The sequence below is a fragment of the Sciurus vulgaris genome, assembly GCF_902686455.1.
Source record: "Sciurus vulgaris genome assembly, chromosome: 17".
Lineage (NCBI taxonomy): Eukaryota > Metazoa > Chordata > Mammalia > Rodentia > Sciuridae > Sciurus > Sciurus vulgaris.
Window position 1 is genome coordinate 72,207,706 of NC_136478.1, and position 71,905 is coordinate 72,279,610.

Sequence of the window (71,905 nt, forward strand, 5' to 3'; positions counted from 1 at the left end):
GTGGGGCCTCGCGCCCTCTCTTTGCGGCAGCCCTGGGGTACGAGAACCTGGGTTAGCCCGCTGGGTCGCAGGCCGCGCCGGTCCTGGTTCCCGAGCAGAGAGGCTCCGGCGCGGCTTCCCGGTCTCCGTGGTGTCTCCGCCGCCTCTGTGTCGTCATAGTTCCTGGATGGGCTGAACAAATGAAGCGGTTGTGAGCTCTGTGCTGCAACCTGTCTACACCCTGTAACCCCATTCCGGAGATGGTAGTCCTGTCCACGCTCTCTGAACTCGGAGTTTAAGGTCTGCGGCCTCGAGCAGGGTGCGTAGGCTCAGTGCCTCTGTTTCCCCGTCTGTGAAACGAAGGTGATTGTGGAATTTGCCTCGGTAAGATTGTTGCGAGGGCTTAGGGAGCCTAAGAACAGTGGCGCACAAGTAGTGACTACTCCCGAGTCAGCAACGTTGGTAACCATCGCCCTTATTTGAGGTTGAGGATTTGGACAAGCCACTCCCTTTCCCTGGATCTGGGAAGTTGATCTGCAAGTTGTGCGTATTAGATTCTGTGGCCGCCAAGCTTTCTTCTGAGCACGGAATGGATGCCTCTTTTCTCCCTGAGGGATGCTACAAAGTTCAAGCTACGACACCGAGTTCCAGAAACCTGCCTTTGCCATGTCCAATGCTGTGTGAACACTTTGTTAGTTCTCATCTTTCACTGAGCCACGAGTTTCCTCGGGTTAAGTGATGGAAACTTCTGATTCTAGCTTCTGACCCAGGCACTGCTCTGACTTTGCTTGGGGACCTTGGACATCCGACCCCTGGTAACACGGGGTGCACCATGAACTTGGAGTTTCTTTCACTGAGAAAGCCCAGTTAGTAGTTTTAGGGTTTCGCGCCCTCCACGACCTGGTGCCCTCACCGTGGTGCCCAGCGTCTTGTTTTGCAGTCAGGTCTGCCTGTGCCATTGCTTATATGCTCACAAGTCCTGGGAAAGTTCAGGCCTTGTCGTATTGCCCTTGTGGGGTCTCCGAGTGGAAGGGATGAACCATGTGCCCTGGTTGTGACCCTGGAAGCGGAGGGCATGGGCCACCTTGCCCCATTTGGTCAGGAAGTCCGCTCCCTTTCCAGCTCTCCTTCAGTCTTCCTTGTTAGCGCGTGTGTGTGTGTCCCTAAGAGCTACAAAATTCTCTTTGGGATTCAATTTTATCTCTGTTATAGGTCCTGTTACTGGTACTGCCAATTATCGGTGACAAGATCTGCCTCCTCAAATGTTGAAGTTTGAACATAAGAGAAGCACGCCGAGGCAAGCACATAGAGTAGGGGTTTTTAAAAGGTAGTAACAGACGTCTTCCGGAAGGGAGAAGGGGGCCATGGCTGGTATTCTGGTATCCCAAGAAGTGAGAGCGCCCTGCCCCCCTTTTATAGACTAGTATTTCCTTTGTTCTCCTACTCTGTCCCCCTTATCTCCCTCCTTCCTGCCTATGGGACTAGGCTCCCAGGAGATGCTGGTGGGATGGTTAAAAGGTGGGAAGCAGATGGGCAAGGGGAAGGGTCAAATGGAGTGATCCAGGCAGGTAGCTGCCCAGGGCGCATTCATTAACAACTCCCAGTCTGCAGCCTTTTGGGAGAGGTAGTATAGGCAGGCAATCTTGGTAATCAGAGGACTCTGGAGACATTGACATTCCAATCTCCCACGGATGGTCTCCAACTTCCAGACCCAAACTGGCCTCCATTTCCTCCATTCCACCTGATCACCTATCTATCCTAACTGCCTGTCTTTAATTTTGGCTTCATTAGCACCGTTTTCTCTTTATTGTGACACTGCTATTCCATTGGGGGCGATACTGTAACATTTTATCTTTAAAATAAATTTAGTACGTTCAGTGGTTCTTACATTTGTTCACATATTGGAGCCATCTGAGGAGCTGCTTAAAAAATACACCGCACTGGCACCTCCAGGGGCTGGTCAGACTGTCTTGGTGAGAGCCCAGGGCAGTGTGATTCAAGTCACTCGGAACTCTGATGTGCAAAGCTGGAGGGGCGCTGACCAGATGGCCTCCGGGTTCTGTTTTGCACCAGTGTTCACTCATTCATTCGCAGACATGCTCGAGGTCTTTGCCTGTCCTCACCTTTGGCTTCCCTCCTCTGTTCACTGCCCTGCATCTAAACTGGACTGCTCATCCTTCCCCCTAGCTGTCAGCCATGCACCTGCCTCCTAAGCCAGCAGCTGGAAAGAATCCATTCCCTCACTGCTTCAGCTTGTGGGAGCTGCTGGCAGCCTCCATGTGGTCCTTCCTCCACGTGCAGAGTGCCTAGGAGTCCTTCCCTCTGTGACCCCAACACTGACTCCCACTTGAGGGCCCCAGGTAATCCAGGATGACCTTGGCCGAGGTTGCCAGCACCCCAGTAAAGCAGAATCCTGCTCGGAGGTGTGAGCTGCCCAGGAAAATAAAAAGTCTGAAATAATCAGTAAGGAATAAAAGACAAAGCCAGAAATTAGATTTAAAAGGGGAGCACCCGATGGATCTTCCAGCCCGATAGGAGCTGGAACTGAACAACCCAACAGGCCCCAGTCCTTTATTTAAGGGGTGTAGATCGAAGGTCTCCGTGTGGCAGGGACCTTGAAGTAAACGGGCTGTTCGGTGCCTGGCAGGTGATGCCCATCTCTGGGCAACTGTGCTTGATCCTAAGGCTGTGAGCTAAGGCAGGTGCCAGCGTGATCTGGGAATTTCACCCAGGAGTTCGCAGAAAAGCAGCTTCCCTGCCTTGTGTTGGCTCAGACAAACCCATAATTCATACGACTTCCCACAGCAGCTTATAAGTGACCTTGATTCTGCTCAGCCCTGCTTGTCCTCCTGCGCGACCTACCCGTTAACGGCTGCTGGGGATTAGGATGTGGGCATATTTTCCAGGACGGGAAGGGGTGGTGTTCTGGCCACCATCGCCCTTTGCCACTGGGTGACCTAGGGTGGGTCACGTGACCTCTTCACGTCTGCTTCACCATCTCAGAGGGTCTGCCTGTGGCACACACAAGCCCCGAGTGCTGGCTCCATCACTCCTTGCTGTGTTAATTTTGACTCGTTGCTTCTGTAACCGGTGCTTTGTCTGAGCCTCAAAACCACTCTGCCCATGTTACAGGTGGAGAACGTGGGGGTTGAAGAAATGAAGTCCCTGGCCTTTGGGTGGTGTGACTTCTTTTTTTTTTTTTTAATAAAAAAATAAATCAGTTCAGGGAGGATATCAATTAAGACCTTAAAATTGAAACATCTGTTTAATGCAGCAACCAAGAATTTGAAGAGTAAGGGCAATTCATCCTCCATATTCAACTTCACCCTGGAAAACAGCAGCCTAGTCTTGGATAATATTAATAGGAATGAAACAATGAAATGTGGTAATATACTTAATTGATGACCCAACTCCTTGGGGGGGGGGTTGTTTTACCAGGGAGAAAAATAGCCAGACGACAAAACATTTAGTAGTTTTTTAGTAGTCTTATAGGAGTTGCCCAAGACAACTTGACTGAGCAAGTACTTTTAAATAGACAATCATACATTTGCCCATGTGGCTTGAGGATTCATAGTGGTTGCAAAACTAGCATTAAGTACTTTGAAATATTGATCAGGACTCAGGACTTTTTCTAACCTTGCAAATACTTAGCAAAAAGTCACCAGCTAACCAGCTACACTCTAGCATGTTACTAACTTACAAACCTTAAGGTAAGCAATGAATACTCAACCCCATGTTTCAAAAATATATTGGCATACATGTCACAGAATACTGTTGCAACAAGTTCAAAATGCTGGATTCCCTGGAGCCACATGATTAAACCAGCATTCACTCTTCATGTGAACTTATAGGATACTGTGGAAACATTTTAGCAATTTTGTTTAGCCTAGGCTCTTTTTTTGTTTGTTTGTAAGAGAAACCTCTTGCAACAAGTTTCTTATTCTGAAAATGGATAGCATTTGGGGAATTTTTTTTCCCTTTCAGAAGCAATCAAATCAAATTTATACAAATCAAACACTGACTTAAATTTTAAAATGTGGGCTTGAAAGTTGAATGCGTACGACCACGATATGGGGTTAGGATCGCCTATCCACATCTTAAGCAAAATTCAATCTTTAAAAGTTTATACTGCCACACTCCAAAAAACCCAACCACTTTAAGTAAGCTACCGTAGCATCGCATTATCCCAATGAAGTTGTAGGTTTTGTCACACGCACCAAAGCAATCTACAGGGCTAGTTCCAGCACTCCTCCTTTAAGGAATTCATTCAACACCTACTATACCACAGAGCATATTTTAAACACTGACATGTAACTCCCTAATAAGATAAAGCAAGACAGAAAGTTTATCTTATTAGAAACAAGATACACCACCACTTATTGTCTTCAAACATTATTGCACTTTAAATTCCATAATTTGACAAAGCATTCATGAAATAATCTGCAGACTAGTTTTAACAGACAAATAACACCTTTAAGCAGACATGACTGTCCTAAATTGTTTATTAGGTATGAATTTTACAAACATCATACTTACATTAGCGGTAATGGTGGAGCTGGAGAGTATTGCGCCTTCTCCAAGCTGCACAGTGAGAACCACCAATAGTGTGGTGGAACTTGTGGCCCTTTCCAAGGCCACGACTCTTGCGGCCTGCAGATGTTAGGCCGCGCATCTCCCTGTGCTTGTGGACTGGTTTAGTGATCCATTGGGTGTCAGGATTTCTTCTGATAGCTTTATGGAATGGATCAATGAGGATAACCTCAAAAAATTTGTATGTGGAATCTTCACCAACCTATAAGAATTCAGGACTCACAGAGCCCCACAGTGGCGTCCAGCTCACTCCTCAGCAACGGACTGAAGGCTTCAAGCAAACTTTAGCTGGTTAACACCATGATGGACAGGCTTGCCATACGTTGCACCCTTAGGCACTGGGCGTTTGCGGCCACCGCGGCGCACACGAATTCTGTATATGACATAACCTTGCTTGGCCTTGTACCCCAGTCTGCGTGCTTTGTCCAGCCAGGTGGGGCGGGGAGCCCTCTGGAGCGCCAAGAGCTGGCGGTCCTGCCAGCAGCGGACTCTCAGAAGAAAGCGCATCACATCCAACTGCTTCTTCCTCCATAGCTCTTGGATGTTCTGGTACGCACCCATCTTGGCTCACCTGATGGCTGCCTCCAGACTGGGTGGTGTGACTTCTAAGAGGCAAGCCAGGACAGAAACCCATGCTCACCCCTCCTGGTTCATGATCATCCTCAGAAACTACAAGAAGAAATTGCACCAAGGCCTCTGTATTTACACAGTGTCTTTATGCCAGTCGCCTCATCTGATCCTTTACCACGTGGGCCATGGTGTCCCTAGCAGTTGGTCCTGCACCCCGCATGGTAAGGGTGCTCTGAATGATTGTGCCCAACCGCCCCCTGGTGCACAGTGTGATGTGTCCCAGGGGAAAGTTCACAGCTTTCCACAAGATCCACAGAGAGGGAAGTCCTGCCTACATCTTCCCAGCAACCAGCTCCATCATAAAGCAGCCACCTCATGCAAGTCACTAATCACGCTAGAGATTCCAGTGGTTTCAGGAGCTGAGTGCCAGGAAAAGGGACCAAGACCAAACGCATGTTTTACCATGGGCTTTTGTGGATGTCAGAGTCAGTTCATACCTGGATCTGTGTGAAGCTCTCCAAGTTGCCACAGAAGGCCTCTATTAAATGGGTCTAGGAGTACACACACAAAAACGAGCAAATTAACATGAGAAAGTCATCTTTAGGATAAAGAAATTGGACTACTTTCAGGTTTGTTCTGAGTTTCTACATGCTGTTTTTAGAAGAGTAGGCCCAGTAAACCTACATTTTATTTAACTCAGTGAGGTTTGAGTATTTTAATAATGGAAATTTTTGTTATCCACTTACCACACAGTTTAAAAAACACAACAGTACAGGTATGGGCAAACTCACATCACCCCTGACAGCTGGCTCCTTGGCGTCCTTTCCTACTGGCAACACTATACTAAATTTGGAGTTTGCTATGCCTGTGCTAGAGCTTATATTTTTATCACAGGTATATGTGTCTTATTTTGCACAGTTAAATTTTAAATACACGGTGTCATACTATACATCTTCCTGGAAGTTAGGCATCGCTGTGAGACTCAAGGGTACATAAAGAAAGAATGGGGATATTTATTCAATTGTTTCATCCTTTAAAAAACCTATTTTTTAGTTCTTGTTTTCTGTGCATAAGATCTATTTGTAAGGTGTGTTTGCAACTTTCCTAAGTTATTAAGTACAGATGTAGGTCATCTGACCTAGCCCTCCTCCCCAGGGGCCATCTGGTGGCCCTGCCATGTCCATTCCAGGGACACTGTCACACTAACCCTTGCTTCAGGCTGAGTCCTCACTTCTGCTTCAGGGCGGGACTCTGAATGCACGGGCCCCAAGGCCTGTAGAGGGAAAGGTGGAGGACAGGTACTACTTCTCAACAACTCTCTCTGATTAGTTTTTGAATGTCTCATATCCTGATTTGATACAGTGGTATCCCAATGTGATCATGCCCTGTCTGCATTGGTTGCAATCTGTGAAGAACTTCTCCACTCCAGACGTATCCTGCTTTGTGTCTCTGTGTAATCATGGCTTCTATTTATTTATTTATGTATTTATTGCAGTGCTGGGGATTGAACCCAGGGCCTTGTGCTTGCGAGGCAAACACTCTACCAACTGAGCTATATCCCCAGCTCACTTATGGCTTTTTAAAAAATCCATCTAGAGGGGTGCTTTACAGCTGGTGGGTAGACTGCCTTCGTGTCTGGATCCCACTTCTTTATTTTTATTTTGAATATGCAGAACAACTGCATGATTCGAAAGTCAAATTTATTTAAAAACATGAACAAGGGGAGGTTTCAGTCTTACCCAACTTCCGTGGGTCCATTATAAATAACTATCTCCATTTGTTTTTGGTGTTTTTTCTGTTTCTTACCCTAAGGATGGATACACCCATTAGTCCTTAGTTTCATTCAAGTGCTTCCTGAAAATCATTTCTTACTGGGTGCCAGGCCTATACAGATCTCACGTCCGTGTGCATGTGTGTGTTGCTCCATGTCCTGGTTAATATTTGGTGATTACAGATTTAAAATTTTTATCATTGTACTGAGAAGTAATAAACTATTTTATGGTTGCTTAAATTTGAATTTTTTGTTACTATTTACGTGTAGTAACTTTTTATTATTCACTGGGTATTCATGTTTTGCATGTGAATTGCCTGCCTGTATCATGACCATTTTCTTCATGTTGAATCACTTGTTTTATTTTTACTGATTTCCAGGAGTAATTCATATAATTAGTTTACAAATTCTCTACCACTAAAAGGCATTGTCCCTCCTCCGTCCGTTTTACTTTATCCGTGCATTTCTGGCTTCTCTGATTTCTTCCTTAAAGACTAAGCAGTATTCCCTTATGGAAGAAAAAGTATCGCATACCGCTTGGGGACAAAGATGCAGCCAAGTAGGCCAGCGCAGGAGGCCACAGTAGACACTCTCGGGGCCACCACGGCCTCGTCCCGGGGCTGTGGTAACCTGAGAGGAAGGCCACCCAGAGGTTGTAGACAGCAGCATGCTGAAGGGGGGGACCTGGCGGTGAAGATGCCAGGCAGGTTCCTTGCCAAGAAAGCTACAGTACAGGTCCCCAGAACCAAGAGGCCCAAATAGCCCGGGACGGAGTGGAAGGGCGTGACAAAGTCCTGGTTGCACTGGACTGTGATGTGGCCAGGTGGGGATTGTGGTGTGGGTCCCTGTCTGGGAAGGGAGGAGAACTCCCTAGAGAGACCCCCAGAAGATCACCTGCATGAGAGCAGGGGGAGCTGTCTGGGGGCTCACCACCGTCAGATCCTGCTCCTGGTCTTGCAGCTTGGAGGGCCACAACCGCGGTGCTGGTTTTGGCCAAAACAGGACATAGTCACCATGAACCCAGCTCTAAGGAGGTCTGATGAAGGAGGCAGGTGGCCGGGGGAGGGTCGCTGATGAAGAACTGGGGCAGAGGAGGCAGAGCACAGGACGGTGAGGCGGCTCTGGCCCTGACCTGGTGCTGTCTTTGCCCACGGGGCTGTCTCAGTGCCTGCCAACACCGCTGTTAGGGTCCCATTCCGACTAATCCCCGGAGAGTCAAAGTGAACACGCGGTAATGCAAATCACACGACGAGGTTTTATTAAAGCAAGCTGGAGCCTGGCCTGGACCGCAACCAGCCCCTCAGACCCATACGATAGCTGGGGGGGAGCGGCCCCGAGGGGCGAGAAAGCGCTCTATTTAAGAGCTTTTTCCAGCATTCACACACAAGGACCTGTACATTATTGGTTAAAATTCACACAGCTAAATACTTGTCCTCTTTTGGTTTGGTCCCTCCACTTTATTTGAATCTTATTGGGTCCCACCAAAACTGAACGGCCCTGGAGGGAGCAGGGAGGAGGGAAGGAGTGAATGATGAGGGAGAGGGGTCAGGGCTAGGTCCCCTGTCCTTGAGAGATGGGGTCTCCGGACAGCTGCACAGTCCTCAGGAGGATATCTCTGAACAGCCTTGATAAGCCCGGGGCCCAGCGCATCCCATTTGACCCTTATTGGCCCTCGAAGGCGCCGCTGTGGCGGCCGGCATCCTCAGCGCTTGCACGCCCTTTTCCTGGGGGTGCGGTTCACAAAATAGCTTGTTTCTACAAGAGGGCTGCATGGATGGCACCCCGTTCTCAACAACCGCCAGGACAGAGCCCTTCCTGCCAGAGTCAGGCCCAGGGGTCACTGAGATCAAGGTCTCCTTTTTGGGCAGGCAGTGTCCCCGCTTCTTGTTTTGATGGTGGCCTTCAGGCCACAACCTGCATTGCTCTGTTTCTGAGGGGAACAAAAAGGGTCTCTTAGAAATAGGCACACACACTGGGCAAGGTCCACTGCCCAGAGCCGCCAGCAGCGCAGCCCTGCCCTGACTGCTCACTGGGCTGTTGGGTTAAGAGAAGACATGGCGTTTTAAGGAAAAACAGTTCACCAGCTACGCCAGTAACATTGGGGACAAGTTCTCCTGGAAAAACCTCCATTGCGAGGTACGAAATCACTGGATTTTCCCTCTCTGCCTCTGCCTGTGGACACACACACTCCTTTCAGATAGACAGGTGGGCAAGTAGATCTAGATAGGCAGTTAGGCTGGTAGATACAAGTCCATCCTTGTAAATAAATCTAGAACTGACCAACGCGAGGGAAGCCCGAGAAGTCCTTGGTAGAATGACAGCCAGCCCTGATGCCAGTGCACTGGCGGTTGTCGCCACATCACCGAGTCTCCCCTGGGGACTTCACACTGGTGTCTTTATTTGTTCATTCGTTTACTTTTCTGAACAAGTTTACTCTGCAGCATATCCTGCCAGCTAAAGGAGCCTGCCTGGGCAGTCATGGTTTCCCCTGATCTCTCTGGGGTGCTGACCAGGGTCGGTGGTCCTCCTGGGGGACCTGCAGGCAGCCTATCTAAATCTCTTGGAGTCCCTCTTGAGAGTGTCTTCTCTCCCATGTGCTGTACACCACCCTTATAATAAGACCGCTGGTTTCTCTCTTACTCATCTGCCTTTTGTTAACAGGAATATGTCACAGGTAAGAACACATGAGGTTTGAGAAAATTATATTTTCTCCTCTCAAATCCACTAATAAATTCCAAAACCTGGAATTATCACAAACCACATTTATGATCACAACGTAAGATATAAGAGATTTAAAGAGTAAAACATACAAAGAGCTTCACAAGTAGAAACTAAATATTTTTATTACACAACTTTTGGGTGAAAAGAAAAATCAGATAAAAATTATGATAAAAATTATTTCAAAAAACAAAGTTTAAAATGAACAAGAACATTTACATATACTTAAATATATATGTTCACGCACACACCTGTGTAATACCATATCACAATCTACAGCACACATTTAAAATAGTCTGGAGAAATAAAACAGGTCTCCAGAAAGTAGAACAGTCAGACCCAACTGGTCATTTGAAGGTAGTGTTCTACTCCTGGCCACCGTCTAGCTGCAAAAATAGAACTGCAGGTAGACTGTGCATAGGTGTGTCCTTCTTTTAAAAAAAGGTGTGTGTGGGGGGGGCGCAGAGAGTAAAACACCATGTCCCTGAAACACCCCTTTCCACTCCCAAGAACTAGCTGGAGGGGTTCCCACAGGGGAGCTCTGTGTGGTCCCTACTCAGTCCTGAACCCTGCCTCCCATCAGCAGGTGGGGCCCTGCAGGGACAGGTGCAGTGGTGGCATCTGCTCACAGCTTGCTGAGTGAGGGCAAGGACGGTGTTGGTGACACATTCAAGCTCCACTCCCAGGGCAGGGCCATGGGCCACTCCGTGGTGCCCGACAGTTATTGGCTGGGCCAACCCAACTTGGGGCAGGAGGGCAAGGTAAGAGAAGGGATCTGTCTTAGAGGCACTGGGTCCTCTCCCTGAGGAGGCAGTTTTATTTCAGTGGCCTTTCAGCCGGCCACAGACACCAGACCCACCAGTCCAGGCTGCAGAAACTTGCTGGGCAAGATTACCACTGGGGCAAGTCCTCACAAAGAAATTGTCTGAGGCCTAAGCCAGTGGTACTCAGTAGGGGATGACTCTGCATTTCCAAGGGGCACTTGGCACTGAAACTTGTCATAGCAGCTGGAGTTGCTCCTGGCACTCAGAGCCCAGAGATGTCTTAAACACCATAATATGCACAGGAAAACAAAAACAGACCAAGACTCAAAATCAACTCTGACCCATTTCTACCTGTGTGACCTTGGGTGTATTACTTAGGTCCTTGTGCATCAGTTTACATACCTGGCTAGAGATATCTGATGAAAAAACTCAGAAGCGGATTAAAGGAATTAAGCATGACCTTGAGGGGAATCATTAAAAATCATTTTTGATCAGGGACACGCTGGCTTCAGTTCTAGGGTGCTGGTAGTTAATAAGAATAGTCAGTGGTCAGCAATCAGAATTGATGTGCCCCAATTAAGGTCTTGTTCAAATGCAGAAACCACACCGGGAGACTAACGGGGTAGAACTGTTAACAGGACCCAATTTCAGATGTAAGAGACCTTGAGGCTCCCCTGTGGGAACCCCTCCAGCTAGTTCCTTTGTCTCAGCAGGCAGGAAAATGGGAGGCGGGTGAACCCAGATAGGATTTACAGGAAGGACTGAAACTCAGGCTAAAGGACACAAACAATCTTGATACTCTTTCAATGCTTGTTTAACCCAGCTTTTGATTAATGCTCATAACCAAAACCTATATAAACTTTTAAGCTAGCACACCAAAATGGTATCCTGCTTCCAGAGCCCCTCCCACATTGTGGGTGTTCTCTCTTCTCACCTAAATCCTACCTCGTTTGCTCTTCCCTTCCATGACTGTCTGTGGATTTTACTCTTCAATTCTGTGAGACAAGAATCCAGAAGGAAACTGGCCATGAGTCACTAGAGTAACTCCAGATGCAACACCAGGAGCTGCAACATACCGCTGGCTTGATAGTAGCAGAAAAGAATCCAGCTTTACCAGCAGCAACCCTTACAGCTGATCTTTCCTGCTGTGTGTAGCTGCTAACACTAAAGCAGGCATTGCAGCTGCAGAGATCAGCAGCTAGTACAAACTCCATCCGCTGACAGAAATGAATATTCAGCATCTTAAAACTCTGGTTTCAGTGGCAACACTAAAAGTCCCAAGAGTCATACCTATTAGGTGCTCTTTTTATCACCACCATCTGGTCACACAAATTGGAAGTCAAAACTAGTTCCCCACACATTGACTCTCAATACTGTTATGGAAATCGAGCTCAGCAAGAGACCAAGCACCACTCAGAAGGCTGGAGAACTCAGGTATATTGATGCAAGCGGACCCAGATGAGTTAATGCTTGGAAGTTTTGGGTCTTAAACTGAGGTTACATGGGGCTTTTATAGGAAACTTGACATAATTTCTTAACCATTACAACATTAGTGGGTTTGAATTCTTGGCCTATGTAACCGAAGACCATGCACAGGGAATTTATGGTAAGTAGTTCACAGGTGTAAAACAAAGACAGTAAAACATCTGCGAGTGTTATCCCGAAGTGGCCTTCACTACAGGCAGCAGTAATTCAACTTGAGTTTACCTCCCAAAGAGCTATATTTCTAAGAACTAAGCCTAGGAGGTTATAGTTTAGATAGCAGTTAATTGGCCTAGCAGTAAGTGACGCAGCCACATTCCTGTAGAGTTCAAAAAGTTACAAAGTGTAAGAAATGACTATATGCACAGGAACCTGTTGAATCTCTGGCCTTGAAAACCTGTCCCAGGGATGTTTACAATCCAATAGATAGGGACTCGGGGTTAATTAGGTTCCCTGAAAAGAGGCTGACAGAGGGGAGGAGAAAAATTAACCTTTTCCCCAGGTATTGGTTCTTCATCATAATGTTCTTATAATTTCACTTTATAATCAGTTCTGGTTCCTCCATCACAATACCTCGTTTCCAAAACTCACAAGGTCGTGCCTGAGAATGCAAGGCCTGGGTTGTGCTCTCATCCACGCAACCACAAAAACTAGGTCTCAAAACACCTGGTTACAAGAAGTGACTTCCCACACATAAACCACGAAAACAGATCTAGAGACAGCCAACTAAGTATCTCAGGCTTTCTGTGTTGCACCTGCGAAACTGGGCCCTCGTGCAAAAGCAGCCAGATTGCACGAGGACGCGCGCGGCAGACCCGTGCGGCCAGTGGCTCCCCAAACACGCGCACACTCTCCACCCGGGTCTGCACCTAGCGCAGGGAGAACACAATGCCAAAAGGGCCACACGTGACTCTGCCTCTGCCGGGCGTGGGAGCGCCAGCATAGCTCCGCGCTTGCGCAAAAGCCGCACTGACGCGGGGGAACCCGCGCCCGCCAATACAAACGGGGCTTGCGCACGCGTATGGCCACGGGCTGGATCGCCGCGCGGGCCCTGACCCGCCTCTTCCGCGCCGCGCAGGCGCAGTCCGCAGGGGCGCGCGCCGCGGGGGCTTCTGGGAAGCATAGTCCGGGGCCGCGCAGAGCACGCTGGACCTTCCCGTCCGCCAGGGCGCGGGCTCGTCGCCTTGCCCGTCTCTCGGCCAGCTCGTCGCCACATCGGACAGATGGGGACCCGCGCGGCCGGGGCCTCCCTCGCCCTGCGTCGTGGGGGCGGCCTTCCACAGTCGCATCGCCCAGAGGCTTCTGAGAGTTACAGGCCGACAGGGCCGTGAGTGAAGCCGCCTCGAAGCACACCGGCCTGGGCGCGGCGTCTGGAGGCCAGCGGGGCGGCGAGCCGAGAGATGCTGTGGCCGGCACTTCATGGAGGGGCCTTGGCCCCGAGGCGCGCGCACGCGGCCCCCGCCGGGTGAGGAGCGGGCGCTGGCGCGCGGCTTGGCTCGCGTCGCGTGAGCGTGCTTGCGTGGCGTCACGCTGCGGGGCGGGGCCTCAGGCGGCGCGAGGTGATGGGGCGGGCGGCGCTGGGGGGCGGGCCCGCGCTCGGGGAAGCCCTGGGGGCGGGGCCGCGCCTACGTGTTGCGCGTGTGAGGGGCGGGCCTGTGCGGGCCGGGGTCCCGGGGCGAGCGCGCAAGCGCCGGAGTTATTGCGCAGTTGTGTCGGTGGGCGCCAGGGGGTCGCAGGTGAGGAGCTGGCGAGGGTGTGGGGGTGTCCGAGAGCGAGTTCCCCGCCGGTGGGCCTGATTCCGCGACAGCGAGGATCGGTGGGTCCAGGGCCACAGGATGGTGCTACGGTGAGGGTCAGTGGGCGCGGGACCCCAGGATGGCGGGACGGCGAGGGTCGGTGGGCCGGGTATAGCAAGATGGTGGGGCAGTGAGGGTCGGTGGGTCTGGTGTCGCCAAATAGTGTGACAGCGAGGGTCAGTGGGTGCGGGACCCCTGGATGGCGCGACGGCGAGGGTGGGTGGGCGCAGGACCCCAGGATGGCGCGACGGCGAGGGTCGGTGGGCCGGGTATAGCAAGATGGTGGGGCAGTGGGGGTCGGTGGGTCTGGGACCGCCAAATAGTGCGACAGCGAGGGTCAGTGGGTGCGGGACCCCTGGATGGCGCGACGGCGAGGGTGGGTGGGCGCAGGACCCCAGGATGGTGCGACGGGGAGGGTTGGTGGGCCGGGTATAGCAGGATGGTGCGGCAGTGAGGGTCGGTGGGTCTGGGACCGCCAAATAGTGCGACAGCGAGGGTCAGTGGGCGCGGGACCCCTGGATGGCGCGACGGCGAGGGTCAGTGGGCGCGGGACCCCAGGATGGTGCGAGGGTGAGGGTCGGTGGGCGCGGGACCCCAGGATGGCGCAACGGCGAGGGTCGGTGGGCGCGGGACTGATGGATGGTACGGTTGCAGGGGTCGGTGGGCCAGGTGTAGCGGATGGTGCGACATCGAGAGTCAGTGGGCCCGGGATCACAGGATGGTGTGACAGTGAGGGTCAGTGGACCCGGGACAGCTGGATGGTCCGACGTTGAGGATCCGTGGACTCGGGATTGCGGAATAGTGCGACAGTGAGGGGCGGTGGGCCGGGTATTGCAGGATTCTGCAACAACCAGGGTCAGTGGGCGCGGATCGTGGGATTCTGCGACAGCTTGGGACCTTGAGATGGTGCGACATCGAGGGTGATTGGGCCCGAGACTGGGATTCTGCGACAATGAGGGGCCGTGGGACCTGGACCTGGACCTCGGGATGACGGAACAATGCGGGGGCGGCGGGCCCTGCACCGCTGGATGATGCAATAGCAAGGGTTGGTGGGCCTTGGACCGCTGGATGATGGGACAGCATGGGGGTGGTGGACCTTGCACCACTAGATGATGCAACAGTGCGGGGGCGGTGGGCCCTGCACCGCTGGATGATGCAATAGCGAGGATCTGTGAACCTTGGACCGCTGGATGACGGGACAGTATGGGGCCAGGGTGGGACCTGGACCACGGGATGCTGCAACAGCGAAGGTTGGCGAGTACAGGGCCTAGGGATTCTGTGACAGCTTGTGGTGCAGGATGGTGTGATAGTGCAGGCATCTGGACCCTGGACTGCTGGATGGTGCAATAGCAGGGTACTGTGGGCACACTGACCCTTGCTGTTTCACCTTCCCTCCAAGTCCCAGGCCCATAGGATTTTGCAGCATTGCTGGGCAGTGAGTCTCCCTGCTTTTCTGTTGCTCCAGTGTGTGCATGTGACAATCTGATGTGGCCTTTTATTGGGCCTAGGAGACCAGGATGCTGATTGTCAGTGACTTTGCAAATATGTGACAATGTTTCTGCCAGATCACACTTATAACTTTGGAATTGGAGTTCTTCCAGAGAATTGTGCACCTGTGTAGTTGTGTTGGGCTACACTTGGAAACTGAGGCAGGGGCCAGTGTTTTGGTGCTCTTTCCCCGCCCTTTGGAGTGACCCTACAGGCTAGCCTCAGCCATGAGCAACCAACCCTTCATCTCACCCCAGCATTTCTGAAATTCTGAATTACCACCCCCCCTCCCTTTTTTTTTCAGCATTGGGCCACTGACAAAGCAAAAGAAGTCCATTTTAGGGGTTCCTGAATTGGAAGGAAACAATGGAAGGTTGTTGTACTTGTCTCCTGTAACTGCTGTAACAAGTCGCTAATGGACTCAAACTGCACATGTAAGCATTCAATGTTTACTAATTGATCTTAGCTTTACTTATGCTCTTACTTCTTACTACTGTTCTGTTTTACAGAGAAGAGTTAAAAACCCAGCATTCTTCTGGGTGGCACCATTGAATGGAACAAGACTGACCAACAGATATACCCGGTATCTGTGTTTGACCATAAGTATGGTCCTCCCATCCCCAAGGAGGGACACAGAACATCTGTAGAGAAAAAACTTCTTATTTCTGTTTTCCAGGTTGAATCCTGCTGAATCCTTTTCATAGAAAATCGTATAGAGCTTTTTTGGACAAATCCAGTGTCATTGGCACTATGGTACAAGGGTGCCATTCTTCAGAGGCACATGCTGATGTGTGTGTTAGGGATGAACTATTGTTGGGTCTGCAACTTACACTTTTAAGTGGTTCCATTTTTTTTTTTTTTTTTTTTTTTAAGGCCATGGAAAATGTTGACATTTGGTGGAGAGCAATTGTACAGTTCTTTGGATTTCAGGCTGACTTTCCCAATGGGGGAAATAGAGTTTATTCCTCTGCTCTTCTCTAGGGGACAAGGTTAGAGGACTGTGGCCAGCAGAACTGTTTCTCTGTGCTATGGTTTCAGCATAGAATGATTGAATGCTGCCTCTGGTTCAGCACCCAGTGTTGGGCAGAATCACTGGGTGTGTTCTCAGGCCTGGGAGCATAAAAAGGAAGTACCCTGCCTGGTGGCTAGGATCAGAGGTAGTCTTGAAGTTCAATTTCTGATACCACACAAGCATGACAGTTGGTGCTCTGGAGAAGAGAAGTGGTAGAATACAAACTCTATAACTGGAGGAGCTCTGTCCTTAATGAGCATAACATAAGGCATGCATGGTTCAACATTCTAGTAGCTGTGCTGAAACAGTAAAAAGAAGCAAATTCATCATTAAATTTCATTTTAATGACACATTTTATTTAATTCAGTATATTCAAAACATTACCATTTTAACCTATAACCAATAGAAAAAAAGTATGTGAAATATTTCATGTTCTTTTTCTTTACTCTCTTTTTGAAGATAAGTGTACTTATTTCATAAAATTGATCATTGGAAAAGTAGAGTGACAAACCAGGTTGTTCTAAAAATACTTTAAAGCTTTGTGGTAACTGGATTATCAGTTTTTCATTTCAATTTTCTAATAGATTTTTATCTAGAGATTTTTGAATTTACTGCTCCTTGTTTCAGTGGCGAATTAATTGAAATTAGAATATAGTTAGTGTCATGGCTGCACTGAATTTATTTCCACTGCTCATCACTTGTGGCTTGTGGCATGTACACTGGATGGCACAGGTGTTGCTCATTCAGCCAGAAACTCCTTTAGACTGGAGGGGGTCTTTGGCGTTTGGGTGTTGTTTTTCTGACTGTGGTATTAGAAGTTGAACCCAGGGGGCTGGGGAGATAGCTCAGTCGGTAAGAGTGCTTGCTTTGTAAGCACAAGGCCCTGGGTTCGATCCCCAGCACCCCCCCCCCCAAAAAAAAAAAAAAAAAAAAAAAGAAGTTGGACCCAGGACCTCTTGCAGGCCAGTCAAGTTCTACTGCTATGTTACATCCTCAACCCAAGGAGGTGGCTTGACCATCTCATCTCCTGCATTCCTCCTACCCTAGTCCACACTGTCTGTTGTCCCCCACATTTCTGTATCACTAGCTACCAACCTCTGCTTCATCACTTGCTTCCCCTAACCCCCAAATAAATTTATTTTGTTAAATGTACAGTTAGATTTTTGTCACCTCTGCTCAGCCCCTCCCTTTTCTCCCAGAGTAGTGTCTTCTCTCACTGGGAATCAAATCCACATTGCTCACTGCCTTCCTGATCCTCCCCTCCTGCCCTCCCACCTCACTCTGCTTCAGCAGGTCACCTGACCTCCTCTCTCCCTGTTTTCACCAAACCGTGCCTGCACTGTACCCCTGTCCAGAAGCTCTCCCACTGTGACCCTGTGGGTCACATCCTCCTGCATTCAGACCTCAGCTCACCCTCACCTCCTGGGAGAGGCTTACCCTGGCCACCGCATCATTCTTTACCCTCCCATGCTAGCCCTCTTCCCTTCAAGCAGTGACCTTGGCTATCATTGTGCTCCATGTGGATTGCTTTTCCCTGTTGGAAGTACAGGGGCATGGGAACAGGTGCTGTTTGTCCTGGTTTGTTGCTCTCCCCAGTGCCAGGGACAGTGCCTGGTACCCATAGATGCTCCATAAATGTGTGTTGAGTGGATGATGGAATACTAGCACATTGCTCATTTACTTCCTGATCAGGAGCCTGCCAGATCCTAACAGGGCACTGTTGGCTGTGACCTTCCCTGCCCTTGCCTGACCTTGGGGATAGGACAGGCATGCTATAGATGCCTTGACTTCTGTGCACACACTTGTATGTGCACATGTGTGTGCCTGTGTCCAGGGGACTTTGGGGCCACTCAGGAGGCCCACTTTACCCCATGACCTCTTTCCTCCCCAGCGCTGCCTTTCCAGCTCTCCACTTCCCTCTGAACTGGGACCCTGAAGAGTGGGGAAAGGATGCCTGCTGTGCGGCGGAAATCCAAATCCAAGGTGAATGGCAGTTTCTCTTTTCAGGAAGATTCCATCCTGTTTTGTAAGGTATAGCCGTTTGCTTTCCTTCCAGAGGTTTCCTGCTTATGGGAGACTCCTGGTCCCTGGTTTTCTCCCTGTGACATTGGAGCATGGGAAGTGAGAAGGACCCAGTGGTCCAGGAATCTGCCCAGTGCCCTTGTCCCCCTTCCTCAGTATGCATATGACCACTCACCATTCAGCATCCTTAGGGGCCCTGCAGTTCTGGCACAATGCCCTCTCCTGAGGGAGGATGAGAACTGGTTTCTCTGGGTGTGGACAAGAGTCCAGATGAGACCTGCTTAGGCAGAGGAGTTCAGCATGTGCTTCGTGTTCATCCCATTTCTCCTTGAAAAACCCACATTAACATGGAGCAGAGTTCCCAGCTAAGATCCAAGTCTGAGAGGAACCTGTGGGTGCGCTGGAGGCAGGGCCATGCAGCACCCACCTCCTGTGGTCAACACACCACTGGACAGAGGAGCAGTCTTGAGGATGAGTTTTGCAAGTGCAGTTTTTCATGACAAACACGCTTCCCTCCATGTTGGGGACATTCATTCTTTCCTGCTGTCGCGACAAATTCAAACTCACCCCTTCAGACAGCATGCACCTCTTACTGTGCAGTCCAGTGGGTCAGGGTCTAGGCACAGCATGGCTTAGCTGGGTCTAATGCTCGGGTCTCCCAGAACCAAAATCAAGGTGTCTGTTGGCTGTATTCTGATTTGAGGCTCCGGTCCTCTTCCAGGGTAACTGGTTACTAGGAGAATTCAGTTCCATCTCATGATTTCCACTTGGCCCCCTTTTTCCATCTTCAAGCCAGCAACAACCAATAGCCAAGCCAGTCTCCCTGTGTAAAGTGGTTTGTATACCTGCAAGGAACTTTTTGCCACACATAACTTATTCATATGCTGTTTAACAGAGCTTGAATGGGGATCCACTGCCAGGTCCTCCTCTGTTTATGTCAGCTACCTTGCCTCTGTGGGCCTCAGATCCTTCATCCACACAGTTAAACTGTGGTCCTGGCAGCAGGGCCTTATCAGTGGTTAGCTTGAGGGCTAATGAGTCAGGGTAGTTAGGAACTTAAAGATGCCTTTCTTCATAAATGCCCAGCAGATCTGAGTTGCTCTGCTATTTATGCAACATAATCTTTTTTGGTTTATTTGGGATTTTTTTCATACCAGGGATGAACCCAAGGGCACTCTACTTCCAGTTCTTTTTATTTTTTATTTTGAGACAGGGTGTTGTTGAATTTACCAAGGTGTTGTCCAAGGTGTTGACCTTGGACCTGTGATTCTCGTGCCTTAGCTTCTGGGGTCACAGGTGTGTGCCATGGCCCCTGGCATCTGCAACATACTCTTTAAAAGCAGCTGTATCATATTGAACTACATCTTATTTAATTTTTGTAAAACCCTTGCCTGCTTTGTCCTCAGAACCCTGAATGCTCCCTGCATGATTCCTGGTACCGTGTGTTTTCTGTGTTGGGATGAGGCCACCATTTTCTCCAGCTTTGTAGAAGCACAAGTTTATGGTGAATGGACATGTGATTTTTCATTTCAGGCACCAGTGACTTTTGGGGACTTGGCCATCTACTTCTCCCAGGAGGAATGGGAATGGCTAAGCCCCATTCAGAAGGATTTGTATGAAGATGTCATGTTGGAAAACTACAGGAACCTGGTCTCACTGGGTAAGGTTCTTCCCCATGATCTAGAACAAGCCTGTTAAGGGACATTTACGGTTAGGGTTTAGTTAGGGAAATGGATGCTAATCCAGTTGTAGTGTTTGTTTGTTTGTTTGTTTCTTTAAAATTTTTAACAGCTTTATTGTTGTATCATTCATTTGTGATACAGTTCATCCACATAAAATACGTAATTGTTTTTAGTGTTTTAACAGAATGGTATAGCCATTACAGTCAATCAAATTAATTAATTTGTTGGTACTGGGATTGAGCCAGTGGACACTTAATCCCTGAGCTGTGTCCCCTGAATTTTTTTGTTGTTGTTTTGAGACAGGGTCTTGCTAATTTGCTTAAGGCCTCACTCAGTTGCTGAAGCTAGTCTTGAACTTCAGTCCTCCTTTCTCAGTTTCCTGAGCTGCTGGGATTACAGGCATATGCCGCTGTGCCAGCCACGCAGTGAATTTTAGAATGTTTTCATTGCCCTCTAAAGACTACCTGTGCCCATTAGGATCACTCATCTTTCCTTGCTCATTTGTCTTCCCAGGTTAGATAACTGCTAGCTACTCTTCCTCCTCTTTGAGCTTGCCAGTTCTGGGGCTTGCATACAAATGGAATCTTAAGTGCGCAGCCTCTTTCACTTAGCATAGTGTTCTTGAAGTCCATCTGTATTACAGCATGTCAGAACTCCATTTCTGCTCATTGCTACATAGGGTTTCATTGTGTGAATGGGCCATGTCTTATTTGTTCACTCATGAGCCTCGTGGGTGTTTGGATTATTTCCACCTTGCTGTGAAAACATTCATGTGCTATGAATGCTGATATGCATGTTTTGTGCGGATGTATGTTTTCATTTCTTCTGTGTAGATACTTAATGAGTGGAGTCGCTGGGTCATGTGAAATTGTGTATGCAATTTTTTGAGGACACCCTAGTTGTTTTGGGAAAATTTACTATAAGGAATTGATAGGCTGTGTTTAGAAGCTGAATAGTGAACACCAGTGTCACACAGAGATAGTAACTGTAGGATGCAGCCACTGTCCCTGAGGCCAGGAGATCACAGGAGAGAGTTTGGGACTTTTTTTAGGACTTAAAGGAAGGGGCCTAGAACATGGGTTCAGATTCTGAGGAGGGAGGGGTGCACTGCCTTGTTGGTTTGTACTTCTGGGGGAGCCAGAGGAGGCTGATTCTGGGAGTGCAGGGACAGAAACCAGAGATCAAAATCAGCAGAGCCATGAATCAAACAACATTGCCCTATGTAAATTTATGATTACACAAATGGTATGCCGTGACTCCATGTGCAAACAGAGAACAACATGTATCCCATTTGTTTACAGTAATTAAAAAAAAATATCAAAAAAAAATCAGCAGAGCCCCTTTAGTAGATGCTGAGTGGAAGGGAAAGAGTGTATCACAGAGTCCCGCCCCAGTGTGACAAGACAGAGTACAGAAGGGTGGAGCTTGGGAACTGAGAGATGGTGGCCTACTAAACCATCTCCCAGCAGCTGACTCCATTGTTGAGGAAGAGAATTGGTTTTGTGGAGTTAGAAAGGAACAGCTCTACTGGCTGTAACTGAGTTCATCCTCATGGTAAAAGATTTTAAGAACCAAACTCTTTCTGTCACTCACCACTCATCACAGAACGGTCTGACACCACATGTGTATCGGTTTCTCACCACACACCAAGCAGTTCTCCAATACCTGACAGACAGTCCAGCTCTGACACTACTTGGAGATTTCATCAAACCACAGGTTAGGGGCTTCATCTCAGACTGCCCCCGCTTGACAAGTCCAGGCCTCTGAAATTTCTGACTGACCCACCTGTAAATTTGGGGTTCCCATGAATCCCCTCCTTAGATTCTGTCCCAGAACTCAGGAAAGCATGTGACTGAGGTCTTACCAATTTAATATCAAAGATATGTCAGGATGCAGATGAAGAGCTTGGTGAAGGACTGCATGGGACAAGGTGAGGGGAGGTGTGGAGTTTTTGCACCCCCTCTAGGTGTGCCACCCTGTATAGTGCAGCAACAGGAGGCTCTCCCAACTTGTATTTGGGCTCGTGGAGCCTTCATTATGTAGTCCTCATGGCATCATCGACCATCAGTGATCTCTCTCTAGCGCCTGGGCCCTCTCCAGAGTTTTGGGGTGAGGTGAAAGGCCCAACTCTGATCACATGCTTGGATCTTCTGGCCCATGCCAAGGCTTTCAGGAGTATCTGGCCACCAGTTACCTCATTAGCAAACAAAAGACAACACTTGCAGGGTTGAGGAGGTGTATGCCAGGAAATGGATAGAAATCAAATATATATTTCTCTGTCTTGAATTTTTTTTTTCTTAGTTGTACATGGACATAACACCTTTATTATTTACATGTTCTGAGGATTGAACCCAGTGCCTCACACCTACTAGGCAAGTGCTCTACCACCGAGCTACAACCTCAGGCCTCAAATATATATTTCTTACAAGTCACACTCTCCAGCTGCCCTCCACGTCCCGTATGTCCTGTTGGGTTGGTAGACCCTTGCCCTATTGATGCAGGGCTTGGCTCTGACTCTGGTGCTGACAGTGTGGTCACTTCCCATGTTTGTCCTGTGTGCAGGTCTTTCCTCTCGGAGGCCAAATGTCATCGCCTTACTGGAGAAAGGGAAAGCACCATGGATGGTGGAGCCACCGAGAAGACACGGGGGCCCAGGTGAGTGACCGAGGACAAAGCCTACTTCTTCCCATTCAAGCCCCTAGGATAATACCAGATGCTGGGTGGTTCATAACAAGAACTCACATCTCACAGTCGAAGCTGGGAAGTTCATGATTAAGGCACTGGCGGGTAGTGCCTGGGGAAGGCCTGCTTTCTGGTCATGGACAGCTGCCTTCCTCTGGAGCTCGAAGCGGGAGGAAGCTCTGCTTCCTCTTTAAGCAGGGCTCCACTCATGACTTGATGATTACCTCTCAGAGGCGCCACCTCTAAATGCCATTCCTTTGGGAGAGAGGATTGCAATAGGTGAGTGCGGGGCAGACCGACATTCATTCTGCTGTTGTGTAAGAAGCATTCTGCACGAGAGCCAGGCGATCGTGAGGGGCAAACTCTTAAAGTTCCTGAGAGGCCCCACTACATTTTCCACACCCAAACCTGTGCAGAGAAGCCAGCCTAGATTCCTCCTTGGCCCAGTTGTGAGTCTTTTGATTTGTCTGTCTTCATTCGTTGCGTTTTTCCTTGGACATGGGACACCTGGGCTGGGGGTAGAGGTCAGTAATATGGTGTAAGCCAGGAGAAGAGGCCACAAACTGAGGCATTCGGCTTTGGAGACTTTGGGTTCTAAGCCAGATACGGCAGCACAGGGAAAACAGTGGGGCCTGTGTTTTGACAAAAGAGAAGAAATGTCCTTCACCAAAATACTGTTGCATACTATGTATGTTTAAATTACATAAAGTTTAGAAAAAGGAAAAGATAAAAAATAGCTACATGTGTTTATCAGTAACTATACTTACTTCTTGAAATTGTCATAGTTATTATAAAATTGATTTTTCTACTCTTCACAATTTTTTTATGGTCAAAATGTTCTATTGTCATTCCATTTTCCATTTAGATTCTAATTTCACATTAATGTCAACATGTGTGCATGTGCACGCTTTTGTCTTTTTGCTATAGGATTGAGTCACAGGAATGGGATTGCTGGGTTAAAGGATAGGACCTTTTTTCAGACTAAATATTTCCGAATTTCTTTACAGATTTGTCAGCTTGTTAGTCCCCAGTAGCAAGTCTGGGCACTAACTCTAGTAACTTTTCTTGTAGACAATGTTGCCTATGTGTTGTCAGACATAGTTTGTTGCTTGTGACTCCACAGGAAGCTAATTCCTGAAAGTTGTGCTTCAGTTCCACTGGACCTTGCCCTATGAACCTGTTCCTTTGCTGATTTTGCTTTCTAGTCTTTCACTGTAATAGATCACAGCCATTGGTCTAACAGAAAAAGACCAAATCAGCACCACGGACAGAAATGAGGCACAGTGTCAGTTTGGTTTTCATACTCACTAGTACTGGATATTGTCGTTAAAAACTCTTAGCTTATTGAGAACTTCCTGTGTGCATGTTCTATGCAAAGGCCTGTAGTCCCACAGTATTGTGGCTACCTCTGCATTCCTGTGTGACAGATGAGGATTTAAATCTTCAGTTGACTAATTTGTTCAGGGTCTCTCACCCAGCAGACACTGGGGGAAGGATTGGAGCCCTGGCAGTGTGTTTTTTGACCCCTTGTAGATCCTCTGAATGTCCACACTCTCCTACATAGACCATACTGTTTCTCCTGTGTACTTGCTGACATTTGTTTTCTGATTTTACTTACTCTCTTGTAAATTCGCTCCTCATGAACTTTCAATTTCTTATAGTGACTTTACGGTTCTTGTAAAGAATGTTAGCTTATATAGGGAGCTTATTTATAAAAATCATTGACCATTTTATTTTGTTATTTCTTTAGAGCTTTATGGTTCTACATAGTAGTTGAGTTCATCCTATTGACTCATACATCATCATGGAAGTCTATTTCAGTTCATGACACAGCCCTTCTCCCTCTTCTGTTCTACTAGACTTCCTTTCACTTCTCTTTTAATTTGTATGTGATTTTTTTTTATGTAATCTTATTCTGTCCCAATTTCCTTTAGTTTACTCCTACTTTGACATATGAGAGGAAACATTTGACCTTTGAGTTTCTGGGTGTGGATAATTTCATTTAGTATGATAGTCTACCTTTCCATCCATTTACCAGCAAATGCCATAATTTCATTTTTTTACAAATTTTTTGTGCTTGTGTATGGACAGAATGCCTTTATTTTATTTATTTTCATGTGGTGCTAAGGATAGAACCCAGTGCCTCACACATGCTAGGCAAGTGCTCTGCCACTGAGCCCCAGCCCCAGCCTTCATTATTTTTAATAGCTGAGTAGAACTCCGTTGTATTTGTATTGGTGTGTGTGTATCAGAATTTCTTAATCCATTCATCTATTGATGGGTATCTGGGTTTATTTCATAATTTAGCTCTTGTGAATTGTGCTGCTATAATGATGTGGCTGTGTCTCTTGTGTATGCTCATTTTAGATATTTTAGGGAAATACCAAGGAGTGGGATAGCTTGGTCGTATGGTTGTTCCCTCCTTAGTTTTTTAAGGAATCTTCAAACTGCTTTCCAATGTGGTTGCATTAGTCTACAGTCCCACCAACAATGTACAAGTGTTTCTTTGTCCCCACAACTTCTCCAGCACTTACTGTTTGTAGTGTTGATCATTGCCATGCTGACTGGAGTGAGTTGAAATCTTACTATAGTTTTGATTCGCATTTTCCCGATTGATTGAGATGACGAACATTTTTTCATAAATTTACTAACTTTTTGTGTTTCTTCTATTGAGAACTTTCTGTTTGGATCTTTTGACTATTCATTTATTGGGTTGTCTGGGGGGTTTTGGTGTTAAGTTTTTTGAGTTCTTTGTGTTTTTTGGATATTAATCTATCAGAGGAGTAGCTGGCCATAATTTTCTCCCATTCTGCAGGCTCTTTCATCACGCTGTTAATCATATCCTTAGCTGTGCAGAAGATTTTCAGCTTAATGGCATCCCACTTACTGATTGTTGGTTTTATCTCTTGTGCTTTGGGTGTCTTGTTAAAGAAATCTGTGACAGCACCTATATGATGGGGTAGACCAGTGTTTTCTTCCAGCAGTTATAAGGTTTCCAGCGTAATTCCTAAGTCTTTGATCCATTTTGATTTTAATTTTGTGCAGGGTGAAAGATAGCTGTTCAGTTTTCCCAACACCATTTAATAAAAAGGCTGTCTTTTCTCCATGATATATTTTTAGCACCTTTTCAAATATCAGCCAGCCATAGGTTAGTGGGTTTGTCTGTGTCTTCTCGTCTATTCCACTGATATTCATATCAATTTTAGTGCTAGTACCATACTATTTTTGTTATTACAGCTCTGTAATATAATTTGAGATCACAGATTGTGGTGCCTTCTTCACTTTTCTTGCTTAATATTGCTTTGGATATTCTGGGTCTCTTATTCTCCCAAATGAATTTAAGAATTTTTTTCCTAATTTTGTGAGGAATGTCATTAGTATTTTGATGAGGATTGCATTGAATCTGTATATTGTTTTTGGTAGTATGGCCATTTTGGCAATATTAATTCTGCTTATCCAAAAACATGGTATGTCTTTTCATCTTCTAAGGTCTTCAGTTTCTTTCTTCAGTGTTCTATAATTTTCATTTTCATTGTAGAGCTCTTTTATCTTCTTGGTTAGATTAATCCCCAAGTGGTGTTTTTTGCAGGGAGATCTTGTAGATATAGTTTCGTATCACCAGCAAACAGAGATAGTTTGATTTCTTTTTTTCCTATTTGTATCCCTTTGATTTCCTTTCCTTGCCTGATTTCTCTGGCTAAGGTTTCAAGAACTGTATTGAATAGGAGTGATGAGAGGGACAGCCTTGTCTTGTTCCAGAATTTAGTGTAAATGCTTTTAGTTTTTTTCCATTTGGTATGATATTGGCATTGGATTTGTCATAAATGGACTTTATGATGTTGAGGTAAGTTTCTTCAATCCCTAGCTTCTCCAGCATTTTTAACATGAATAGTGTTGGATTTTTATCAAACGCCTTTTCTGCATCTGTTGAGTTGATCATGTGATTTTTGTTCTTAATCCTGTTTCAGTGATAGAGCACTCTTATTGATTTGTATATATTGAACCAACCTTGTATCCCTGGAATGAAACCCACTTAATCATGGCATATTATTTTCTCGATGTGTTTTTTGTTTTTTAAATATTTTCTGATAAATCTTTTTAGTTGTTGATGGACCTTTATTTTTATTCATTTATTTATACGCGATGTTGAGAATCAAACCCAGTGCCTCACACATGCTAGGCAAGCGCTCTACTTTGTGCTACAACCCCAGCCCTCAATCAGGGATATTGGTCTATAGTTTTCTTCCCTTGATGTGTCTTTGTCTGGTTTTGGTATTAGGGTTATACTAGCTTCATAAAAAGCATTTGGAATATTCCCTCTCCTTAAGTTTTGTGGAATAATCTAAGAAAGATTGGTGTTAGTTCTTCCGTAAAGGTGTGGTAGAACCCTGCTGAGAGTCTATTAGGTCCAGGACTTTTCTTTTCTGGAAGGCTTTTAATTGCTGTTTCAATTTAATTACTTGATATTTTTTGTTTAGAATTTCTGTATTTTTATGGTTCAGTTTGGACAGGTCATGTGTGTTTAGAAATTTGTCCATGTCTTCCAGATTTTCTTTCCAGTTTATAGGAGTATAAATTTTCAAAATAGCATCTGATAATCCTCTGTATTTCAGAGGGGTCTGTGGTGATATTTCCTTTTTCTTTTCTGATCTGTCTTCTAAGAGCCAACTCATTATTGTATTTATCCTGCATGTTTTCTTATTCTCAGTTTCATTGATTTCAGCTCTGATCGTAACTACTTTCTGTCTTCTACTGGTTTGTGGGTTAGTTCTTTCTCTGAGGCCTTGAGGTGGAGCATCAGCTTATTTATATGGATCTCTCTATAATTTTTTATTGTAGGCTGAGAAGGTAAATTCAGCTGTTTTTGGGTGGAATATTCTGTAGATGTCCTTTAGGTTCCTTTAATTTATAGTGCTCTTGAGGTTGGAGATATCTTTGTTGATTTTGTTGTTGTTTTGATGACCAGTCTTGGTGATAAGGTATTGAAATCCCCTGATACTATTGTGTTATGGTCTATGTGGGACTTAATGTCATGGAGTAATTTTTCAATGTAATTGGGTGCATTGACATTTGGGGCATAAATGTTTACTATGGTTATATCTTGTTGAATTGTTTTCTAGGGTGGAATAGCCACCTTTGTCTCTTCTAATTAATTTGTTATGTACTTTGTCAGATATGAAAATAACTCCTCCTGCTTTTTATCTTGAACCATGTGCCTAGAATATTTTTTGCCATCTTTTTATCTTCAGCTTGTGGGTATCTTTGCCTGTAAGATGAGTCTCTTGTAAACAGCACATAGTTGGATTTTGTTTTTTGATCCATTTTGCTAATCTGTGTCTTTTCATCGGTGGGTTGAGACCATTAACATTCATCGTTAGTATGGATGTGTTTGTGGTTTCCTGCCATTTTGAAGTGTTTTGCTGTATTTTATACTGTCTTGATTGTCATTTAGTGGTTTGTTCTGTTGCACTTCTGTGGACTTTGGGAATCGTTTTTTCGTTCCTCTGTGTGAAGTTTATCTTTGAATATTCTTTGTAGTGCTAATTTGGGGCTCTTAAATTCTTTTAGTTTATTCTTGTTGTTGTTGTGGAATGATTTTCATTTCCCCCTTGAATTTGAAACTGAATTTTGCTGGGTATAGTAACCTTGGTGCTGGGATTTGTTTTCTTTTAGAGATTGGAATATCTCATTCCAGGCCCTCCATGATTATAGGATATAAGCAGAGAAATCAGAAGTGGGTCTTATTGGTTTGGCTCCAAATGCGAAATATTTTTTGTTTAGAATTTCTGTATTTTTATGGTTCAGTTTGGACAGGTCATGTGTGTTTAGAAATTTGTCCATGTCTTCCAGATTTTCTTTCTCTTGAGCTTGAATATTTTTGCTCTTGAGCTTGAATATTCTTTCCTCGTTTTATTTTCTTTTTCTTTCTTTTTTTTTAGTTAACTTGCTCACTTATTGATTGGGGTTTTCTGAATTGTTCTGAATTTTTAAATTTTTTTATTCTAATTAATTATACATGACAGTAGAAAATTTTTTGACACATTGTACACAAATGGAGCACACCTTCTTTCATTGGCTGAACATGGTACAGAGTCACATGGGTAGTGTAATCATACATGTATATATCTTTCTTGTTTTCTATTTTAGGGAGTTTGATTGTATGTCTCAGCAAGCTTCTCATTTGGCGGGTCTGTTTGTGGTCCTGTGAGCCTCCTGTATGTGGTTGTTTATCTCATTTCTGATATGGGAGTTTTCTGTAATTATCTCATTGAAAATGTCTTTATGCCTTTAGTTTGTAGCTCCATGTTCTGTGGTATCCCAGTGATTCTCAGTTTTGGTCTCTTAAAGTTGTCCCAGAGTTGTTTTTGTATGTTCTGATCATGTGGTGTTTTTTTCTTTTTTGAATTCTTTGTACTCAAGATCATATACCCTGTCTTCAGTGCCTGAAGTTCTGCCTTCAAGGGCTGAGGTTCTGTTTTCTACACCGTCTACTGTGTAAGTGATGCCTTCAAGTGAGTTTGTAATTTGATTGCTTTTGTCTTTAATTTCTAGGAATCCAGGTTGGTTTCTTTTCTATTTCTATTTCTATTTCTTTATCAAATGTTCCTATATAATTGCTGTCTTAAGTCCTTCCTAAGATGATCTTTTTTTTTTTTTTTTTTTTAGTATATATATATTTTTAGATGTTGATAGACCTTTACTTTATTCATTTATTTGTATGTGGTGCTGAGAATCAAACCCAGTGCCTCACACATGCTAGGCAAGCGCTCTACCACTGAGCCACAATCCCAGATCTTCTTTTAATTCATTAAACATTTTGATAATTAGTTTTTTAATAATCTTTCTCAGGGTTTTTGCCTATCTCACTATCAGTGGGATCCTTTGTTGGGGGATTGTGAATTTTAAGGGGAGATTTATTTGTCTGATTTCTCATGTTTTCAAAAGTCTTGGTCTTATGCATCAATTTAAGTGGATTCCTCTACCTCTTTTGTGCATGTCCTTTTATGTGTAGTTATTTTATCTGTTCTGGGACTTACCTGTTTTTGACGTATGATGCCAAGGGGTGGGATTTGAGGTCCATCTCTGGTGTTCCTGCTTGGGTTCTTGTTCTTGGTTTGGGGCTTTAATCTCCTTGCTTCTGTGAGTTGATATATGTCGGGGAATGTTTAGTTCAGCAGCAGAGTCTCTAACCTGTGCACCTTTAATGTCCTGCAGTAACTCACAGAATGGGGGCAAAATAAACAACAGTAAACTGTTGGAAATGACAAATAGTAAACAGTGTTAAATACCCAGATCCTATTATGAATCTTAAACATTAATTGCCACCAACGAACAGGATCAGTGGGCTCAGCAATTGTCAGCAGTGAGAATACCACGGACCAGCGATGGCTTTAAAGCAAACAGAGGTGTCGACTCACCCGTTCAGCAGTGATGGTGTCAGCATTAACGGTGGGGCTGGTCCATGTGAACCAGGTAGTTCTGAGTGATACAGGAATACAGTCGGGGGGGGGGGGGGGGAGGAAATGTGTTAGGAAGTTAGAGGAGACGTTGCAGTTTCAGAAAACGAACGGAGAAGATGCAGAAGAGAGTGGCTTGGTATTTGTGGAGTGGAGAGAGTCAAGTCGTGCTGTTGGGAGAGAGGGAGAAAGGACACCTGGATTTGCCACGGGGCTGGGTTGCAGCTCAGTGCTGGAGCACTTCCTCACATGTGTGAAGCACGGGGTTGGATCCTCATCACCACATGGAAATAAATAAAGGTATTGTGTCCATCTACAACTAAAAATATCTCTTAAAAAAATTGGCCAGTAGCAGAAGATAAGATGATAAGAGAAATGAGGACAGGAAAACAGTACAAGATCAAAGTAAGGTATTCAGCCCAGTGAACCCTCACCCTCACAAGGAAATCTAGAAAACGGTGACCACACTTAACAAATGCTGAATATGAGAGAAAACAAAACACAGAACTGTGTGTATACGTGTATCTGGGTGTAGGTTGAAGGGACCTTCTCCACTGACATGATCAGAGTGTTTGACCAACCCGGGTGGGCACTGCCCATGTACTGTCTTACCAGTTTTCTTGAGTGAAGTGGGACAGAATAGGCGCGGGGCACACCCTGTGCTGTCAGGGTCACGCTCCAAGCTCCCTGCTGACCAGGAGTAAAGCTGTGTGATGTGAAGCTCGGTCCCCTCTGCACTGTGCTGCCGTGGCTCAGGTACAGAGTCTTGCGCTTGGGACCCTGGGGCCTGATCCCTGCAGGCCCAGGCACCTCGCCTGCGGCCCTTCAGGTCTGGTGGGCTGGGTGAAAGGTGCCTTTCTTGGAGAGGCTGGGTTGACCTGCCCCAAGGGGTCACTCTCATCTGGGCTCGGCTCCCGAGTTGCCCTCTGCCTTTGCTGCTCACCGGGCAGGTGCTGGGCAGGTGTCGAGTGCTGTGGCCTGCCAATGTGGGGGACCTGGCGCCCTGCAGCCCCTGGATACACTGAATGTGCTGGCCAGGGACTGACCCTGGTTTCCACAAGTTCAGGTGACGCTTTTGGTGTCTGCTTCCTCTGCACCAGGACACCCTGGCGCTTTGCTTGACCCACTCTCTTTGCCCCGGTGGGCAGGCAGGTAGGCTTCTGGGCGCAGCCTGGGCGCTTTCCTCTTTTCTTTATTGTATCCGACTTGAGTGCCCAAGTGCTCTGAGGGTACAGTATTAAATCCTGGTGGGAACCATCTTTCAGCCACCTCAGTGCAGCTGTATACCCACTACCTGGGTCTCATGCCCAGAGCAGCCTGGAAAGCATCCTCCTGTCATTTAAGCATTCCATGTCTCATTTTGGTTCACATATTTCCCTTCCTGTCTTATGGCTGATTTTACTTCCTCTTGTTTTTCTATTTGGTTACATGGAAGTGTGGATGATGGTATAGGCATTCACCTTGTTTTTTCTGCTCTAAGTAGTTTGAAATTCCTCTGTTTTTGGAATATATCCCATACTACTTTAGTATGTTTTTAGTGGTTTTATATTTTCACATTGACCTAATGAGCTAGGATTAATTCTGATATGAGCTGTGGGTTTGTTTTTTTTTTTTTTTTTTTAAATGAGCTGTGGTTAAGGGGCTTCCAGACAGAAAGCAGAGAGATGATCCAAGATGATGTTAGTATCCACACAAAAAAATGAGATCCCGAATAAGGAGAGGAAGACAGCAGGATGTGGGGCAGCATGGACACTAGGATAAGTCCTGGGTTTCCGCTTGGCTGAGGCTCCTAGCCTTGCTGGCAAGTTGTCCTTGGCCTGTCTTCTTTGATTCCCCATTTGCCTGCTTATTTTATGGTACATCTCCTAATGATAACTATGAGATAGTCCTACAGCCACAACAGAACTCTTTCCAGAAGCTTTTGAGGAGATTGTGCTTCACATTTCAAAATTGTTCCAATTTGAGAAAGGTGAGCAGTTCATGTATTTTGCACTGCATAACACACCCAGCAGGGGCTGAAGCAGCATCCCAAAAGCAAACACATCAGTCTCTATAAAAGATGCATGCTAATCTTCCTGAGTATGATCGATGAAGGCTGTGAATGGCCTTGTACTTTGGGGGTTTTTTTCCTCTAAATGTTCAGACATCAACAAAAAAATGCAAGCTTTTGTTTTTAGAATTTGAATCCTGGGGCGACACGAAGGTGAGTGTAGCATGTGTCAGGAGTTTGGAGTGTGTCCAGTGCTCATGGAGACCCTGTGAGGGGCTGTGTGCGCATTTGAGAGGCATGACAGTGGTGGGTGCAGTGTTCCTCACAGCGCGTAGTTAGACGACGACAGACTCTTCAGCAGTTTCCAGTCCCATGTAACCCATGACTGCACTGGGAATACAGCACGAGCCACGTATTTGATCAGTGCTACTATCTATGTTAAGATAACTTCACAAACAGCCAAAATTATTTTTAGTTAAGCCAGTATATTCAAAATACTGCAATATCTAATCACTATTTTTACAACAAGATATTTTATATGCCCATTTTGTACTGTCTTCACAATCTGGAGTGTATTTCACAAAGCACATCCCACATCAGACCAGTCACATGGCATGGTGCTCAGTGGATTCACGTGCCTTGTGGCTACTGTATTGTTCTAAAGTCTATGTTGTGTTTATTGTTCCATATAATTTCAGATTTATAATCAGTCTTGCATACAAATAGTCATTTTAAATTATCTGGATTTTTGTGTCCTACTCCAGTTCATCTATTTTTCCAGAAGCAGTTCATTTTTATTTAGTCTAATCTGTAACCTTTTTTCCTTGGATTCCCTACTTCTCTGAGTTCATAGTTTTCACCCTTGAAAATCTAAATACTGAATTCTAATTGCTAGTAGGTTTATATTCTTTAAATATTTGATTTCTACATTTTGGGGGGTTTACAACTCTACAGAAGTATAATTTACATCGTAAGATTCAGATATTTTAAGTTCAGTGATTTTTTTTCTTTTTTTTTTTTTTTGCGGTACTGGGGATGGAACTCAGGGCCTTGTGCTTGCAAGGCAAGCACTCTACCAGCTGAGCTATCTCCCCAGCCCTCAGTGATTTTTTAAAAAATATGTTTTCCACATTGTGTAACCATTACCACATTTCCACAAATTGTGTAACCATCACCACAATTCAGTTTTAGAATATTTTGGTCATCCCAGTAAGATCCCTTATGTCAAGTTATAGATAATCCTAATTCACTCCTCTAGACCCAGGCAACTACTGATCTTGTCTCTGTAGATTTGCCTTTTATGGACATTTCATATAACAAACCTACATTTATCTAATGACAATCTGTGGGGCTGTATGTTCTATATGGTAAAACTTTATTCTTTAAATAAAACTTCAATTTATTTACTTTCACATTGCAAACTCTCCTGAAATATTAACTGTTTCTTTAAAATTCTTTGTATGATAATTCAAACTGTAGAAGACACTAAAAAGTTACTGTTCTGGTTATCATTGTTCTTATGATCATTAATGATAATAACTGCATGCATATTGTACAAGCTTCATTTTTCAAGCACAGGAAAACAAACAATTAATTTCTTGGTATCTTTCAGACTCCAGGTCTAAGTGTGAGACCAAGAAATTACCACCAAATCAGTGCAACAAATCCGGGCAAAGCAGCTGTCAGAAACCACTTTCTACAAAACAAAAGGTTTCCACAGGGAACAGGGGCTACAGCAAAAATTCATTCCTAAGCAAACCCAGGAAAGGTAATTCACAGAAGAAATCTTTAAAATGCAATTACTGTGGTAAAACCTTTAGTCGAAGCGTCTCTCTCAAACTCATCAGAACTCACATATTGGAGAGAGGCCTTATGAATGCGGTAATTGTAGAAAAGCTTTCAGACAGATCTCATCTCTCATTCTTCATCAAAGAGTTCACAGTAGAGAGAGAAGCCATGAGTGTGATAAATGTGGGGAAAGTTTCATTAAAAAAATAGCCTTTATTCTTCATAGAAAAATCCATAATGGAAAGGAAACCTCTAAGTGTGGGAAGGCTTTGAGTTCATGCCCATCTCTCAGTGTATATCACAACATCCAGATTGTCGAGAGCGTCTACCAGTGCAGAAAATGTAGGAAAGCCTTTAGTCGGATGTCATCCCTTTTAGTTCATAAGAGGATTCACAGTAGAAAGAAAATACATAATGCAGTAGATGTGGGAGAGGCTTCAAAAAGAAACCAACCCTTGTTATACATGAAAAAATGCATCTTGGAGAGAAACCCCATAAAAGTGTGAAGGCCTTAAGTCAGAGTGTGCTGTGGAGAAGTCGTGACTTAGAGAATGCCTTTAAGTGCAGAAAATGTGGGAAATCCTTCAGTAGGATTTCACCCCTTCTGCTTCATCAGAGAGTTCACACTTCAGGGAAGCCCTACAAATGTGATAAATGTGAAAAGGACTTTAGGCGCCTTTCAACCCTTATTCTGCATCGAAGGGTTCATAATGGAAAGAAGCTGTATAGATGCAACAAATGTGAGAAGGTCTGTAATCGTCATTCATCCCTTATTCAGCATCAGAAAATACATAAACGGAAGAAGAAGCTCTTTGAGTGTAAGGAATGTGGAAAGATGTTTTCTGGAACCGCAAACCTTAAAATACATCAGAACATTCACTCTGAAGAGAAACCTTTCAAGTGCAATAAATGTAGCAAAGTTTTCGGCCGCCAGTCATTTCTTATTGAGCATCAGAGGATTCACACTGGAGAAAAACCCTATCAGTGTGAGGAATGTGGGAAAGCATTCAGTCACCGAATATCCCTTACTCGACACAAGAGAATTCATACCGAAGATAGACCCTACGAATGTGATCAGTGTGGGAAGGCCTTCAGCCAGAGTGCACATCTTGCCCAACACGAAAGAATTCACACCGGAGAGAAGCCATACACATGCCAGACCTGTGGGAAGGCCTTTAGTCAGCGCACGTCCCTTATCCTCCATGAGAGAAGTCATACTGGAGAGAGACCCTACGAGTGTAATGAGTGCGGGAAGGCCTTCAGCAGTGGCTCTGACCTCATTCGACACCAGAGGAGTCATTCTTCTGAGAAACCCTATGAATGCAGTAAGTGTGGGAAGGCGTATAGTCGCAGCTCGTCCCTGATTCGACACCAGAGCACACATTCTGAAGAAAAGGCCTAATGTTTTTACTCTAAAAGCTAAGGATGAGGTTGTCAAAGAAGCAGTCAGAGGCATGGGGGAAATGTGCAGATATCCTTAGGATGGGGTTGTATCCTGGTGAATTCATCAGAGACTGAAAATACAGTAAACAGCACACTTAAAACGAACATCATAGCTTTGCAAACAGCACAGTGTAGAGTACTGATCATCTACCCTCACGATGGCATGGCTGATGGAGCTGTGCCCACTGCTGCCACCCAGCATCAAAAGAGAGCATCATGGTGCTTGTTGCTGGCCTAGGAAAAGATCGCATTTGAAGTACAGTTTCTACAGAACATATGCTTCTGCACCATCGTAAAGCCAAAAACTCACAAGCTAAACCTTTGTGTATTGAGATGTGTCTGTATTTATCTCTAATATGTATTTCGTATATATGGGACAATTTGATGTTGTGTCCCGTTTTGAAAGCCAAAGAACAGAAGTCACTAGTGACTTTTGACCTGTGGATTTGAATAAACTGAAGCAAGCTCAGGAGGTTAGATTAGCTTTGAGAATGAAGGCTATTTTTCATTTGATATTTTACTTCTAGTGTAGTTTTGAAGATACTTCACTGGCCACATACAACAAAATGGAATTGTGAAGTCTGTTTTTGTAGATGGGGCGATGAGCCCAATTTGAGTTCACATGAAGGCAGAGTTTGAGTCTGTTCCTCAGAACCAAAACTATCACATAAAAGGAACTTCCTGGCAAAATACGATGCTGCTTTCACCTGACAGTTTTTAGGTAGATAAAGATAGCACTCCTAATGGGGTGCAGCAGTAGTCTTCACCATACTATCTTCAAGGACATGAGGATGTGGTGTGAAAATTTAATATGGCCAAGATAGACTAATGGGAAGGAACCAGGAGCTACTGACAAGATGAGGAACTTCAGAGCAGGGAGATTTTTTTATTTGAAAATAAATTGTTTATATTTATATGAGTAAACTTTGGTATTTTCATGTAATACTGGTATGTAATGGGACTTGTGAAATGTGTTATAGACTAAATATGTGTCACCCCAAAAGTCACGTGCTGAAGCCCTAACCCTCCTTGTGTGGCATTTGGAGATGGGACATCTGGGGGACATGTAGCATTAGATGAGGGCAAAAGTCTTCATGATAAGTCACTGCCCTTCTAAGCAGAGAGGCCAGAGGGCTTACTCTCTGCACCATGCAAGAACACAGGAGGGCAACTCGTGCAAACAAAGAAAAGAACCCTCCGTGGAAGCTGGCCAGGCAGACGTCGTGATCTCAGGCTTCCAACCTCCAGAACTGTGAGAAGTTGATTCTGTTGTTTGAGGCCTCCAGGCTGCTGTGTGGTGTGATGTCAGCCCAAGTAGACGCAGACATGGGAGACCCTAGGTGGGCTCTTCCATTTCAGCTGTTTACCTGTTTCCAGTGTGTGTGAAACATGTCAGAAATAAAGTCACAGTTTTGTTTTATGGTTAGATTGTATAGTCAGACTCTTTGTGTGTTTCCTTCTGCAAAAACCTGCTTTCATGAATACCTTTGTCTTGTTAGTACAACTTTGTGGCATGTGTGTCACATGGGTTAGGTTGTTCTGCTTGGACAAGTGAAGAAAAACACCCAGAACTGTGAGGGTGAACGTGTGCAGGATGATAGGACAACCGGCTTCTGTTTCAATTCGTCTTTTTCAGAGATGTAGAGGAAGCATTAAAAGCAAATCTCTGGGCTGGGGATACAGCTCGGTTAGTAGAGTGCTTGCCTCGCAAGCATAAGGCCCTGGGTTCAAGCCCCAGCACTGCAAAAAAAAAAAAAAATCTGTACTTGGAGAAAATGGGTGAGTAAATGGCTTGCGGGAGGCTGTGGGAAGCATCTTTTCTCCTGCTTCTGCTCATGTGTCCCTCCTCTCCACCTTGTCCTTTCTCCCAGTCTGCCTTACAAGTGGTGCCAGATGAAGTGTCCCTAGAGTGGGGAGGAGCAAGAGGATGACCTGCCTGCAGGCACTGACTTCAGTCTCGATGCCTGTTGACCTTCGTGCCCTTCTTGAAGTTTCTGGAGTGCACTGGGGTGGCAGTATGTTCACTGAGAGCCTGACTTGTAATGGGTTATGAGCACTGCTTATTGTTGCTGCCTTATTTCTGACCCTGTCAGAAGTCCCCACCTCATCTTGTCGCCACTTCAGCCTTAGAGGCATCTCTGAGGGCCCCACCAGGCGAAGTAACTTAAGGCCTACCTGTGCTCCCACTGCTAGGAGCTCAGTTACTTTCTCAAGGATCAAAACCATCACTTAATTCTTCAGTAGTGAACCTAAGTTTTAGAAGTAATCCAACTTCAAGAAAGTCAAGATTTGTTTTTCTTTCCATCCTGAAAACTTTAAATCCTGGCAGAATTTGTTTTATCACTTGCCTGGTTGTAGGAGAGGCAGTTTTGATAGTACTTTGATTTGAAGCTATGCCTGTGGCTTTTTAGCGCTCTTCAGTGAACATGTGTGCACAGTTGTGTGTAGCTGTCCTGGAACCAGTTGCTGCTAGACCCAGGGATGTGTGAATGGCAAGACGTCGTTCCTGCCCGCGGCACTTCCTGTGGACCCGAGAAGGGTGTGCAGGCGGAAGAGGAGGAGGAGGCTCGAGGATGGGGAGGGTGTGGAGACATGGCTTCCAGAGGGGTAGTGAAGGAGCAGCAGAGTGGGAGGCCTGCGTAAAGGATCGTGGGAGTAGAGGAGTCAGGGGTTGTGGGATACATTGCTTAAAGCAGCAGTGTACCGGTGAGTGGTGGGTCCTTCGTAAGGTATTGAGTGAGCATGTCTGTAGAACTGGAGTGCCCCTGAGGAATGACCCTCAGGGGTCACCTAAACCTGAAGAGGACCTGGATGCTGAGGTGACTGCGTTGCAAAACCAGCCCTCACCCCAAAGTCACTAGTGGTGAACTTGGGTAACCAGCCACAACAAAACTTCAGCCTTTTCTGATTCCTGAAATCAAGTGGAAATACAAGGAATGCAAACAGTAATAGAGACAGTGTCTTCAGCAAGTTCATCAACGTAATGGACACACTAGGTAAGAGTGAGAAAGTGAAATTCATCTACACACACACACACACACATACCGAAGTACAAGGCGGCGGTGGCGTATACCAAGTGCCTGTGGGGAAATGTCTGTGAGTCCAACACAACAGTGGGAATTCCAGAAGCATGGAATATGGGGCAGGAGAAACTTGATGAGGCCAAGAAGTTTCCAAAGCTCATGATCCCAGAATGCCAATCCATGGAGCTCAGAATACTAGGAAACAAGCACCCAAAGCACAGACACCAAGCTGAGTCATGTTCAGACTGCTGGAAACCCCCACGTGGAGAACAGCCCGCTCAGTACACCCAGAACACGTTCTTTTAAGGTCTTACTAAATATTTGCCAAGATAGAATTAAAATTTAACAAATGCTAGAAAGGTAGTCATTTCAAAGTATGTTCGTTAGCAATAGTAACATGAATGCTTGGCTTAAATTACAAATTCCATCTCTTTAATAGTCATAAAACAGTTCTGGGTTTCATGAGTAACCTTTTGTAGTCTGCTTCTTTCAAAAAAGTTCTCCCATTTTATCTAGGTTATCAGATTTAATTCCAGAAAGGCTAGTGAGTGTGTGTGTGTGTATATATATATATATTTTTTTGCCCTCAATGACTAGTGTTCTCACCTCTCTCATTCCGTCTGTTGGTAGCATATTTTCTCCCTTTTTTCCTAATCAGCCTGAATGAAGGTTTCTTGGCTTCACAGGCCTTCTCAGAACCAGCTCCTTAAAAGTTTTCTGCTCCTTGACTTCCATCCTGATTGTATGTGACACCTGGAAGCGATGCAATTATCTGGGGGATGTCATAGTACTCACGTCATGTTTTCTGTTCTCCCCCTGCATGGTGTCCATTTGAATCTGGATTCCCGGCCTCTGCGGGTGCCCTCTGCAGCAGGTCTTCACTGCAGGGTGCCCTCGGCCAGCAGGACCCCACTCACAGCATTCGGAGCAGGCAGATGCCTGTTTTGCAGCAGCCCGGCCACACACCCTGACTTCCTTCCAGGTTCTCTTGTGAATCCAAAGAAGAAACCCATAGACAACAGAAGGCGAGAGTCAGGAGGTTACTATGCTGGGGACGCAGCCCCGCTGGTAGAGTGCTTGCCTCACATGCACAAGGCCCTGGGTTCAATCGCCAGCACCACAAAAAAAGAGTAGGTTATTTAAGTGAGAAGAAAAGCAGCTCTCATCCTGTGAGAGGGGACCTAACAGTAGCTTGTCATGCAGGTATGCTAGTCTAGGAGTTGATAGACCCCAAGGCAGGGTCACTGATTACCATCTGTGCTGAGTGGGTAGTTAAAAAGTGCCAAGGCCCTTGGTCTGCCTCTGCTGGACATCTGGGAGTGTTCCAGCTCTTGGATCAGTCCAAGACTTCCCAGCTGGCCATGCCCTCTTCACCCTGAGTCTGTATAGCCTTCACTCAGGTCCTACTTGCTGTACCCTTCCCACCACGTGAGGGCAGAGCATTGGCTGAATGTTCCTACCAGTGAATCTTAGGGAGTGGCCTTTAGGGGACCCGTTGTCCTAACTGCCTGTTTTACTATCTGTTCGTCTTCAACATCAACAGTTTATACATTTTGTTCAGCTTTTAAAAAGATTTTAGGTGGGTTAAACCATTCCCTACAACTCCGTCTTCTAGAAGTGTAGTTCTCAGAGAAGCATTTAGAGATGTCAGGAAGATCTATTTAACATTCCTGTAAATTTTTGTTTGTTTGTTTTGTACCAGGGAGTGAACCCAGGGGCACTTAACAACTGAGCCACATCTCCAGGTATTTTGTTTTGTTTTGTTTTGGACAGGGTCTTGCAGTCTTGCTTAGGTCCTCACTAAATTGCTGAGGTTGGCCTCAAACTTGCAATCCTCCTGCCTCGGCCTCCCAAGACCCTGGGATTATAGGTGTACAGCACCATGCCTGGCTTGTACATATGCTTTTGAAAAGCTTTAGCAATAATTTGTATGATAAGATCAAAGGTAGACATGCCTTAATAAATATTGGCCACTTGTCATTTCTAACCAAAGTAGTATCTCTCTGGAATGAAGTAGAAGAACTCTTAGAGGAATTTTATGTGTCTTTATTCAGAGCTGCCTTCTTTGCCACCCAGGTCTGAACATACCAATGAAGTTTTTCAGAATTTCTTCCAGGGGGCTTTTTTCCATCATGGCACTTACATCTGACAGCAGAGAGTGCCAAAGATCCTGGTTGCTCTTTTAGTATTGCCCAAACTATTTCTGCGTACTTTTTTCTCTTTTGGTACTGGCTGGGGATTGAACCCAGGTCCGTGTGCAGAGGCCCTCTTCACTGAGCGGCATTACATCTGGGGGTGCTTAGGATCGAATCCAGGGCTTTCTACATGCTCAGGGAGCACGCCACTACTGAACTACAGCCCCAGTCCCCAGCACACGATTGTAAGAGTGGTGCCACTCTCCTCTTCAGTGACTTTCTTTTCATTTTGTTGAGTTTGGGAAATTTCTGTAAATCTGGGTCTGCCATTATTCAATATAATCTGTGAAAGGCTGAACTCTTTAAAAAATTATTTTGAGACGGTCTGGCTAAATCGTCTAGGCTGTATTCCAACTCGGGGTTCTGCCACCTCAACCTCCTGAGTAGCTGGGAACCTGGGTGTGCGCCACCCTCCCAGCTGGACTTTGTCACTTTAATTAAGGGAGCTCGTCCCGATGAGGTATTTATCAAGGGCAGTGTTCAGATTAGCAGGAACTGTGTTTTTGCCTAGTGATTCTCAAACCTTACTGCAAATCATCTGGGGAGCTTATAAAAGGGCAGATTCTTCATATCATGCCTGGCTTAGGACCCACAGTTCTGGAATTCTAAGAAACACTCAGGGGATGCTGTGCCTGTTGGTCCATGGCCAGCACTTGGAGTTGCAAGGAATTAGCTGCTTCTTTTTTTTTTTTGTTTGTTTTTTTTTGTTTTTATTATAAACAAATTGGATACATGTTGTTTCTGTTTGTACATGAAATAAAGGCATCCATTTGTGTAATCATACATCTACATAGGGTAATATGTTTTGATTCATTCTGTTATTTTTTCCTTCCTCCCCATCCCTCCCACCCCTTTCCCTTCTATACAGTCCCTCCTTCCTCCATTCTTGCCCCCCTCCCTATGTGTCATCATCCACTTATCAATGAGATCATTCGTCCTTTGGTTTTCTGAGATTGGCTTATCTCACTTAGCATGATATTCTCCAATTTCATCCATTTGCCTGCAAATGCCATAATTTTGTTATTCTTTATGGCTGAGTAATATTCCATTGTGTATATATATACCACTGTTTCTTTATCCATTCATCAACTGAAGGACATCAAGGTTGGTTCCACAATCTGGCTATTGTGAATTGAGCAGCTATGAACATTGATGTGGCTGTATCTCTGTAGTATGCTGATTTTAAGTCCTTTGGGTATAGGCCAAGGAGTGGGATAGCTGGGTCAATGGCGATTCCATTCCAATCTTTCTGCAGAATCTCCACACTGCTTTCCAGAGTGGCTACACTAATTTGCAACCCCACCAGCAATGTATGAGTGTCCCTTTCTCCCCACATCCTCACCAACATCTATTGTTGCTTGTATTCTTGATAATCGCCATTCTAATTGGGGTGAGATGAATCTTAGTGTAGTTTTGATTTGCATTTCTCTTATTATTAGAGATGTTGAACATTTTTTCATATATCTGTTGATTGCTTGTACATCTTTTTCTGTGAAGTGTCTGTTCATTTCCTTAGTCCATTGTTGATTGGATTATTTGTATTCTTGGTGTAGAGTTTTTTGAGTTCTTTATATATTCTGGAGATTAGTGCTCTATCTGAAGTATGAGTGGCAAAGATTTTTCTCCCACTCTGTAGGCTCTCTCTTCACATTGCTGATAGTTTCCTTTGCTGAGAGAAAACTTTTTAGTTTGAATCTATCCCAGTTATTGATTCTTGCTTTTATTTCTTGTACTATGGGAGTCCTGTTTAGGAAGTCTAGTTCTCAGCAAACATGTTGAAGATTTGGACCTACTTTTTCTTCTATAAGATGCAGGGTCTCTGGTCTGATTCTGATGTCCTTGATCCATTTTGAGTTGAGTTTTGTGCAGGGTGAGAGATAGGGGTTTAGTTTCATTGTGGTGCATATGGAGTTTCAGTTTTGCCAGCACCATTTGTTGAAGAGGCTATCTTTTCTCCATTGCATATTTTTGGCACCTTGTCTAGTATGAGAAAATTGTATTTATTTGGGTTTGTGTCTGTGTCCTCTCTTCTGTACCATTGATCTACTTGTCTATTTTGGTACCAATACCATGCCGTTTTTGTTATTATTGCTTTGTAGTATAGTTGAAGTTCTGGTATTGCCATACCCCCTGCTTCACTCTTCCTGCTAAGGATTGCTTTAGCTATTCTGGGTTTCCTATTCTTCCAGATGAATTTCATGATTGCTTGCTCTATTTCTGTAAGGTACATCATTGGGATTTTAATTGGAATTGCATTGAATCTGTATAGCACTTTTGGTAGTATGGCCATTTTGACAATATTAATTCTGCCTATCCAAGAACATGGGAGATCTTTCCATCTTCTAAGGTCTTCCTTAATTTCTCTCTTCAGTGTTTTGTAGTTTTCATTGTAGAGATCTTTACCTCTTTGGTTAGATTGATTCCCAAGTATTTTATTTTCTTTGAGGCTATTGCAAATGGAGTTGTTTTCCTCATTTCCCTTTCAGATGTTTCATTGCTTGTGTATAAAATGCTGTAGATTTATGCGTGTTGATTTTATAGCCTGCTATTTTTGCTGAATTCATTGATGAGGTCTAGGAGTTTTCTGGAGGAGGTTTTTGGACCCTCTAAATATAGAATCATGTCATCAACAAATAGTGACAGCTTATGTTCCTCTTTTGCTATTCGTGTCCCTGTAATTTCTTTAGTCTGTCTAATTACTCTGGCTAGTATTTCAAGAATGATGTTAAATAGAAGTGGTGAAAGAGGACATCCCTGTCTTGTTCCTGTTTTTAAAGGGAATGCTTTCAGTTTTTCTCCATTAAGAATGATGTTGGCCATGGACTTATCATATATAGCCTTTACAATGTTCAGGTATGTTTCTACTATCTCTATTTTTTCAAGTGTTTTGAGCATGAAGGGGTGTTGTATTTTGTCGAATGTTTTTTTCTGCGTCAATTGAAATAACCATATGATTCTTATCCTTAAGTCATTGACATGATGGATTATGTTTATTGAATTTATGGAGTTAAACCATCCTTGCATTCCAGGGATGAACCCCACTTGATCGTTGGTTGCATGATTTTCTTATTGTTTTTTGGATACGGTTTGCCAATATTTTGTTAAGGATCTTTGCATCTATATTCATCAAGGATATTGGTCTAAAATTTCTTTCCTTGATGTGTCTTTCCTGGTTTGGGTGTGAGGGTGATATTAGCTTCAAGAATGAGTTTGTAGGGTACCCTCCTTTCTATTTCCTGGAATACTTTGAGAAGTATTAGAATGTGTTCTTCGTTGAAGGTCTTGTAGAACTCGGCTGAGATCCATCTGGTTCTGGGCTTTTCTTGGAGTAGGTTTTTAATGACTTCTTCTATTTCATTGCTTGATTATTGATCTGTTTAAATTGTGTACGTCCTCCTGGTTCAGTTGGGAGGAGCATATGTCTCTAGAAATTTGTCAATGTCTTCAGTAGTTTCTATTTTGTTGGAATACCGATTTTCAGAGTAGCCTTCTCATTATGTTATGTAACTCTGTGGTGTCTTTTGTGATATTTCCTTTTTCATCACAATTTTAGTAATTTGAGTTTCTCTCTTCTTTTGTTAGTGTGGCTAAGGGTTTTGTCTATTTTGTTTACTTTTTCAAAGAACCAACTTTTTTGTTTTGTCAATTTTTTGAATTGTTTTGTTTCAATTTCATTGATTTCAGCTCTGATTTTAATTATTTCTTGTCTTCTACTACTTTTGCTGTTATTCTGTTCTTCTTTTTCTAGGGCTTTGAGCTGTAATGTTAGGTCATTTAGTTGTTGACTTTTTATTCTTTTCTGGAATGCGCTCCATGCAATGAATTTTCCTCTTAGTACCACTGTCATAGTGTCCCAGAGATTTTGATATGTTGTATCATCATTCTCATTGACCTCTAAGAATTTTTTTTTATCTTCTCCCTGATGTTTTCTGTTTATCCATGTTTCATTCAATAGCATATTATTTAGTCTCCAGGTGTTCGAGTAATTTCTGTTTTTTTATTTTGTCATTGATTGCTACTCTCAGTCCATTATGATCTGATAGAACACAAGGCAGTATCTCTATTTTTTTGCATTTCCTAGGCTGCTTTGTGGCATAACATATGGTCTATTTTTGAGAAGGTTCCATGTGCTGCTGAGAAAAAAATGAATTCGCTTGTTGATGGATGGAATATTCTATATATCTATTAAGTCTAGGTTATTGATTGTGTTACTGAGTTCTGTGTTTTCTTTGGTTGGTTTTTGTTTGGAAGATCTATTCAGTGGGTGACAGCGGTGTGTGTTAAAATACCCAGAATTATTGTGTTGTGGTCTATTTGATTCTGGAAATTGAGAAGGATTTGTTTGATGTACATGGATGCACCATTGTTTGGGGCATAAATATTTACGATCATTATGTCTTCCTGATTTATGGTTCCCTTAAGCAGTATGAAATGTCCTTCTTTATCCCTCTGACTAACTTTGGCTTCAAGTCCACTTTATCTGATATAAGGATGGAAATCCCCGTTTTTTTACTGAGTCCATGTGCATGGTAGGTTTTTTTCCCATCCTTTCATCTTTAGTCTGTGGATGTCTTTTTCTATGAGATGAGTCTCTTGCAGGCAGCATATTGTTGGGTCTTTCTTTTTCATCCATTCTGCCAGTCTGTGTCTTTTGATTGATGAGTTTAGGCCATTAACATTCAGGGTTGTTATTGAGATATGATTTGTATTCCCTTTTATTTGGGCTTATTTTTGGTTTTTAATTTGGCTTGGTTTCTCCTTTGAGTGGGTTTTTCTCTAAGGTAGTTCCTCCCTTTGCTGACCTCCATTGTTGTTTTTCATTTCCTCCTCATGAAATATTTTGTTGAGATCATTCTGTAGTGCAGGCTTTCTATTTGTAAATTCTTTTAACTTATTTATCATGGAAGGATTTTATTTCATCTTCAAATTTGAAGGTTAGTTTTGCTGGGTATAGGATTCTTGGTTGGCAACCATGTTCTTTCAGAGCTTGAAATATGTTGTTCCAGGCCCTTCTAGCTTTTAGAGTCTGGGTTGAGAAGTCTGTTGCCATCCTTATTGGTTTCCCACTATATGTATCTGATGCTTTTCTTTTGCAGCCTTCAAAATTCTATCTTTTGTTTGAATGTTAGGCATTTTCATTATAATGTGCCTTGGTGTCGAGCTGTTGTGATTTTGTGCATCTGGTGTTCTGTAAGCCTCTTGTAATTGATTTTCCATTTCATTCTTCAGGTTGGGAAATTTTCTGCTATTATTTCATTGAATAGGTTGTTCATTCCTTTGGTTTGTATCTCTGTGCCTTCCTCAATTCCAATAATCTTAAATTTGGTCTTTTCATGATGTCCCATAGTTCTTGAGATCCTGTCCATGATTTCTTACCATCTTCTCTGTTTGGGCAACTTTAATTTCAAGATGAAATATTTTGTCTTCATTGTCTGAGTTTTGTCTTTCAAGTGGTCTAGTCTTTTGGTGATGCTTTCCATTGAGTTTTTTATTTGGTTATTGTTTCCTTCATTTCAAGAATTTCCATTTGACTTTTTTTTTTTTTTTTTTTTTGAGAATCTCTCTTTTTTTGAAATGATCTTTTGCTTCCTGTAGTTGCTCTTGCAACTGCTTATCGGTATGAATCATTCCTTGCCTGTATTTGCTGTCATCTCATCCTTTGCTTCACGAATCATCTTAATCATGTTATAATCTGAAGTCCTTTTCTGACATTTCTTCTAACATACTGTCATTGGATTCTATTAATATAGAATCTAGGGCTGGGGGAGATAGCTCAGTCGGTAGAGTGCTTGCCTTGCAAACACAAGGCCCTGGGTTCGATCCCCAGCACTGCAAAAAAAAAAAAAAAAAAAAAAAAAAAAAAAAAAAAAAAAAACTTATATATATATATATATATTATATATATAAAATATAGATTTTGTTTGGATCATTTCTTCCCTTGTTTTTTCATGTTGTTCATGTATCTTCCCTTCTAGCAGTGCAGATCTGGGGTATTTAGATTCCCCCCTATAGGCGTATAGTGGCCCTATAAGTTTCCAAAACCCTTTCTTAAGGGGAGATCAAATATTAGCAGTGCCCAATTCTGACACATGCAATCCTAGACCAAATAGCCCCTATGAGAACATTAACAATATTGTCATAGTAGACAGAATGAGTTCAATTATTACCTTCAGTATAACAAACAGATTTGCAATAAGGTCTGCAGTTTCTAATGGAGGACAAAGAGGATGCAGAGGGATGTAGGGACGAAGCTGTTAATGGGATAAGAAAAGAATATACAGAAGTTCTAGATAATAGAAAGGGTGATAGATCAGAAGAAAGGGTAATCAAAAGAAATTGGATGTTATCATTCAAAAAGGGAGAAAGAGACTCTGAAGGAACAGTTAAACAAAAGGAAAAGAGAGCAAGAAAAGTAAGGAAATAAAAACTTAAAGTTTTTCAATAAGGAAAAAAAAGAAAATCTACACTATAACAGTCATATAGAATGAAACCTCCCAGTCTTTAACAGCCTGATGCATGAGGTACCTGACAGTGAGCTTCAAGCCTCCAGCAGGCGTCTCAGGATGGGATTAGCCCCACCTAAAGATGGGAGATACAGCTTCCAGGATTATCCAAGATGGCCACTCTGGCTTCCAAATGTGGTGGCAAATGGGGAGCTGCAGCTCAGGGGCGGACGTGGGCAGCTGGAGGTCCTGGAGGCGGGGTGCAGTTGGTCCGGCAGTGGTCCTGGAGGTCGGGTGTGTTTGGTGTGGTTGCAGGGATCCTGGATGATGGGTGCAATCAATTGGTCTGGGGGTCTTGTTGATAGGGCGCAGTCAGTCGGAGTGGGGGTCCTGGCAGCAGGGAGCAGTCAGTTGATGTAAGGGGCCCGGAGGCAGGGAGCGATCAGTTGGGCTGCAATTCCATGCTTTTTTTAAACAATCTTTTATTCTGGGTTCTCAGTATCTCAGTTATAACTGCCCACAAGACTTGTCTCCCTGGGCCTTGACCTCCATTTCTCCAGGCAACCATGTGCTCTATTCTTGGGTGCTTGGTTTTCACTTCAGTGTGCCCTCAGTGAGGTTCCACCAGACCTGCCCATTAGAGTAGTGATGGCAGCCAGGACATTTGCAAAGGGTGGCATTTAGGGAATCAGCAACCTAAACCCTTAAGTCTAAGGTGGACACTTCCACCACTGAAATAGTGTGGGTGCACAATGTTTTGTGTGCATAGCACACAATGTTTAACAAATTTTATACAGATATATAGAAACAGACTTTGGGGAAACCTCCAGATATTTCCCCAAATAACTGACAGCCAAAAGAAATAAAGAGGAGAGGCCACAAATTCATAGCCCAGAGCATTCGAACAGAATTTTTTGTGAAACCTTGGTGGAGATGTACCCCAGGGATAATCTGGCCTCAATAAGGGGCCAACTTTCCTATAGCTCAACTGACCACAAGGAAGTTCTCAAATGCTGATTGTCAGTAGAGGAAATGGTGGCTATTTGTAGCCTAGGGCTTTCTGATAAAAGCAGCTCCAGACTCCAAATCAATTGTTCACAATGTCTTAGCAACATGGGCCACCATAGTGTATTGTTTTTAAAATATTATTTTAGTTGTCAGTGGATCTTATTTATTTATATGTGGTGAGTATTGAACCCATGGCCTCACACATGCCAGGCAAGTGCTGTACCACTGAGCCAAACTCGAGCCCCACCATAGTGTATTTGTGAGAACCCACACATGGAGAGTACGTGCTTAATGTAAATCAAATTAATAAAGGTACAAGCTACTTACAGCATGTGGAAAATCCCAACACCAAAGGGTTCACCATCTGAACTGGCCCTGTTAAATGGCAAGTAGTGTTAGAGTAACATTGGGAAACAACTCAAATATGAAAAAAACAGTACACTACTTAATTTTGAAAGATTTTTCTTTTAGGTAATATTTTTAGAAAACCCACGAGTAGACTTTGTATCACAGAATGATCAGCCAGGTGTATGCACACCTGTAATCCCTGTAATCTTCCAGTCTCAGTTTGGGAGACTGAGACAGAAGGATTGCAATTTAAAAGCTATCCTCAGCAATTTAGGCCCTAAGCAACTTAGCAAGACCCTGTCTCAAAAGTGAAAAAATTTTTAAAAGTGGGGTCTGGAGTGTGGTTCAGAGGTTTAAGTGCCCCCGGGTTCGTCTGTGGTGCCAAAAAAAACCAAATATACATACAAAAAGAAAACAAAAACAAAATGATCCATAACACCCAAAAAATCTTTGGTCTGAACAGTAAAATAAATTTGTTGAAGCCAAAAACAGAGATAATGCAGTTTTTAAAAAATTTTTTTTAGTTCTTGATGGATCTTTATTGTATTCATTTATTTATATGTGGTGCTGAGAACGAACCCACTCCTCATACGTGCCACATACCGCCACAACCCTGCCCAACTAGTTATTTTTTAATCTCTCCATTTTCTTCCAAATCCACTTAGTGAGTTCTCAAGGCCCAGGAAGAGATGGTAGCTTTCCTCCGGCGTGCACCTAGGTTGATCTTGAGTATGTCCCAAGTCAGGATGACGCCCCTGGTCTCAGCAGTCACTCTGAGCTCTGGTCTCTGGCGTGGGGGGAGCATGTTCTCCAGTTCAGGGAGCGGTTCTGGGAGAGGGGCGGGCGCTCCAAGGAACCAAAACCCTTGACTGCATGTGCGGCCACTGGGGGTTTTCTTTTGAGCTTGAAACAGCGGTCAGAGTTGACTCCAGGTGGGTCCTGGAGTTTCTTCTGTGTTGCAGTTGGAGAGCCCTCTTGTGGATCAATAAGAGAATGAAGCTTCTTCTCTATAGCCCTAACTTCAGTCATGGCACTAGGTTGAATCGTTGGAATTGTCCTGATGTGATTTTTCTAATATCTGGTTGGATTTGGTAGAATTGGATTATCAAATCAGGACTTTTAACAGAAATCAACATAAACATCATCATCATTTCAGAAACACTCCACCCAAACTGATGACAAATTGATCTTTCACTTGCTTTCCCTGAGGGGCAGAAGGTTCACAGTAACAGAAATAATTTTTCTTTCTTCCTTCGTTTTTGTTCCACTAGGATGAACGTAGGGGGCTATCCCACTGAGCCACATCCCCAGCCCATTTTATTTTTTTCATTTTGAGAAAGTCTCAAGTGCTGAGACTGGTTTTTAACCTGTGACTCTCTTGCCTCAGCCTCCCAAGCTGCTGGGATTGCAGGCGTGTGCCACATCCTCACCCAGCAGTAGTCACCATATCTTCTGGACAATTAACTCACTCTTAATTCTTACTCAAATTCATGGTCTGGATTTGCAGCCTTACAGGCTGTGTTACTGGATAATGTGTTTGGCTCCAAACGATTCCTTTGAGGTGGTAATGCTGTTCTGACATGTCTTTGAAGTCTTGCTATTTTCATAAAGGGTTCACAGCTATTGCTTCATGTTTATTCCCAGTGTGTTCATTCAGATTTTTTTTTTATCAATAGCTTATAATTTGTGCTACAGAATCAAATGTCTGACCTGTTCCAGAGCTGTTGTTTGATTTTCCAGAGCTACACAAATATTTCATTAACCGACTCTGAAATTTTCATGAGTCTAACATTTTGTTTTCTGAAAGCATCTTCTTCTTTTGATTCATACTATCAATGTCAAGTAAGGACTGCAACTCTGAGTCTATAATTTTATAATTTGAAATGCTGGGAGTGACAGGTTCTACTGGATTCTTCTGTTTTCAGAATATTAGCAGTAGTTGGAAGAATTAACCGAATTCACCAAGTAAGGTGTTTCTCTACAGGTACAAATATTAGTCTGGATTTAAATGTTATTTTGCCTTTTATCAAGTGATTCTGGAGTTTGCTTCTAAAGGAGAGAGCATTTGTGAATTCTCTTGTTCAAGGTATTTTAAACTATACCACTCATTATAATGGGTGGACAGAAAATGGATTTTAGATTACAGTTTTCTTCTGGTTCAAAAAAAGGTTTCTGTTCCTTTTGTCTGATATTCGGATGAGTTTCAGTAGTGTTCTGGGAGGCTGGGTTTGTGGCTAAGTAGTAGAGCACTTGCCTAGCATGTGTGAGGCAGTGGGTTCGATTCTCAGCACTGCATATAAATAAATAAAGGTCCAATGACAACTAAAAATATTTTTAAAAAGTGTTCTGTGAATCTTCTGCCTTTTGTCTAAACAATTTGCTGGGAGAATCTCATTTTTCTTGGCTTCTGGTCATGACACACACCTGGTTCACACGGTGTATTCCAGTCTGTGTGTTTGAATCAGCAACCTTTTTATTGGTTCATTAGATTCTCAGGAACACTCCCCTCCACTGTAGGAGCACTGCGTTGTGTTGGAGTGCACTGGCCTCAACAGTCTCAGATGTGGCACTGTTGCTAGTCTGATCCAGTGTGCACGTTCTCATCGCCACTGGAGTACTACTCCCAATTGCTGCAGGTGGTCCCAAGCTTCAACATTCTTAGCCTTCACAGGATCTTTGCTTGCTCTGGCAACTTGTAGGCATTTTTTCTCTGGGGACAGTTTCTGATATCTTCCATTTCTTTTACCGAGGATCTGCCAGCTTTTCCATATCCTTACAACACAACATGTTCAGAAGGCATTTGGTGTTGGCTATGCCTCTGTAATCTCCGTGACTTGGGCAAAGCCTGAGGAAGGAGGATCATGGAATCGGGAGGCCTGCCCAGGCAACTGATCAAAACCAGTCCATGGTTGTTTGGCTCCATCGTCTTTGGGCTGGAACCAACGTAGAACATCATGGCAGAGAGGGGGTGGTAGAGAAAGCTAGAATGGTGCCAAATCTGCCATAGACCTCCTACAATCCCTGAGATCTGCAACCTCCCAGCCATGTCTGCATGTATTTCTGTGAATGGTCAATCCGGCGATCCAATCGTCCTGGCACATGCATTTGACCCAGAATGTGGGAGTACCCCATGCTGTGTTTCCAGTGGTTCATCCAGAGACACAAAGCCTGAGCTGGGGGAAGTCATCTCTCCAGAGCCCCCAGGGATTGACATGGAAGTGGTCATTTGAGTTTAGTTTCTCTCAGTCTTGACTATAATTGCTCTTCCTGGATCTATCAATGTTACAAGCTCTTTGTGAAACTTATGTAAATGAGGGACTTAACTCACCCTGCCAAGAAAGTTATATTTTAGCTTGAAATATTGCTAGCCCATTTTTCTTATTTTATCAACATCAGACACCTTGAATTCTTGGTCTACCAGCAATTTGGTCAGATGGCTCCCTGCTTGTTGGAGTGGCCCCTACTCATCCTCTACTCTTCTGAATTAGAGCCACTGTTAATCAAAACCAGTGCTGTGGCGTAGGCGGCTGCCGCCCGCCATCCCAAACCTGATGGCTCCGCTGGGCGTGTGTTCTCCGGGCAGCTGCTGGGCCGCTGCCACCCCGCCGCGACCCCCAGGCCAGGCTTCCCTTCTCCACGCAGTGCCTGGTGCGCCAAGAACAAGGTGGAGTTGTCATCCGAGGCTTGCTTTGCTTCCCTCAGGTCAGGATTATGTCAATGACATCAATCAGGAAGAATTCGAACTGGTGTTGATCAGCGTATCTAGAAGTTTCTGATACTGCAAGACAGACAGGATGCTTCTTTCTACAGAAAAGATTGCAGTTGTCTGTCCAGAAACTGGAGCAAGTTATGAAAGAGGACATCTCAGAACTAAGGAATGAATTGCAGCGGAAAGATGCGCTGGTGCAGAAGCATTCGACAGAGCTAAGGCACTGGCCGCAGGTGCTGGAGGACATCAATGTGCAGCACAAAAAGCCAGCCAAGCCCTCAGGGCTCCTTGGCCTGCCTGCAGTAGGCTTCTGCCAATATCCCTGCGCCTCTGAAGCAGTCTGGGGGGTCTGGCCTACACGGTAGCCTCTTGTGCACCGTTTCACCAAACCTCCCCGTGTGGACGTGACATTTTAGAATTATTTGCCAGGGAATGAGCTGGTGTTAATTTTGTTTCCACCTAAAAATTTCCCCAATTTTTATGAGCTGTTAATTACTTGATTAGTTTATAAAACGCTTATGGCTTGGTGAACCAAGTGAGGTTTTGTTTTGTTTGTAGCAAAGTTTAAACTTAGTTTGATGACACAGATTCTTTTTTAGTTTTTTGCTTGTTTTTTAATTTTTATATGACTTTTATATAGTTTTTGTTTTTCCAGTTGTTAGTTTGTTATTATCTGAGGGGGGAAATTACAATATTCCAGAATCAGGGGAAAAGGAGTTTGGTTTTAGGCCTTTACAGTTACTACCCATTCATGGTAGTAGAGAAAAATATGTAAATTTGTTGTCTCAAGACTTTGAACTACCTCAAGAAGAGGAATCTAATACTTCCATAGCAGTAGTACAGAGTGCGGTATTTTGTTAATGGGTCAGAAAAAGGGTTAAAATATGCTGTTAGTGTAGTAATATCAGTAGATCCTTAAGTGGATGCTGCCTTTGTTTGGTGAGTTTGTGTTGTGTGGTGTTGCCTGTTTGGAGGGGAGCTGTATTAGGAGCATGATACTCTAGATGCCTTGCAGTAATGAACCCGTGTGAGTAATAAAGCAGACCCAGTCTCTAGCAAGACAGCTGGGACACAGGTGAAGTACGAGGGGTCAAAGCTTGGTCTGATTCTTTTTCTTTTGAATTTTGTGGTGTTTGCTTGTGTTTTTATTTTACTTTTTGAAGAAAAGGCAGTTTACATGAAGGAAGATTCTTGCTCTTGAATTTGATTGCCAGGGACTAGGGCCTTAGGGCGGAGGTGACTTGCAGAGTGATCCTCGGCTCCTTCACCTCCATAGAGAGCACGTGGCTCCTCTGGGGAAGGTATTTGCCCTCTTGTTGGAGGAAGTTTTCTGTTCTCTGTTGTATACTTTTCTTAGATCACATCCCTCTGCCAGTACAGACACTCCATTGTCTTCTGACTAGTCAGTAGGTCTGTGGCTTGTCTGGTTTGTTGGGTCCTCTCCAACCCTGAAGATCCCTCCCCACGTGCTGCCATATCTACTCATGTTCCTGGTCTGGCCTGGGTGCCACCTGGTTGAGAAGCCTCCACTCCACTCCAAGGCACAGGACTTTCATTCCTTCCACTGCCTTGTGGGTTAGTGTATGGTCCTTGTTTCTGTGCCCCTTGCTGCAGTGTATGCTCATGGGAAATAGGCATTACTCCCCTTGAATATACACAACATGTAGTTTACATGATGCTTTGTACTCACCTTGTGTGTGTGTGTCTGTGTGTGTATTACTCATTTTGTTTGTGTACTGTGAGGATATTTGTCTTGTGGACCTGTGTTGATCAGCCTGAGGCCAGCATATCCCCTTGGTTGGAATATATAGGTCAAAACTTAAAAGTCATTTTTTACTCATAAGGGTTTAACCTGGTCATCTTATGCTGATTAGAAACTCTGATTGGCAGCTTTAGGTTTCTTGATTAAAAACCTAAATAAACTAAGTTTGAAGCAGTCTTTCAATGACAAAGGTGTTTTTGGTGAAAAGATAGGAAATTGTTCTACTTGGTGCTTGGTGAAAATGTTTTGAATTAGTATGTATACAAATTATTGTCATTTCTTTATATTAATTTAGAAGTTATCTGTCAAATAAATAACAAATTTTTGATAAAACAACAACAAAAAACAAAAAACAAAACAAAACAAAAAACTAGTACTGTTTTTTTCTTCCTTCCACTTCCTGTCTTATTTTTCTAACAAAAGACATTTGATGTTAATCGCCTGTCCAAAAATATCACCACCTGGCCTCATGCTTTCCATAATTATTGGCTGGGTATAGACTTCTAGGTTCAAAGTAATTTTACTTTATAATTTGGAAGGTACTTTTCTGTATTCTGTCATTGATTATTGCTGATGAGAGAGAAAATAGCTTAATTCTGTTTTTTTGTTTGTTTGTTTTTAGGACACCTAGACATTTTTGGAAAACTCACAATGTTCTCATCTTTAGTATTCTGAGATTTGATAATTGGATTTGGACATTTTTTTTCCTGTTGTTTTTTGCAATTCATCCTGTCCACCATTCAATAAGCTATTCCAAGCTGAACATACGAACATACATGCCTTGCCTCACTCTAGAAAGATTCTCAATTGTTTTTTGATACATTCTTAAATTTTCTGTTTTTTCTGGAACATAGTCAGATGTGAAACTTCTAAATTTCCATGTCCATTTTCATATTTTTCTGTCTCTACATATTTGGAGATTGTCCTTAAGTCTCTTTCAGAAGCTTATTATCACAGTGTAATTTTTTTTTTTTTTATTCTTGGGAGCTCTGTCTTATCTAGTGATTCATTTTTAAAATAGCTTCCTATTGTTTTAAATATGCAACATCTGTTCAAATCTCAGATTAAAGTGGAATTCTCACTTTCTTCTGTTATGACTCAAGATTTCCTTTTGGATCTAGTCCTGTTTCTTGGTCATTAGTATACTGTAGTTTTCATCACATGCATAGAGCTGTACGGTGTGGTTACTCTATGTGAATGGAAGGGGATTCTGTGGATGTTCTCCTGGTCTGTGTCCTGAATGGGATGGGTTAGCAGGACCTCCATATGCATGAGAAGGGGTGCAAGCCATTTCAAAGAGGAGGCCTTCACTTATGCTTCACTTTCCTGCTGCTGAAGTTGATGTAAGTTCAATGTGTAAGCTCGGGGCACAGCTAGTGGCCAAATAAAATCGGACCAAAAGCAGCCAAAGCAAGCTTTATTGGAATTTGACTCTTGGGCGAAATTCCCAGCACCCCTGGGGTACAGGTCAGGGTAGGGAGCTGGAGAAAACTGCACATGGCTCTGGCTCCCAGGGTCTTTAGAGGCCAGATTGGGCGGGGCTCTTGCTGAGTGATAGATGGGTAAGGGTCAGTGGAGTTTTCCTGCCCATTTGATTGGTCGTGGTTTTGGCTCGCCACCCTCTGCCTCAGTGCTTCTGCTCTCCCTCATATAGTCGCCCAAATTTCAGCCTAATGAGGGAGCTAATGAAACACTGGTTATCTAGCAAAATAATTCCTTCCTGCCCAAGAGCTGTGTGCCTGAGGTCAATGTCAGAGCTGACAGGACTTCTGCACAGAGCTTCTCCAGGGAGGTACTGCTACAGCAGCCAGGCATCTTGTGCCCCTGCACAGGAACACTGCCAGGCACCAGACATGCCACAGCCATGAGGTCATCAGAGACCCCAATCTCAGTCACTGTTGTCCCATTTTTTGCTATCACACATCACACTCTTTCTTAAATGTCATTTTAAGAAGTTTATAAAGAATAAAACTTAACAGATACAATGTCAAGAGTAAATTAATAAAAGCAAGAATCAATAACTGGGATAGATTCAAACTAAAAAGCTTACTCTCAGCAAAGGAAACTATCAGCAATGCGAAGAAAGAGCCTACAGAGTGGGAGAAAATCTTTGACAATCATACTTCAGATAGAGCGCTAATCTCCAGAATATATAAAGAACTCAAAAAACTCTACACCAAGAATACAAATAATCCAATCGACAAATGGGCTAAGGAAATGAACAGACACTTCACAGAAGAAGATCTACAAGCAATCAACAAACATATGGAAAAATGTTCAACATCTCTAGTAATAAGAGAAGTGCAAATCAAAACCACCCTAAGATTCCATCTTACCCCAATTCGAATGGTGATTATCAAGAATACAAGCAACAACAGGTGTTGGCGAGGATGTGGGGAGAAAGGTACACTCATACATTGCTGGTGGGGCTGCAAATTAGTGCAGCCACTCTGGAAAGCAGTGTGGAGATTCCTTAGAAAACTTGGAATAGAACCACCATTTGACCCAGCTATCCCACTCCTTGGCCTATACCCAAAGGACTTAAAATCAGCATACTACAGAGATACAGCCACATCAATGTTCATAGCTGCCCAATTCACAATAGCCAGACTGTGGAACCAACCTAGATGCCCTTCAGTTGATGAATGGATAAAGAAACTGTGGTATATATACAATGGAATATTACTCAGCCATAAAGAATGATAAAATTATGGCATTTGCAGGCAAATGGATGAAATTGGAGAATATCATGCTAAGTGAGATAAGCCAATCTCAAAAAGCCAAAGGACGAATGATATCGATAATAAGTGGATGACGACACATAATGGGGGGAGGGAAGGGTTAGTGTTAGGGTTAGAGTATGGTTAGGGAGGGGGGCAAGTATGGAGGAAGGAAGTATTGTATAGAGGGAAAAGAGGGGTGGGAGGGGTGGGGGGAAGGGAAAAAATAACAATGAATCAAACAACATTACTCTATGTAAATTTATGATTACACAAATGGTACGCCTTTACGCCATATACAAACAGAGAAACAACATGTATCTCATTTGTTTACAATTAAAAAAAAGTAAAAAAAAGAGTAAATTAGTGTTTTTAAAGGAATCCTTGTCATTTTAATATATAGATTAAACTTTGGTTTATATCAGTACATTAGTATTTGACCTTAGGAAAAACCTTAAATAGATCTAACTGATTGTCTCACATACATATAATCAACTTAGTTACATGCAAACTTGTTGAAATTTGCCCTTTACTTACACACAGACTTTCTTACCCAGAAACATTTTCTTTTCCCTTCTACTGTATATTCCATACTTAGAAACTTCTGATTTTCTTTCATATCTGGTGACCCCTTCGTGGTGAGAAATCTGCACTCCTTCCAAATGCAACATACTCTTTAAAAGCAGCTGTATCATATTGAACTACATCTTATTTAATTTTTGTAAAACCCTTGCCTGCTTTGTCCTCAGAACCCTGAATGCTCCCTGCATGATTCCTGGTACCGTGTGTTTCTGTGTTGGGATGAGGCCACCATTTTCTCCAGCTTTGTAGAAGCACAAGTTTATGGTGAATGGACATGTGATTTTTCATTTCAGGCACCAGTGACTTTTGGGGACTTGGCCATCTACTTCTCCCAGGAGGAATGGGAATGGCTAAGCCCCATTCAGAAGGATTTGTATGAAGATGTCATGTTGGAAAACTACAGGAACCTGGTCTCACTGGGTAAGGTTCTTCCCCATGATCTAGAACAAGCCTGTTAAGGGACATTTACGGTTAGGGTTTAGTTAGGGAAATGGATGCTAATCCAGTTGTAGTGTTTGTTTGTTTGTTTGTTTCTTTAAAATTTTTAACAGCTTTATTGTTGTATCATTCATTTGTGATACAGTTCATCCACATAAAATACGTAATTGTTTTTAGTGTTTTAACAGAATGGTATAGCCATTACAGTCAATCAAATTAATTAATTTGTTGGTACTGGGATTGAGCCAGTGGACACTTAATCCCTGAGCTGTGTCCCCTGAATTTTTTTGTTGTTGTTTGAGACAGGGTCTTGCTAATTTGCTTAAGGCCTCACTCAGTTGCTGAAGCTAGTCTTGAACTTCAGTCCTCCTTTCTCAGTTTCCTGAGCTGCTGGGATTACAGGCATATGCCGCTGTGCCAGCCACGCAGTGAATTTTAGAATGTTTTCATTGCCCTCTAAAGACTACCTGTGCCCATTAGGATCACTCATCTTTCCTTGCTCATTTGTCTTCCCAGGTAGATAACTGCTAGCTACTCTTCCTCCTCTTTGAGCTTGCCAGTTCTGGGGCTTGCATACAATGGAATCTTAAGTGCGCAGCCTCTTTCACTTAGCATAGTGTTCTTGAAGTCCATCTGTATTACAGCATGTCAGAACTCCATTTCTGCTCATTGCTACATAGGGTTTCATTGTGTGAATGGGCCATGTCTTATTTGTTCACTCATGAGCCTCGTGGGTGTTTGGATTATTTCCACCTTGCTGTGAAACATTCATGTGCTATGAATGCTGATATGCATGTTTTGTGCGGATGTATGTTTTCATTTCTTCTGTGTAGATACTTAATGAGTGGAGTCGCTGGGTCATGTGAAATTGTGTATGCAATTTTTTGAGGACACCCTAGTTGTTTTGGGAAAATTTACTATAAGGAATTGATAGGCTGTGTTAGAAGCTGAATAGTGAACACCAGTGTCACACAGAGATAGTAACTGTAGGATGCAGCCACTGTCCCTGAGGCCAGGAGATCACAGGAGAGAGTTTGGGACTTTTTTTAGGACTTAAAGGAAGGGGCCTAGAACATGGGTTCAGATTCTGAGGAGGGAGGGGTGCACTGCCTTGTTGGTTTGTACTTCTGGGGGAGCCAGAGGAGGCTGATTCTGGGAGTGCAGGGACAGAAACCAGAGATCAAAATCAGCAGAGCCATGAATCAAACAACATTGCCCTATGTAAATTTATGATTACACAAATGGTATGCCGTGACTCCATGTGCAAACAGAGAACAACATGTATCCCATTTGTTTACAGTAATTAAAAAAAAATATCAAAAAAAAAATCAGCAGAGCCCCTTTAGTAGATGCTGAGTGGAAGGGAAAGAGTGTATCACAGAGTCCCGCCCCAGTGTGACAAAACAGAGTACAGAAGGGTGGAGCTTGGGAACTGAGAGATGGTGGCCTACTAAACCATCTCCCAGCAGCTGACTCCATTGTTGAGGAAGAGAATTGGTTTTGTGGAGTTAGAAAGGAACAGCTCTACTGGCTGTAACTGAGTTCATCCTCATGGTAAAAGATTTTAAGAACCAAACTCTTTCTGTCACTCACCACTCATCACAGAACGGTCTGACACCACATGTGTATCGGTTTCTCACCACACACCAAGCAGTTCTCCAATACCTGACAGACAGTCCAGCTCTGACACTACTTGGAGATTTCATCAAACCACAGGTTAGGGGCTTCATCTCAGACTGCCCCCGCTTGACAAGTCCAGGCCTCTGAAATTTCTGACTGACCCACCTGTAAATTTGGGGTTCCCATGAATCCCCTCCTTAGATTCTGTCCCAGAACTCAGGAAAGCATGTGACTGAGGTCTTACCAATTTAATATCAAAGATATGTCAGGATGCAGATGAAGAGCTTGGTGAAGGACTGCATGGGACAAGGTGAGGGAGGTGTGGAGTTTTTGCACCCCCTCTAGGTGTGCCACCCTGTATAGTGCAGCAACAGGAGGCTCTCCCAACTTGTATTTGGGCTCGTGGAGCCTTCATTATGTAGTCCTCATGGCATCATCGACCATCAGTGATCTCTCTCTAGCGCCTGGGCCCTCTCCAGAGTTTTGGGGTGAGGTGAAAGGCCCAACTCTGATCACATGCTTGGATCTTCTGGCCCATGCCAAGGCTTTCAGGAGTATCTGGCCACCAGTTACCTCATTAGCAAACAAAAGACAACACTTGCAGGGTTGAGGAGGTGTATGCCAGGAAATGGATAGAAATCAAATATATATTTCTCTGTCTTGAATTTTTTTTTTCTTAGTTGTACATGGACATAACACCTTTATTATTTACATGTTCTGAGGATTGAACCCAGTGCCTCACACCTACTAGGCAAGTGCTCTACCACCGAGCTACAACCTCAGGCCTCAAATATATATTTCTTACAAGTCACACTCTCCAGCTGCCCTCCACGTCCCGTATGTCCTGTTGGGTTGGTAGACCCTTGCCCTATTGATGCAGGGCTTGGCTCTGACTCTGGTGCTGACAGTGTGGTCACTTCCCATGTTTGTCCTGTGTGCAGGTCTTTCCTCTCGGAGGCCAAATGTCATCGCCTTACTGGAGAAAGGGAAAGCACCATGGATGGTGGAGCCACCGAGAAGACACGGGGGCCCAGGTGAGTGACCGAGGACAAAGCCTACTTCTTCCCATTCAAGCCCCTAGGATAATACCAGATGCTGGGTGGTTCATAACAAGAACTCACATCTCACAGTCGAAGCTGGGAAGTTCATGATTAAGGCACTGGCGGGTAGTGCCTGGGGAAGGCCTGCTTTCTGGTCATGGACAGCTGCCTTCCTCTGGAGCTCGAAGCGGGAGGAAGCTCTGCTTCCTCTTTAAGCAGGGCTCCACTCATGACTTGATGATTACCTCTCAGAGGCGCCACCTCTAAATGCCATTCCTTTGGGAGAGAGGATTGCAATAGGTGAGTGCGGGGCAGACCGACATTCATTCTGCTGTTGTGTAAGAAGCATTCTGCACGAGAGCCAGGCGATCGTGAGGGGCAAACTCTTAAAGTTCCTGAGAGGCCCCACTACATTTTCCACACCCAAACCTGTGCAGAGAAGCCAGCCTAGATTCCTCCTTGGCCCAGTTGTGAGTCTTTTGATTTGTCTGTCTTCATTCGTTGCGTTTTTCCTTGGACATGGGACACCTGGGCTGGGGGTAGGGTCAGTAATATGGTGTAAGCCAGGAGAAGAGGCCACAAACTGAGGCATTCGGCTTTGGAGACTTTGGGTTCTAAGCCAGATACGGCAGCACAGGGAAAACAGTGGGGCCTGTGTTTTGACAAAAGAGAAGAAATGTCCTTCACCAAAATACTGTTGCATACTATGTATGTTTAAATTACATAAAGTTTAGAAAAAGGAAAAGATAAAAAATAGCTACATGTGTTTATCAGTAACTATACTTACTTCTTGAAATTGTCATAGTTATTATAAAATTGATTTTTCTACTCTTCACAATTTTTTTATGGTCAAAATGTTCTATTGTCATTCCATTTTCCATTTAGATTCTAATTTCACATTAATGTCAACATGTGTGCATGTGCACGCTTTTGTCTTTTGCTATAGGATTGAGTCACAGGAATGGGATTGCTGGGTTAAAGGATAGGACCTTTTTTCAGACTAAATATTTCCGAATTTCTTTACAGATTTGTCAGCTTGTTAGTCCCCAGTAGCAAGTCTGGGCACTAACTCTAGTAACTTTTCTTGTAGACAATGTTGCCTATGTGTTGTCAGACATAGTTTGTTGCTTGTGACTCCACAGGAAGCTAATTCCTGAAAGTTGTGCTTCAGTTCCACTGGACCTTGCCCTATGAACCTGTTCCTTTGCTGATTTTGCTTTCTAGTCTTTCACTGTAATAGATCACAGCCATTGGTCTAACAGAAAAAGACCAAATCAGCACCACGGACAGAAATGAGGCACAGTGTCAGTTTGGTTTTCATACTCACTAGTACTGGATATTGTCGTTAAAAACTCTTAGCTTATTGAGAACTTCCTGTGTGCATGTTCTATGCAAAGGCCTGTAGTCCCCACAGTATTTGTGGCTACCTCTGCATTCCTGTGTGACAGATGAGGATTTAAATCTTCAGTTGACTAATTTGTTCAGGGTCTCTCACCCAGCAGACACTGGGGGAAGGATTGGAGCCCTGGCAGTGTGTTTTTTGACCCCTTGTAGATCCTCTGAATGTCCACACTCTCCTACATAGACCATACTGTTTCTCCTGTGTACTTGCTGACATTTGTTTTCTGATTTTACTTACTCTCTTGTAAATTCGCTCCTCATGAACTTTCAATTTCTTATAGTGACTTTACGGTTCTTGTAAAGAATGTTAGCTTATATAGGGAGCTTATTTATAAAAATCATTGACCATTTTATTTGTTATTTCTTTAGAGCTTTATGGTTCTACATAGTAGTTGAGTTCATCCTATTGACTCATACATCATCATGGAAGTCTATTTCAGTTCATGACACAGCCCTTCTCCCTCTTCTGTTCTACTAGACTTCCTTTCACTTCTCTTTTAATTTGTATGTGATTTTTTTTTATGTAATCTTATTCTGTCCCAATTTCCTTTAGTTTACTCCTACTTTGACATATGAGAGGAAACATTTGACCTTTGAGTTTCTGGGTGTGGATAATTTCATTTAGTATGATAGTCTACCTTTCCATCCATTTACCAGCAAATGCCATAATTTCATTTTTTTACAAATTTTTTGTGCTTGTGTATGGACAGAATGCCTTTATTTTATTTATTTTCATGTGGTGCTAAGGATAGAACCCAGTGCCTCACACATGCTAGGCAAGTGCTCTGCCACTGAGCCCCAGCCCCAGCCTTCATTATTTTTAATAGCTGAGTAGAACTCCGTTGTATTTGTATTGGTGTGTGTGTATCAGAATTTCTTAATCCATTCATCTATTGATGGGTATCTGGGTTTATTTCATAATTTAGCTCTTGTGAATTGTGCTGCTATAATGATGTGGCTGTGTCTCTTGTGTATGCTCATTTTAGATATTTTAGGGAAATACCAAGGAGTGGGATAGCTTGGTCGTATGGTTGTTCCCTCCTTAGTTTTTTAAGGAATCTTCAAACTGCTTTCCAATGTGGTTGCATTAGTCTACAGTCCCACCAACAATGTACAAGTGTTTCTTTGTCCCCACAACTTCTCCAGCACTTACTGTTTGTAGTGTTGATCATTGCCATGCTGACTGGAGTGAGTTGAAATCTTACTATAGTTTTGATTCGCATTTTCCCGATTGATTGAGATGACGAACATTTTTTCATAAATTTACTAACTTTTTGTGTTTCTTCTATTGAGAACTTTCTGTTTGGATCTTTTGACTATTCATTTATTGGGTTGTCTGGGGGGTTTTGGTGTTAAGTTTTTTGAGTTCTTTGTGTTTTTGGATATTAATCTATCAGAGGAGTAGCTGGCCATAATTTTCTCCCATTCTGCAGGCTTTCATCACGCTGTTAATCATATCCTTAGCTGTGCAGAAGATTTTCAGCTTAATGGCATCCCACTTACTGATTGTTGGTTTTATCTCTTGTGCTTTGGGTGTCTTGTTAAAGAAATCTGTGACAGCACCTATATGATGGGGTAGACCAGTGTTTTCTTCCAGCAGTTATAAGGTTTCCAGCGTAATTCCTAAGTCTTTGATCCATTTTGATTTTAATTTTGTGCAGGGTGAAAGATAGCTGTTCAGTTTTCCCAACACCATTTAATAAAAAGGCTGTCTTTTCTCCATGATATATTTTTAGCACCTTTTCAAATATCAGCCAGCCATAGGTTAGTGGGTTTGTCTGTGTCTTCTCGTCTATTCCACTGATATTCATATCAATTTTAGTGCTAGTACCATACTATTTTTGTTATTACAGCTCTGTAATATAATTTGAGATCACAGATTGTGGTGCCTTCTTCACTTTTCTTGCTTAATATTGCTTTGGATATTCTGGGTCTCTTATTCTCCCAAATGAATTTAAGAATTTTTTTTCCTAATTTTGTGAGGAATGTCATTAGTATTTTGATGAGGATTGCATTGAATCTGTATATTGTTTTTGGTAGTATGGCCATTTTGGCAATATTAATTCTGCTTATCCAAAAACATGGTATGTCTTTTCATCTTCTAAGGTCTTCAGTTTCTTTCTTCAGTGTTCTATAATTTTCATTTTCATTGTAGAGCTCTTTTATCTTCTTGGTTAGATTAATCCCCAAGTGGTGTTTTTTGCAGGGAGATCTTGTAGATATAGTTTCGTATCACCAGCAAACAGAGATAGTTTGATTTCTTTTTTCCTATTTGTATCCCTTTGATTTCCTTTCCTTGCCTGATTTCTCTGGCTAAGGTTTCAAGAACTGTATTGAATAGGAGTGATGAGAGGGACAGCCTTGTCTTGTTCCAGAATTTAGTGTAAATGCTTTTAGTTTTTTTCCATTTGGTATGATATTGGCATTGGATTTGTCATAAATGGACTTTATGATGTTGAGGTAAGTTTCTTCAATCCCTAGCTTCTCCAGCATTTTTAACATGAATAGTGTTGGATTTTTATCAAACGCCTTTTCTGCATCTGTTGAGTTGATCATGTGATTTTTGTTCTTAATCCTGTTTCAGTGATAGAGCACTCTTATTGATTTGTATATATTGAACCAACCTTGTATCCCTGGAATGAAACCCACTTAATCATGGCATATTATTTTCTCGATGTGTTTTTTGTTTTTTAAATATTTTCTGATAAATCTTTTTAGTTGTTGATGGACCTTTATTTTTATTCATTTATTTATACGCGATGTTGAGAATCAAACCCAGTGCCTCACACATGCTAGGCAAGCGCTCTACTTTGTGCTACAACCCCAGCCCTCATCAGGGATATTGGTCTATAGTTTTCTTCCCTTGATGTGTCTTTGTCTGGTTTTGGTATTAGGGTTATACTAGCTTCATAAAAAGCATTTGGAATATTCCCTCTCCTTAAGTTTTGTGGAATAATCTAAGAAAGATTGGTGTTAGTTCTTCCGTAAAGGTGTGGTAGAACCCTGCTGAGAGTCTATTAGGTCCAGGACTTTTCTTTTCTGGAAGGCTTTTAATTGCTGTTTCAATTTAATTACTTGATATTTTTTGTTTAGAATTTCTGTATTTTTATGGTTCAGTTTGGACAGGTCATGTGTGTTTAGAAATTTGTCCATGTCTTCCAGATTTTCTTTCCAGTTTATAGGAGTATAAATTTTCAAAATAGCATCTGATAATCCTCTGTATTTCAGAGGGGTCTGTGGTGATATTTCCTTTTTCTTTTCTGATCTGTCTTCTAAGAGCCAACTCATTATTGTATTTATCCTGCATGTTTTCTTATTCTCAGTTTCATTGATTTCAGCTCTGATCGTAACTACTTTCTGTCTTCTACTGGTTTGTGGGTTAGTTCTTTCTCTGAGGCCTTGAGGTGGAGCATCAGCTTATTTATATGGATCTCTCTATAATTTTTTATTGTAGGCTGAGAAGGTAAATTCAGCTGTTTTTGGGTGGAATATTCTGTAGATGTCCTTTAGGTTCCTTTAATTTATAGTGCTCTTGAGGTTGGAGATATCTTTGTTGATTTTGTTGTTGTTTTGATGACCAGTCTTGGTGATAAGGTATTGAAATCCCCTGATACTATTGTGTTATGGTCTATGTGGGACTTAATGTCATGGAGTAATTTTTCAATGTAATTGGGTGCATTGACATTTGGGGCATAAATGTTTACTATGGTTATATCTTGTTGAATTGTTTTCTAGGGTGGAATAGCCACCTTTGTCTCTTCTAATTAATTTGTTATGTACTTTGTCAGATATGAAAATAACTCCTCCTGCTTTTTATCTTGAACCATGTGCCTAGAATATTTTTTGCCATCTTTTTATCTTCAGCTTGTGGGTATCTTTGCCTGTAAGATGAGTCTCTTGTAAACAGCACATAGTTGGATTTTGTTTTTTGATCCATTTTGCTAATCTGTGTCTTTTCATCGGTGGGTTGAGACCATTAACATTCATCGTTAGTATGGATGTGTTTGTGGTTTCCTGCCATTTTGAAGTGTTTTGCTGTATTTTATACTGTCTTGATTGTCATTTAGTGGTTTGTTCTGTTGCACTTCTGTGGACTTTGGGAATCGTTTTTTCGTTCCTCTGTGTGAAGTTTATCTTTGAATATTCTTTGTAGTGCTAATTTGGGGCTCTTAAATTCTTTTAGTTTATTCTTGTTGTTGTTGTGGAATGATTTTCATTTCCCCCTTGAATTTGAAACTGAATTTTGCTGGGTATAGTAACCTTGGTGCTGGGATTTGTTTTCTTTTAGAGATTGGAATATCTCATTCCAGGCCCTCCATGATTATAGGATATAAGCAGAGAAATCAGAAGTGGGTCTTATTGGTTTGGCTCCAAATGCGAAATATTTTTTGTTTAGAATTTCTGTATTTTTATGGTTCAGTTTGGACAGGTCATGTGTGTTTAGAAATTTGTCCATGTCTTCCAGATTTTCTTTCTCTTGAGCTTGAATATTTTTGCTCTTGAGCTTGAATATTCTTTCCTCGTTTTATTTTCTTTTTCTTTTTTTTTTTTAGTTAACTTGCTCACTTATTGATTGGGGTTTTCTGAATTGTTCTGAATTTTTAAATTTTTTTATTCTAATTAATTATACATGACAGTAGAAAATTTTTTGACACATTGTACACAAATGGAGCACACCTTTTTCATTGGCTGAACATGGTACAGAGTCACATGGGTAGTGTAATCATACATGTATATATCTTTCTTGTTTTCTATTTTAGGGAGTTTGATTGTATGTCTCAGCAAGCTTCTCATTTGGCGGGTCTGTTTGTGGTCCTGTGAGCCTCCTGTATGTGGTTGTTTATCTCATTTCTGATATGGGAGTTTTCTGTAATTATCTCATTGAAAATGTCTTTATGCCTTTAGTTTGTAGCTCCATGTTCTGTGGTATCCCAGTGATTCTCAGTTTTGGTCTCTTAAAGTTGTCCCAGAGTTGTTTTTGTATGTTCTGATCATGTGGGTTTTTTTCTTTTTTGAATTCTTTGTACTCAAGATCATATACCCTGTCTTCAGTGCCTGAAGTTCTGCCTTCAAGGGCTGAGGTTCTGTTTTCTACACCGTCTACTGTGTAAGTGATGCCTTCAAGTGAGTTTGTAATTTGATTGCTTTTGTCTTTAATTTCTAGGAATCCAGGTTGGTTTCTTTTCTATTTCTATTTCTATTTCTTTATCAAATGTTCCTATATAATTGCTGTCTTAAGTCCTTCCTAAGATTTTTTTTTTTTTTTTTTTTAGTATATATATTTTTAGATGTTGATAGACCTTTACTTTATTCATTTATTTGTATGTGGTGCTGAGAATCAAACCCAGTGCCTCACACATGCTAGGCAAGCGCTCTACCACTGAGCCACAATCCCAGATCTTCTTTTAATTCATTAAACATTTTGATAATTAGTTTTTAATAATCTTTCTCAGGGTTTTTGCCTATCTCACTATCAGTGGGATCCTTTGTTGGGGGATTGTGAATTTTAAGGGGAGATTTATTTGTCTGATTTCTCATGTTTTCAAAAGTCTTGGTCTTATGCATCAATTTAAGTGGATTCCTCTACCTCTTTTGTGCATGTCCTTTTATGTGTAGTTTTTATCTGTTCTGGGACTTACCTGTTTTTGACGTATGATGCCAAGGGGTGGGATTTGAGGTCCATCTCTGGTGTTCCTGCTTGGGTTCTTGTTCTTGGTTTGGGGCTTTAATCTCCTTGCTTCTGTGAGTTGATATATGTCGGGGAATGTTTAGTTCAGCAGCAGAGTCTCTAACCTGTGCACCTTTAATGTCCTGCAGTAACTCACAGAATGGGGGCAAAATAACAACAGTAAACTGTTGGAAATGACAAATAGTAAACAGTGTTAAATACCCAGATCCTATTATGAATCTTAAACATTAATTGCCACCAACGAACAGGATCAGTGGGCTCAGCAATTGTCAGCAGTGAGAATACCACGGACCAGCGATGGCTTTAAAGCAAACAGAGGTGTCGACTCACCCGTTCAGCAGTGATGGTGTCAGCATTAACGGTGGGGCTGGTCCATGTGAACCAGGTAGTTCTGAGTGATACAGGAATACAGTCGGGGGGGGGGGGGAGGAAATGTGTTAGGAAGTTAGAGGAGACGTTGCAGTTTCAGAAAACGAACGGAGAAGATGCAGAAGAGAGTGGCTTGGTATTTGTGGAGTGGAGAGAGTCAAGTCGTGCTGTTGGGAGAGAGGGAGAAAGGACACCTGGATTTGCCACGGGGCTGGGTTGCAGCTCAGTGCTGGAGCACTTCCTCACATGTGTGAAGCACGGGGTTGGATCCTCATCACCACATGGAAATAAATAAAGGTATTGTGTCCATCTACAACTAAAAATATCTCTTAAAAAAATTGGCCAGTAGCAGAAGATAAGATGATAAGAGAAATGAGGACAGGAAAACAGTACAAGATCAAAGTAAGGTATTCAGCCCAGTGAACCCTCACCCTCACAAGGAAATCTAGAAAACGGTGACCACACTTAACAAATGCTGAATATGAGAGAAAACAAAACACAGAACTGTGTGTATACGTGTATCTGGGTGTAGGTTGAAGGGACCTTCTCCACTGACATGATCAGAGTGTTTGACCAACCCGGGTGGGCACTGCCCATATACTGTCTTACCAGTTTTCTTGAGTGAAGTGGGACAGAATAGGCGCGGGGCACACCCTGTGCTGTCAGGGTCACGCTCCAAGCTCCCTGCTGACCAGGAGTAAAGCTGTGTGATGTGAAGCTCGGTCCCCTCTGCACTGTGCTGCCGTGGCTCAGGTACAGAGTCTTGCGCTTGGGACCCTGGGGCCTGATCCCTGCAGGCCCAGGCACCTCGCCTGCGGCCCTTCAGGTCTGGTGGGCTGGGTGAAAGGTGCCTTTCTTGGAGAGGCTGGGTTGACCTGCCCCAAGGGGTCACTCTCATCTGGGCTCGGCTCCCGAGTTGCCCTCTGCCTTTGCTGCTCACCGGGCAGGTGCTGGGCAGGTGTCGAGTGCTGTGCCTGCCAATGTGGGGGACCTGGCGCCCTGCAGCCCCTGGATACACTGAATGTGCTGGCCAGGGACTGACCCTGGTTTCCACAAGTTCAGGTGACGCTTTTGGTGTCTGCTTCCTCTGCACCAGGACACCCTGGCGCTTTGCTTGACCCACTCTCTTTGCCCCGGTGGGCAGGCAGGTAGGCTTCTGGGCGCAGCCTGGGCGCTTTCTCTTTTCTTTATTGTATCCGACTTGAGTGCCCAAGTGCTCTGAGGGTACAGTATTAAATCCTGGTGGGAACCATCTTTCAGCCACCTCAGTGCAGCTGTATACCCACTACCTGGGTCTCATGCCCAGAGCAGCCTGGAAAGCATCCTCCTGTCATTTAAGCATTCCATGTCTCATTTTGGTTCACATATTTCCCTTCCTGTCTTATGGCTGATTTTACTTCCTCTTGTTTTCTATTTGGTTACATGGAAGTGTGGATGATGGTATAGGCATTCACCTTGTTTTTTCTGCTCTAAGTAGTTTGAAATTCCTCTGTTTTTGGAATATATCCCATACTACTTTAGTATGTTTTTAGTGGTTTTATATTTTCACATTGACCTAATGAGCTAGGATTAATTCTGATATGAGCTGTGGGTTTTTTTTTTTTTTTTTTTTTTTTTTAAATGAGCTGTGGTTAAGGGGCTTCCAGACAGAAAGCAGAGAGATGATCCAAGATGATGTTAGTATCCACACAAAAAAATGAGATCCCGAATAAGGAGAGGAAGACAGCAGGATGTGGGGCAGCATGGACACTAGGATAAGTCCTGGGTTTCCGCTTGGCTGAGGCTCCTAGCCTTGCTGGCAAGTTGTCCTTGGCCTGTCTTCTTTGATTCCCCATTTGCCTGCTTATTTTATGGTACATCTCCTAATGATAACTATGAGATAGTCCTACAGCCACAACAGAACTCTTTTCCAGAAGCTTTTGAGGAGATTGTGCTTCACATTTCAAAATTGTTCCAATTTGAGAAAGGTGAGCAGTTCATGTATTTTGCACTGCATAACACACCCAGCAGGGGCTGAAGCAGCATCCCAAAAGCAAACACATCAGTCTCTATAAAAGATGCATGCTAATCTTCCTGAGTATGATCGATGAAGGCTGTGAATGGCCTTGTACTTTGGGGGTTTTTTCCTCTAAATGTTCAGACATCAACAAAAAATGCAAGCTTTTGTTTTTAGAATTTGAATCCTGGGGCGACACGAAGGTGAGTGTAGCATGTGTCAGGAGTTTGGAGTGTGTCCAGTGCTCATGGAGACCCTGTGAGGGGCGTGTGCGCATTTGAGAGGCATGACAGTGGTGGGTGCAGTGTTCCTCACAGCGCGTAGTTAGACGACGACAGACTCTTCAGCAGTTTCCAGTCCCATGTAACCCATGACTGCACTGGGAATACAGCACGAGCCACGTATTTGATCAGTGCTACTATCTATGTTAAGATAACTTCACAAACAGCCAAAATTATTTTTAGTTAAGCCAGTATATTCAAAATACTGCAATATCTAATCACTATTTTTACAACAAGATATTTATATGCCCATTTTGTACTGTCTTCACAATCTGGAGTGTATTTCACAAAGCACATCCCACATCAGACCAGTCACATGGCATGGTGCTCAGTGGATTCACGTGCCTTGTGGCTACTGTATTGTTCTAAAGTCTATGTTGTGTTTATTGTTCCATATAATTTCAGATTTATAATCAGTCTTGCATACAAATAGTCATTTTAAATTATCTGGATTTTTGTGTCCTACTCCAGTTCATCTATTTTTCCAGAAGCAGTTCATTTTTATTTAGTCTAATCTGTAACCTTTTTTCCTTGGATTCCCTACTTCTCTGAGTTCATAGTTTTCACCCTTGAAAATCTAAATACTGAATTCTAATTGCTAGTAGGTTTATATTCTTTAAATATTTGATTTCTACATTTTGGGGGGTTTACAACTCTACAGAAGTATAATTTACATCGTAAGATTCAGATATTTTAAGTTCAGTGATTTTTTTTCTTTTTTTTTTTTTTGCGGTACTGGGGATGGAACTCAGGGCCTTGTGCTTGCAAGGCAAGCACTCTACCAGCTGAGCTATCTCCCCAGCCCTCAGTGATTTTTTAAAAAATATGTTTTCCACATTGTGTAACCATTACCACATTTCCACAAATTGTGTAACCATCACCACAATTCAGTTTTAGAATTTTGGTCATCCCAGTAAGATCCCTTATGTCAAGTTATAGATAATCCTAATTCACTCCTCTAGACCCAGGCAACTACTGATCTTGTCTCTGTAGATTTGCCTTTTATGGACATTTCATATAACAAACCTACATTTATCTAATGACAATCTGTGGGGCTGTATGTTCTATATGGTAAAACTTTATTCTTTAAATAAAACTTCAATTTATTTACTTTCACATTGCAAACTCTCCTGAAATATTAACTGTTTCTTTAAAATTCTTTGTATGATAATTCAAACTGTAGAAGACACTAAAAAGTTACTGTTCTGGTTATCATTGTTCTTATGATCATTAATGATAATAACTGCATGCATATTGTACAAGCTTCATTTTTCAAGCACAGGAAAACAAACAATTAATTTCTTGGTATCTTTCAGACTCCAGGTCTAAGTGTGAGACCAAGAAATTACCACCAAATCAGTGCAACAAATCCGGGCAAAGCAGCTGTCAGAAACCACTTTCTACAAAACAAAAGGTTTCCACAGGGAACAGGGGCTACAGCAAAAATTCATTCCTAAGCAAACCCAGGAAAGGTAATTCACAGAAGAAATCTTTAAAATGCAATTACTGTGGTAAAACCTTTAGTCGAAGCGTCTCTCTCAAACTTCATCAGAACTCACATATTGGAGAGAGGCCTTATGAATGCGGTAATTGTAGAAAAGCTTTCAGACAGATCTCATCTCTCATTCTTCATCAAAGAGTTCACAGTAGAGAGAGAAGCCATGAGTGTGATAAATGTGGGGAAAGTTTCATTAAAAAAATAGCCTTTATTCTTCATAGAAAAATCCATAATGGAAAGGAAACCTCTAAGTGTGGGAAGGCTTTGAGTTCATGCCCATCTCTCAGTGTATATCACAACATCCAGATTGTCGAGAGCGTCTACCAGTGCAGAAAATGTAGGAAAGCCTTTAGTCGGATGTCATCCCTTTTAGTTCATAAGAGGATTCACAGTAGAAAGAAATACATAAATGCAGTAGATGTGGGAGAGGCTTCAAAAAGAAACCAACCCTTGTTATACATGAAAAAATGCATCTTGGAGAGAAACCCCATAAAAGTGTGAAGGCCTTAAGTCAGAGTGTGCTGTGGAGAAGTCGTGACTTAGAGAATG

At 43.3% G+C, this 71,905-nt stretch overlaps 2 long non-coding RNA genes and 1 pseudogene across 6 annotated transcripts in view; 2 read left to right on the top strand and 1 right to left on the bottom strand.

The window, feature by feature from the left end:
- Positions 1-4,255: 4,255 nt before the first annotated feature.
- LOC306648094 (large ribosomal subunit protein eL15-like) lies at positions 4,256-5,130 on the bottom strand (annotated as a pseudogene). Its single transcript has one exon. The product of its transcript is annotated as a large ribosomal subunit protein eL15-like (transcript).
- Positions 5,131-13,489: 8,359 nt separating this feature from the next.
- Positions 13,490-36,660, top strand: LOC306648097. 4 transcript variants are annotated; one of them, XR_013760288.1, is made up of 7 exons: positions 13,490-13,610; positions 15,463-15,592; positions 15,668-15,741; positions 18,062-18,153; positions 19,726-19,852; positions 22,437-22,529; positions 33,616-36,660. It is a non-coding gene; the product is annotated as an uncharacterized lncRNA (long non-coding RNA). The 4 variants fall into 4 exon arrangements; XR_013760287.1 differs by having other exon boundaries at positions 15,463-15,741; XR_013760289.1 differs by lacking the exon at positions 15,668-15,741.
- Positions 36,661-57,250: 20,590 nt separating this feature from the next.
- The window catches only part of LOC306648098, a 15,385-nt gene continuing 730 nt past the window's right edge, over positions 57,251-71,905 (top strand). Inside the window, exons 1-3 of the long non-coding RNA XR_013760291.1 lie at positions 57,251-57,444; positions 60,024-60,116; positions 71,175-71,905. The exon at positions 71,175-71,905 is cut by the window's right edge and continues 730 nt beyond it. This is a non-coding gene — a long non-coding RNA (uncharacterized lncRNA). The remainder of the gene's footprint in view (positions 57,445-60,023; positions 60,117-71,174) is intronic.